The sequence below is a fragment of the Cannabis sativa genome, chromosome 9 (genome assembly GCF_029168945.1).
Source record: "Cannabis sativa cultivar Pink pepper isolate KNU-18-1 chromosome 9, ASM2916894v1, whole genome shotgun sequence".
Lineage (NCBI taxonomy): Eukaryota > Viridiplantae > Streptophyta > Magnoliopsida > Rosales > Cannabaceae > Cannabis > Cannabis sativa.
Window position 1 is genome coordinate 31,009,856 of NC_083609.1, and position 72,089 is coordinate 31,081,944.

The 72,089-nt window shown below is 36.3% G+C and overlaps 2 protein-coding genes across 2 annotated transcripts; both read left to right on the plus strand.

The window, feature by feature from the left end:
• Positions 1 to 13,114: 13,114 nt before the first annotated feature.
• Positions 13,115 to 14,464, plus strand: LOC115723280 (glycine-rich protein A3-like). The gene is made up of 2 exons (XM_030652722.2): positions 13,115 to 13,721; positions 14,014 to 14,464. The coding sequence occupies exons 1-2, from the start codon at positions 13,424 to 13,426 to the stop codon at positions 14,217 to 14,219; spliced, it is 504 nt and encodes a 167-aa protein (XP_030508582.2). The 5' UTR covers positions 13,115 to 13,423; the 3' UTR covers positions 14,220 to 14,464.
• A 3,204-nt stretch (positions 14,465 to 17,668) lies between these two features.
• Positions 17,669 to 20,185, plus strand: LOC133031357 (uncharacterized). The gene has a single exon (XM_061104842.1). It carries the CDS (start codon positions 17,669 to 17,671, stop codon positions 20,183 to 20,185), a length of 2,517 nt encoding a protein of 838 aa, XP_060960825.1.
• The last annotated feature ends 51,904 nt before the right edge of the window (positions 20,186 to 72,089 follow it).

Consider the following 72,089-nt stretch of genomic DNA (forward strand, 5'->3'; position numbering starts at 1 on the left):
ATAGAATTTTGTTGCATCCTATTTGTGCCTCGCACGTCTCATGGGCTTAGGGTTGCAAAATGCAACTCTTTGTTCATGTGCGAGAAAGATATTTTCTCGAGTTTCATTAAGCTCGGTATAAACAGTGTAAACTGGAACGTACTTATCGTGCTTCTTTTGTTTTTTCTTATCCTTGGCTAATTCCTTAGAATCATCTTTTGTCTTTCTACTAGAGCCTCCTAGATTGTCCGCCTTCGTCAAGACAGTGCTTTCTTGGATAGTGTTGGGTTTACTTCCTGAGCTAGTCTTTATCAATTTCATCTAGTTCCTTACTTCCCCTTTTTGTAGAAACACCTGAGCTCTTTCATTGAACTCATTGATGTTTTTTAAAGGGTGACCCTGTAAGTCATCCCACAGTGATCAGTCGTAATCCCTACTTGAATAGCAGTAAGCTGTATAATGTTATTCAAGTTCCTAACTCTAGTAGCGGCTGTACTAAGTCGGCTCAAGTATGCCTTGAGTGACTCACCTGGCTTCTGCTTTACCTTAGTTAAGGAAGATGCTTCAAGTCGCCTATCTCTTGCTACCTTAAATTGTTTCTTGAAATCTTTAGACAGTTGTTCCCAAGAGGTAATTGAGTGATGGGTGAATTTATTGAACCAGCTGCTCGCTGCCCTAGTCAGTGAGGTGGGGAATAAGATACAACTTAAGTTATTCATGACATTATTCGCTCGTATTATTGTATTAAAGTTGTTGAGGTGAGCGGACAGATCTGTAGTCCCATCATATGACGAGACATGAGGGTTTTAAATCCCTAGGGGAATTCAGCGCTCATAATGTTTGGATGGAAAGGTTCGAGCTCCTCATTGGAGTCATAATCAGGCGGTTTTCCATCTTTGTATTTCTTAAATTTGTTTTCCAACTCGTTGATTTGCAATTGGATTGGATCCTCTTGCTTTTGGTTAGAATTAAGTTACTTGCGTAAATCGGGCTTCTTTTGATTCAATTGGTCACGAAGATCTAGCTGTCTTCGATCGTAATTACTTGCTGACCTTGTGATTGAGTAACTCCTAGATCGGCCACTCCTAGTATGACTCATGCTTTCTCAATCATTACAGCTTCGAGGTATATCCCCTCCTCAAGCAAATCGGCTGTGATCTTGAGATCAAGTACGTCTCAAGCTAGAACTTCCCTCGTCATGTACATGGCTTCTCCTTTGAGAACGGGTTGATACATGCCCCTACTAATGTTTGTATGCGTCCCGCCCTATCAGTTTAAGAAGGACGTTGGTGGTGTCTCAGTGGCAACCCACTTGTCCTAGGTTGAGTCCCAAGATTTTTCTCATTACCACGAGGGATTTCATGTTCCCTAGTCTTGGGTTATCTTCTGCTCGCATTTCTACGGGAAGACTCTGGAAATCATTGTATTCATTCCCCTAGGTTGAGAATCCCCAGGGTTTCCGAGGCACTTCTTGACGAGGTGCCTGATCATTTGGTTGTTCATCTTCAAGAATATCCCTAGTTTCCCTAGGTTTCTCCTCCTGGGTGTTTTGGAGGTCTTCTTGAACCGTTTCTTACTTCCTGGTTCTCAAGCCCTAAGGTCTACCTCACGGCCTTCTCACTCCTGGATCATGTTGGTATTGTGTGTGGTTTTCCTATGTCGCCTTGGCTGCGGCTCCCTCCCTTTCCAACTCAGAGTTTTGTTGGTTTGCCTCATCCAAATGTCACTGGAGTTAAAGATTTTCAAATTCAACCAATGGCACGTATTTGGTGGGATCTTAGGCATCCTTACTCCTAGGTACATAACCCCCAGCCTTAGTATTGGTTTCCTCATTCCCAGTTTCTGGATTTTGAACATGTTGTTCGTGAATTGGGTGGCCTTTGTGAGCCCATCGACTCTTTCCAAGGACGACGAGTAGTTTCTTTAGGATTAGTGTTATTGTTTTCCCCATTATCAGCCATGGAGAAGAATTTCTTCTTTAGATAGGAGGGATTTTTCTGAGCTTTTATCACGTAGGCTCTCAATGAAAGCACCAAATTGTAAACGTACATTTTTGTTAACGATTATGAGCCTATTTTCGTAATAGATTTAGCACAAAAATTATTAGAGATCTATGAAAGAATAGCAGAAATAGAAATAACACCAGGTTTTTACGTGGTTTTGTAGTTACCTCTGCATAGTCCACGAGTCAATCTTATTCTGATTTTTTGTGATATAGAACTAGGGTTCTTTACAATCAGTGTATTTTGTTTTCTCTATAAGATTTTGTCCCCTTTTTTGTATAATCTGCCCCTATTTATAGTAATATAGGTTGGCAGTTAATTACATTTATGTTCAAATCCCATAACAATATTCTCGAAACTTGTGGCATTAATTATGCTCCACGTAAATTAATGCAATTATTATTAGAAAATCACACAAATGTGTTTTAACCCACTTTGAAGGAAGTCAATGCTGATGTGGTTTAGGACACACTGCCAAGTACATCTCGCTGAGGCGTCTCGCCTAGTTTACGAAGAACTTGGTTTATTCATATGCCTTCTAATAATGACATGAGCACTAGTGTACTTAGCAAACTTAAGAACTGCTCTTTGACCATAAGGCCTTGAAGACTAAACAATCATGTCCTTCAAGCTATAACACTTAGTTATTATAATGTGTATTATACACTATGTGTTCTAATAACCATTTCACCTCATCAATAATTCTTTACGTACAGCGAGGTAGATGCCTCACTATTCGTAGTCTATGTCTTCACTAAGATTATGCCTTCTGACGCGAAATGGTTTCTCGTTAATACGTGAATCAATAGTTTGTACGTCCTTATCTCGCTTAAGACCGTGTAGTCAGCGAGTTATAAATATACTCTATTAATTCTGCATTTAATGAGTTATTCCATTCTATATTTAATGCTATAAATATCGATATATTTGTTGATTCATATTTCTTGAAACTGACGTGTGTTACCTTCTATAACACAGTCAAATTTTGGGTATAACAACTTACAACTAGTTGAGAGTCATTATGCATGTCTAGGTGGTGAGCCTGCAATTCTTGTGCTAGCCTATAGCTAGTAATAAGAGCTTCATACTCAACCTCATTGTTGGAGGCTTTGAAATTGACCTTCATTACACCGTGCAGCTATTGGCCCCAGGTGTTCTGAGGGCCATGCCTACACCAGGAAGGTGGTCAATGCACCTTCTAGGTTAAATTGTCTTGCTTCTACTCATGCTCTCGCTTCTTTTTTGGCTCTTACTTTTCTCCTAAATCTTGTGAGATTCTAGGAGATGTGCTCGTATATTCATCCATGAAGTTGAGGAGAGCTTGGCCTTTTTTATCCATGCTCTATTGGTCGAGCTTGATGGCCCACCGGAGTGGTCGGCCATATGCTTCAAGTTTTGGTGACAATATCGCCATGGTTGGTTGGCATGCATTGCTTTGGGAGTTTTCGTAAGAGAGTGAAGCATGTATGCTTCCCCTCTTGCTCCCTTTGATTTTATGGCCTAATGGAATTATTTAATTTCCCTCTTTTTCCATTATTTTGGCCAAAACCCACTATTGTTGCGCTTACCTCCATTATCCTTGTTGTTAGAGGACTAACAAAAATTGTTTGTGCTGGCCGGCAAGTCAGACAGTACTTGAGGCAATATGATGCCCTGTGTTTTTCCCACATTGACCTGCCCTCTTGTCTGGCTTACTGGACAACTTCTTCTAACTTTATAAAACCATCAGCTTGCTCAAGGAATTCTTTCCTACTACTCATTGAGATCCTTTTCATATCTTTCTAGAATTCACTCACTGAAAAGATTCCTCCGAGTATGGTCGTATATCGACCTTCTTTAGTCAGGCCTTTGATCTTGGTGGCCTCGTCCAAAAATCTTTGAATGTAGCCTTTTAAAGGCTCATCTTGACTTTTGTTTACTTCGACAAGATCCTCCAATTTGGAAGGTATTTGTCTTGATGCGGAGAATTGAGTATAGAATTCTAAGGATAATTCATTGTTTGCCTATTTCAAATAGGGTTGCCAGAATGATTTGTGATTGCACATCTCTAGTTAGTCCTTAGAGATCTATTTGGGTCAAGAAGTATTTTATGTGTGATTGGGGATCTTCTTTCTCTATGTACATCTTCCAAGTTGGGATCTTGAACTTGGGTAGGGGAAATGCATTAATGTATGCAGAGAATGGTGACTTTCTCGACTTGTCAAGTTCTAGGTCTGACAGATTTGGGCTAGATAGGTCTTTGATCATGTCTTTGAGTTGATCCAGTTGTGCTTTTATAGATAGGTCCACTTTGATGTTTTCTTTTCCAGATAGCATTCCTTGACCGACCTAAACTTCTTGGCTAGAGAGGTATGCTTTCCTGGCTAGCTCAATGCTAGGCAACTGGCCTTGGCTAAACATTGGCCCTTGGCCACCCAACCTCTAGCTAGTCAATAAGTCTTGGTCGGCCAGCCTCTGTCCAAGTAAAGGGCCATGGCCACCAGCCGTTGGCTGGTTATGCTTCCTTAGCTTGCCAGATCTACAAGATTCTCCTAGTTGATAAGGTTGGTTTGTGGGGTAATAGAGGTTGATCGTACCAATTTCTTGAGTTTGGTTGATCCACCTAGCTTGTGAAGAACAGGGTCTCTAGGCCTTGAAATAACTTGTTCTCGGATACCCTGGGAGAGAGAGTCATAATGCTGGTCAGCTAGGGCCTGGCTGGCATGTAACACCCCCTCTCCAAGGTTGCTTTGTCGTTCTCCAATGCCTCCTGGTGCTAAGAACTGGCTGTTTGTGCTATACTGTCTATATGGTAAGATTTGACTGTCGTTAGGCAATAAATGGGTTGTTCTCATGTTCGAAGAACTTTGTTGGATTGTCTGTCCATGCTCTAAATTCTTGTAGACCCTACTTGATCTGTCTACGAGCCTTCCTTGTAAAGGATCTCTTATCATATCCTAACCTCTTCTAGCAGTTCTCTCATTGAACTACCTTATCACACTACAAGAAAAGCTACTTTTGCTGGCGCGTAAGCTTGCTGGCAAAAGTACGTGTAACTCGCCGGCAATCTTTTGCCGGTGCCATTTTTCACCGACAAAAGCTGCCGGCAATGGCTCGTCGGCGAATGACCTTTCGTCGGCGACATAAAGACTTGCGCCGGCAAAAGTATTTACACCAGCACATTTGTTTGCCGGTATAACGTACTCGTGGGTAATAGGTCCACCAGCTGATGTGTCTCTGACGATGTTTTGCCGGTGATGTAACGCGCTGGCAAAAGTTTTGGCGGGAATCAGGTCATTGTCCTCCTGATTATGACAGTTTACTTCTGCTTGGCAGGTGTAGAGGGTGTATTCATAGTAATCCATCTACTTTAGGAATTCACATATCTGATGGGCGAAAGTATCACCACCAGCAACAGTTCTTCTTGTCCTCTTAGGAATTCGCATCTCTACTGGGCGAAAGCATAACAACCACCAGTGCGTGGCTCTTCTCCTTTCTGAGTGACCTGGCCTACAGATTCTCTGAGCCTGGCCAGCTCAATATTATCTCCCAGTGCCAACTGAGGCTCAACAATAACTAGTTCGCCGCTCCTTGACACTATTTTTTCTACGTAGCACTATTGAATAGCCCTAGTTGTGCTCTGTGGAGGTTGCTCCATGTTGACTAGCCCAATTGTGTGAGATCTGCGGGTTGTTCCATCCTTGGAGGAATGGGGGGATTAATAGGATTCACATGATTGTTTGTATTGACAGTGTTATCTAGATTGGTAGGTTCGTCTGTGGTGGAAGGAACACTAGCATTAGGATTTCCAGTCATGGGATCCTGATGAGAATTCAAAGGGGAAGTTCTTCTATTTAAAATCATGGTGATTGATCAGGAAAATGCTCTTAGTAAAAGAACCAAATTGTTGACTCAGAATTTGGTCAACTAGCAGTGGAGCTGTATTTATGATAGACAATCACCATGTGTAAATAAGAAAAATAAATGATAAAAAAGATACAGAGATTTATAGAGGTTTGACCCTCTTGTTTAGTGGGTAATGATCTGATCCCCTTTTAATTGTATTAATTCGAGAGATAATACCATTCAGATTAAAGGCTTGACCTTGTAATTTCTAGAGTGGCTCTCTATGAATAGTACAATAATAAGAATAATATATTGCAGACCAATAACTAATGAGTTCTTGTGAAGGACTTAAGAATATGTGACTTAGTGTCTAAGTGGCGTGGATGAGATATGAGACTTGAGAGAGGGAGAGAGAGGTGCACGTGTATGAGGCTTAAGAACGCCTTTGTAGCAGCTTCAGGTCGTACATACCACTGAAGAGGAGCATGTTTCTATTTAATGAGAACTACTATCTTATCCCACAACTAATTACACTCATCAGTGTCATGACCATAATTGTTGTGGTAGCAACGAAATTTGTTCATGTCTCTCTTCCTTGACTTTTTCAAGGGAAGACGTTTGCGGTACGACACTATTCACTATGTAATCATATAGATCTCCTCTCTTAGGGCCAAGAGGGTGGAGTAGGTGGTGAAGCAAGGCTCATACTCTCGTAAGGGCATGCCCCCAGTCTTGTGCTTCTTTCTACCAGGGGAGTTTCTTGGCTTACCACCATTGTTGGCTTTCTTCCCTCTGTTTGATCTTCTTTTCTTCCCATTAGCTTACGCCTTCGTAGCTTGGATCTGGAAGTCTGGTGACTTCTTCTTGCTACCCTTTGATCCCTTGGCTCAGGTTACAGCTTCTTCTGCTTTGATAAAGCCATATACTCTATCTAAGAAGTAATTCATGGTGTATACTACCTTAAGACAAAGGTCAGACAATAGAGGACTTATCTCCTTGAGTACGACGGCAACTATCATTACCATTGCATTCTTGCTAAGACTTTTGATCCTAGCAGTTGCCTCTAAGAACCGTTGGATGTAGTCCTTCAGGGGCTCATCTTCCTACTACTTGACATCCAACAAATCATTGGGTTCGATTTGGAATTTTTTGGAAGAGGCGAACTGGTTGCCAAAAGCATCCACTCGATCTTTCCATGAGTCGATTGATCCAGGGGAGAGCTTAAGGTACCACCGCTAAGCTAGGCCTATTAGTGTGGTAGGGAATATTATGCATCAACATTGTCTATCACACCTTTTAGATTGGTCTGCACTTCAAAGTAGTTGATATGAGAAAATGGATTTTCCTTCCCAGTGTATTGATGTCAGGAAGGGTTCTTAAACTTTGAAGGGATAAGAAGAGCTTTGATTCAGAGTTGTGAGCACCACTCTTACTAAAGTTCAAATTCAGACAACTTAGGGGTTGTGATCCCTTTTACTAAGGCTGCCAAGGTGTCAAATTTTACCTGGTTGACCACATGGGTGGTGGTCTGCATCCCAGTTGGAGAATCTATTACCCATTTGGGGTCTCCTTTAGAAGTTCCCACTTCTAGCGATCTGTTCTTAGTCAAGAGGCCACGCAAGTCTCTTGGTGTTCAAAGTCAATCATGTACTTCAGTCAACTTGGGTCATGTTGTTGTCTCCTAACCATGGGGTCGTGAAGGCAACACTGGTGAAGCCTCAAAATGAACTCCAAATCATCTTGGGACTATCCGTTGTGGGACTGGTCATTCAGAGTTTTGTAAAGGCTACTTCCCTAAAACCAGTCTTCAGCTGGACCATAAGTATGAAGAGAATTGAATTAGCTGCTCAAGTTCAACTCCTCTCCGTGTACTCGAGGGAAGTACTCATACTGCTGGCCATTGCGGCCATGAACAAAGTAACAACACAATTCACCCCTTTCATCTCGGAAGTACTTTCGAGTATGAATCAGTTCATTGGTCCTTACCTGCCAGATCTCGTAGCCTCCAGTTTTAAATCAGTGTCTTCTACTGCCTCCATCATTTTGAGTTGTAGGTCCATTTCCCCTTGTAGGGTCTCAAGGCCTGGTGTCATGAGAGTATTGAGGAGGACTTGGTAGAGGAGTCCTATTGGTTCTCTCGGTGTTGTAAGGCCTATTGTAGGCTCTTGTTCAAAGGTGCTTTCCCTCCAAGAGGTCTCCATGCCTGGTGTTTGTATAGTTCTCGCTCAATTACCAAGTGTCGTAGTGGCATTCTAAGCATTAAAAGTTTCTCCTTAAGCACTTGTTCCCATGTGACTAGTTGGTTGACATGGATTCTCTCACCCACTGAGAAAGACCCCTACGGAGAATAGTTTTGTGACCAGAACGATAAGCTTCTCTAATCCACTGAGATAGGTTAGCTCTTTGATGTTCCTGCTCAGTGCGTTGGCTTCCAATATTCCTCTAGTTTTCCACGAGCTAGTGTTGAAACTAATTGTATTGATTATGGAGAGAGTCTTACAGTTGTTGCTGTAAGTCAGCCATAGTTTGGCTAAGCTGGGGACCCAAGGATTGGCCTCCTCAGGGTCATCATTCTCCACATAAAGCTCCTAGGTGGGATTTAGTCATTGGTGCCAATTCTAGGAGTGTTAGGTGGCCTTGGAGGATGAGTTGTGGAGCCAGTTTTGAGGCCTGCTCTTGGCACCTAGGTCACAAGAGTAGCTCCAGTTCCAACTTCATCAATTGGCGAGCCCCCAGTTGTTTGGTAAGATGTTGGAATTCTTTTGCCAACACTTGTAGAGTTTGTTGAAACCATCTTATTAGTAACTTTCTCTAGTTGTCGCTCTCAATTAAAACACCGAAATATTGACTTAAAAATCTGGACTAGACTTTTAAGCCACACCCACTCACTAGATTTGCGATAATGTAAGTGATTATAAGAGAGACAGAATAAATTTATAGTAGTTCACTCCTTGTATCGCAACAATAATTGAAATATGTCTACTTTGAGTTTTTATTTCTCACGAGATGGTATTACAGAAATAGGCTAAGTGTTAAAGCTCCAATTTCTTGAGACAGAAACTAGAGAGAGAAGCTCTTACCTTGTGGGTAATATTCAAAATGTGAAGAACGAGCTAAGGGAGCTCTCCTTTTATAGGTGAAGGAGGGCCACAAAAATAAGAGAAAAATAAAATTAGACATTTTTCACCGTAGATGATGATCTAACAGTGAAAATCAACTTTTGAAGGTGATAGCCATTTTTTGGAGCATAGCGAGTCCCGCCGTGGGTAATCCAAATCTTATTTTCATAACTCTCTTGGGGGTAAAATTTGAGGGCAATAAATTCAGAATTATGATTCATATGTGATAAATCACTTGATATATCATTGAAATATCTTCGAAACGCAAGTTGAATCACGCCAATCAGATCAATATTGAGTGAGTTATGGCCGTTTTACTGAAGGTAGTTCACAACCAAGCGCCAAGGTTTACATATGACGTCAACGTGGACGTTGGGTAAGTGAAAAAGTGTCCAAGGGATGTACTTTAAGATACCTAAGTGATATTTCAAATCACTTAATCTATTTTGGTGTTTTGGCAAAGTCGGTCACCCGTTCTCGGTGATGTTGTTTTATAAAAATGACAGACTCAAAACTCTTCATTTCCAAGTGAGTTTCCCATGTTGGAAATGATAAATGTGAAGTTGCAAATTTGACTTCTCTGACTTCATGGATCTTAGTTATTGTGAAAAACTAGATGGATGGTTGAAACAAAATCAAAATCGAATAAGCAGAACCTAGTGCACCAGGTTATTTGTCAACTTGGGCGTTGGGCACTCACTTCCAAGCTCCTGTGATGTCATTTTGATACTTCCAAAGTTCTTGAACTTGAGGACAAAGTCTCCTACCCAGGTTTTAACCATTCCAAATTCAATGGTTGAATCAAATTTGGCATTTGAGTGATTGAAACCAATGCACTAGGTTGATTGTCAAGTTGGGTGATGGCCTAAGCACCAGGTGAATCTCAGTGTTGAGCTCTACTTCCGAGGCCTCGGGTTCGTGGTTTTCTTCTTAAGTTTTCTTGAATCTACATTATCTTTGATGACGAAAAAAATTCCTGAAATACTTTTTTTGAGAAATTGATTGCAAATAGCCCACGTTGACAATATGTCAACCTAGGCGTTGGGCCTAGTGCTAGGTGTCAACCTTGGGAGTGGGCCTAGTGCCAGGTGTCAATTTGGGTGTTGGGTCCCCCTTTTGGCCCTTCAAAAGTTCTCTTTGGTCCTCACAAATAGTTGAATCTTAATCTTTGCTGAAAACGGAGAAGACAGATGGAAGATTTCTTAGAACACATCATCAGAATTGGTCCCATGTTAACAAAATCTCAACCTGGGCATTGGGCCTTGCTTTTGGCACCCAGGAAGTGTTGTTTCTTCCTCAAAAGTACATGTTTCCCCTTTTTTATGAAAACAAAGAAGATGCAAAATTTGGATCGTCGATTTGATACTTGGAAGACACCCAAATTGGCAAATTGTCAACTTGGGCACTGGGTGCCTGGGCAACGTACACTGGGTGCCAGGTTCTCAAAAATGAACTTGCTCCAAATCTAATTCTAATGCCTCAAATATTTCTATGGTATGTCTAGTTGATGTACCAATACAAAAGTTGACCCATTTGCACTAAGACAGTCCCTAAAACTGAAACCCTAGCTAGGAATGCCAACCTAGGCGCTAGGTGAAACACTAGGTGTCGAGGTTGGCTTCTGGGGTGCAAGCTCATGTAATTTCCACCCTCAGTGCTTGGATTTCATTGGTCCATGTCTTCATGGTACAAAATACTCAATGGTATTGAGTTGGATTCATGTTATTGAAGTCCCAACTTCCATGTCAAAGCTTCCAAAATCAACCTAGGTGGAGGGCTAGAGTCCCCTCCTAAGTGGACTGATGTGACTTGGATCTACTCAACTCCTCATCCTTCTTGTCACATGTCAAACATTGTTGTTCATGTCACCAAGGAAAGTTTTTTCGTCAACATGGTTAGATCTCTCTATCGGAGAGCCGTTGGATTGGAAAATGATCTGAAGAAGTGAAGTTGTGAACGGAAGTAGTATATATATATATACATAATGAAAAAAATATCAAGGGTGTATTAAGAGCATGTTTATGAGAGGAAACTCACCAAAAATGTTGCCCACTCCCTTCACAACTAAGAACTTTATCTTCCATTTCCCAAAGTTACAAGCGGTAAGCATAACGAAGCTATGGTGTGACACCAAAATGTTGAGGTAATAAAAGCCTATGCTCCTAGGAACCAACACCACATTGAACATGAAGTGAACTTCAGCTGGAATTGGGGGTGACTGTGTGTTTGGTGGAATAGGATGTATAGATAGCTCAGGATCATCCAACCATTAGGATCCGACTAGAACGGGAAAAGTTCAGAGTAGTTTAAGACTTCAACAAAATAAGGATTCAAAGGAGGGACACTACGGTACTTCATGATATGAAGGTTGTAGGCCACAAATCCAGAAGAAGGACATTGATCATTCGTAGGGAAATGACATTTAATCCCCCTCCCTAGGCCATACATGTCCATAATACGAACAAGCTCTGCCTTAGTCACTTCCAAAATGATTGAGTCAGCTACAATGACTACTTCTTCCTCATCTCATTGTGGATCCATCCTAGTAAAGCATTTTAAGAGCAAGAATACAGGATTGTGTTGATATACTCGTAAGTCTACATAAAAAATAAAAACAAAAAAAGAGAGATGAAAGGGAAAATACACTTGAGAATGGCCCTGCCAAGAATCAAACTCACCAACTCCTCTAGTGAAAGCCTTGAAGATTTAATATTTTACTACTAGGCCAAATGATGAAATGTGTTTGAAAATTTTAATACCATGGGGTCCTATTTATAGGGATAAATTTCTCAAAGTACGAGCTTGTGTTACACAAAAAATGCTCGTAAGTCCCTACACTCACCAAAAGTCAATAAAACATTTTCCCTAAGAAGTGAAGCTACTTGTCATCGACGATATCAAAATAGAATATATATCTCAAGACCACTTCTAAAGAAGTGCTCTTTAACTAGGTGGCAATGTTGATATTAGAAATTAACACCACGAACGACTATGAACCAAAAATGGTTTAGAGCCAATAAGATAAACAAGAAATGTCAAAGATAAGACTGCCATGCTCACACCAACACAGGGATAAAAGACTGACACCCTTATTCACTTGTGAGGGCTCCCCCTCCCTGACCTCCCTCTCGCCTGTGAGGGAACCCTCTCGCTTCCCTCCATCTCACTTGCTAGGGCTCCCCATTGTTGCCCTCCACCATGCCCGTGAGGGCACTCCCTCATGCACCAAACTCACCGAGTAAGGCTTTCCCTCGCTACCTCCCTCTCAGCCACAAGATTCCCCCGGGGTCCATTTCAAAAATGTTTGATACGAGAACCATTATTGACCTCTCACCACAAACCCTATAGTAAGGTCAATACAAATCACTGTGTAACAAATCTCGGGACACATTGTGCGAGAGTAAAAGGCATGAAGGAGCAAGGTGTGAGACACCATGTACAATGCACATGGTGGGAACCATCTAAAATAGCCTCCACACTTCTGCAAAACCTGAGCAAGTAGTAGATGTACAAAGGACAGTAGAGACTAAATCCATAGGTGTCAGTACGAACTGACACCCGACCACTACTACCTCCACTACCCACCTATAACATTGATTTGGTAGGTACAAATCTGGGAGTATTTTTTTCTTTTAGCACCATGTATACCAAGGCCAATAGTGCCTCAATAAATAGAGCTTCCTTCCTTAAGAGAAGGGATTGTAAATACATTGTAAACACCATATTTGGATTCAATAACTCATCTCCATTTTGTCATTCAAGATTAACTTTTAATTTATTAGCTAATCATTCTCAATAGTTTACTTACTTTCACATGAACAATGAGTTTTTGGCCTTAACATAGTGACGAGTTCTTACCGTCAACAAAAATAGATAAATAAAAAAGTAATAGTTAAGCGCCTCTTATATACATAGACCATAATAAGGAAACACTTTAAAAACCTTTAATATAGTTTTTTTGCCCTATTTATGGAAAACTAATAAAATAATCAATAAATTAGTTTGAGATATTTACGCTAAAAAATCTTTCAAGCAATGGTTAACAAAACATCCTATAAAACATATAGGGCATATAAGCCGCTAAGAAAATATTGCCAAATGTATTAGAGGATGAAAAAAAAGGGAAGAAAATAGTATAATTATTTATTAGATTATTATAGGAAAGCTAGAATATAATAATACCGTGATAGAAATTAATTGGGAAAAAATATGAGTATCATAATAAAATATTCAAAAACATTCAAATAGTAATAAATAGAAGAGAAGAGAAATTACAAAAAAAAAATACTTTAAAAACAAATTATATAAAATAACATAAAACTCTCTGTGTAGAATGAAAGCCTAATCTAATCACATCCACGTCCCGACCAAATCCAATAACCGTTTCAATTGTTAATCATCATTTCGACTTTGGTTTCAACCTTTTCATTATCATTTTGTAAGTTTTGGTCTGTGGTTGAATAGTTTGATTAATCTATCATCAATAAACATAATTTAATGGGAAAAAATAGCTATAACAATTCCAATGAAAGAGACAGAGGTCTCTTCTCTCATCTTGGTGGTGCATACTATTCCCAACAATTGCACTCTGGATCTTACCCACTGGCACCAACACCTGCATATCCATCGCCACCGTCTCATCAAGCCTACCCTCCTCCTCCTGGCTACCCATCTCTCGGATACACTCCTCTACCGCCTCATGCTGCATACCCACCACCCTATCCTCCTCCTAGTGGATACCCTCCTTCTACTTATCCTCCTCCTGCTCCTGCTCCATACCCACATCCTACAGCAGGTTTCTGCTTACTAATTCTTTCATTTGTATAAATATTTCTTCTTTAAAATTCTGTAGTATTCTTGGAAAATTATGGTAATCTTATTTGTCACTCATGGAAAAAATAAACTTTATAATTTTTTTATCAACAAACTAATTTTTCAAAGAAAAGTACTTATTAGGAGATTAATTTGATCTTCCTCATGTTTATTTATGCGCCTTAATTTAGACTTAGTGAGAATTTCTTAGTGTGTTAATTAAATTCATAATTATATTTTGTTAGTTTGACAAATTCTTCTTATTAATACCACAGGGCACCACCATGGTGGACATGGTATGGGAATGGGGCCCATGGTAGCTGGCGGTCTAACAGCTGCAGCCGCTGCTTACGGGGCTCACCACCTTTCACATGGGCACATGGGTTACCATGGTGGCTACCATCACGGCAAGTTCAAGCATGGTAAATTCGGGAAGCACTGGAAGCATGGTGGGTTTGGAAAATTCAAGAGATGGAAGTGATTCGTAGAATACCATGGCCAAATTCACTATTGGTTCTTTCATGAAGAAAAGAACAAGTGCAAGGACAAATGCATGAGAATAAATATATTACTTTGTTTGTTGTTTGTTTGCGTTCTCTATTATTACTACAATATATATAGGATAATGCTTGGATAAAATTACGAAAAACGTACAAATATTTTGTTTCATTACGTGTCATTCTATTGTTTTACACCAATAATTAATTAATTCATTTTATATTTTTTTTATTTCTTTCTTTTAAAAAAATAATTTTGTGACCCCTAACAAAAGTTACTATATGTAACAAATGATACCCCTAATAACTCCCAAAAAAAAAAAGGCTACTCTTAATAAGGAGAAGTATTATAAATATCATTTTTGAGAGATTTTGGTGACCACTTCTTCCTCAGAATTTTCATCAAAAAGAATAAAAGTACTTGGGGAAAGACTTTGGTTGTTTGTTGGTTTTCATTGATGTAATTACAAGGTTTTTTCTCTCATTAGATGATTATCGATTGGAGTTTGGAAGGAATACTATCTCATAATAAACTCTCCTTATCGGACACTAGTTTCAACGAGAAGATAGGCTATCTCGCTGCAAACTGTAAGGTATATCTATTAATATATTTGTGCATTTGTAATTTATCTTTGTATTTTATTTATTATTAATATTTTTATTTAGGATTTTTCTTTAGTTTGATTGTACGACATGGCTCTTTTTTTTCTTCAATTATCAGATTTGCAAGGTTGTTGTGGTATGAATCATAATCTATGGTACATATTTTGCTAAGTGCAAATTGTGAAAGATTTGTGCGTAATTTTTTTTGGACATTTCCTTATGAGAATTGAATATGAAAAGCTCAAAAAAATTGAAAATAAAGGCTTTGCTTTAGCTTTGGTTTCTCTGAAGGATTTTGATAACTAGGAATAAGAATTTTGATAACTAGGAATTTATACCTTTACATTGCTCTTCCAAACTTTAATTTACATAGTGCTTTAACTTATATTTATTAATGTATCAATTTATTAGTATTTTTTGTGTATTTTTTGGTAGGTTATTTTGGATCCTTATAGTTGTTTGTTTTGTGTATGTCTCTCTTTCCCTCAAAAAAGGAAGACATGAGAGAAGTTGGCACTACAAGAATTTTGATAATTAGGGGCGGACCTATTACCGGAGGGGAAGGTCCGCCCCTAATAATAAGGTTATTACCGGCGGATTTAGGGGGTCCGCCGGTATTAGTATTTATTTTTTTTAAAATATTAAAAATATAATTAAAAAATAGTAATACCGGCGGGGTACCAGTATTAGCGGCGGACAAACCCCGCCGGTATTTACGATGCACAATTAATGCGGGAAAAGGCCCGCCCTTTATTTCAAATTACAATTAGCGGCGGATCAATACCGGCGGGGATCCGCCGCTAATTGTAATAAATTAATAATTTTTGCATTAATACCGGCGGGGCCCAGTATTAGCGGCGGACCCCCGCCGGTATTGTTCCCCTATATAAACACACAAACACCCGGTTCCCCCATTTCTTCCCTTTCAATTTTTTTCCCCAATTTCTTTTTTCTCTCATTTTCTCTCTGAAAATCGAAGCAAACACCCCCAACCGGCCTCCTCTAATTTTTTTCTCTTAGTTTCTGCCTCCGGCGGCCAGTGTCGTCTCCGTGTCCGCCTTCGCCTCCGTCTCCGTTTGAAGTGGTTTAGGTATTTATATTTACCAATATATGTTTTACAGTTTATTTTTTTTTAGTTTTGTTTTTTAATGTAAATTTTTATGTTATAATTTCAGAAATTGTGGAAGAGGTTTCAAATTTTTTGCTTGGAGAAGAGATCCGAAAGTTTCATTTGTGTAAAGTATGTCTTTTATTTCTGTAAAATTTGTAGTTAGTATTATAAATCTGAAATGTATTGTATATGTAAATATTTTAATTAATATGTGTAAAATATTGTTAGTATATAAATTTAAAATGTATTGATTTGTTAAATCTGTAATTTTTTTTGAAAAAAGAAAAAAAAATCTGTAATGTGTTGTATATATATAAATATATACAGTATATAGTGTATTTTATATATTATATATTATACAGTAGATAAATAGTATATAGTATATATATCTTTATACAGTTTTATATATAGTATATATAATATTTGTTTTAGTAAATATGTGTTGTATATATATATAAATATATACAGTATTTAGTATATAGTGTATTTTATATATTATATATTATACAGTAGATAAATAGTATATAGTATATATATCTTTATACATTTTTATATATAGTATATATAATATTTGTCTTAGTAAATATGTGTAATATATAGGTTATTGTTTGAGTTCAATAGTTTATGTGTAATATATAGATTATTGTTTGAGTTTAATTGTTTATGTATTTTGATTTTAGTTATAATTATTTGTTTGGTTATAATAATTTCAGTTTTGTATTTAGTAAAATGTTACTAATTAAAAAATTGATAAATTAAGTTTAAATGTTTTAATTATAAATAAAAAACTTATATGAATATTTGTGTATATAGTATATTTGTGTAATTATTCTTAATTAACAAGTAAAATTTTATAGGTTTTTAATAAATTTATATAATTTTAGAATTAATACAATTTATGAAAATAATAATTATTGAAAATATAAAATTTTGCCTTTTAATATTTTAATAATTTAGTATTATTTTGTAATTACTTTTAAATATGTGATTATTTATAAAAAAGAAATTAATTTTTTAAAGAAAGTTATGTAAATAATAAATTAATATTATTTATAAAAATAATTAGTATTTATATAATAAAACAATTAACAAACATTAGAATAATTAGAAAAAACTTTTTTATTAAAAAATTTTTTTTTTTAACAAACTTAAATTTAATTATTTATATTAAGTTAATTATATTTTTTTTAATTTTTTAAATAATATGATAATTAAATTTATTTGCAAATATATTTATGTAATTATTAAATTGATATATTTATTTATAAGTAAATTAAATATTTATATAAGTAATTATTTAAAAAAAAATTAGAGAAATAAAATGAATTTATTTAATAGTATTGAATATTAATTTTAATAAATAAAATATAATTAAAAAATGCGTAAATGAATATCATGATTTAATAATAAATAAAAAATAAAATTGATAACTAATATTTCATAAAACTTTAACCAAATAAAGTCTTTAACCAAATAAAACTTTAAACAATGTTGGTGTACACTTTGTTTCAATATACTATAAATAAACTTTAACCAAATAAATTACAATGTTTATTAATTTTCCTTTGCTAATAAAAACAAATTACAAATAAAATTTCTTAAAATAGCATAAGCTTTTAATTAATTTGTGGTGAATTCATAAAATTTCATAAAATAGCATAAGATTTCAATTAGTTTATTAACATTGCGTAAACTCATAAAACTTTAAAATTCTGTTAGATGACGATTGATAAGTCTTGGATTTCTTGGAGAAAACGCGGTAAAGAATATTGGGATTGTCTACAAGTATTTTTGGCGATGGCTTCAAATTATAAGAATTCTGATGGGAAAATTAGATGTCCTTGTGTTAAGTGCTTAAATACTCGATTTGAGCCTTTAAACATTGTGGAAGCGCATGTATTTGATTGGGGTTTTGATAATGGTTATCAAAAGTGGATTTACCACGGGGAGTCAGAAACAGAAGTTGTTGCACGGACGGAAGCTGTTGAGCATATTTTAGATGATGAAGATGACGAGATGATTCCCATTGTTGAAGATTTCATTCGACCAACAACTGAAGATGTTCAACGCAATTCTGATTCTTTTCAATATTACGACGAGTTATTTGAAGAGATTGAAGCTGAATTGTATCCTGGATGCCATTGGATTTCTTCACTTAACTTTCTAGCAAAGTTATTGCATTTGAAAGTTCGTGGAAAAATTCCTATCGGCGTATTTGATGAATTATTAAAATTATTGAATCTTGCTTTTCCGAAAGGAAATAAAATTCCATCGACATACTATGAGGCTAAAAAGAGACTAAAAAAATTAGGTTTAGGCTATGAGTCTATTCATGTGTGCGAGCATGATTGTTGCTTGTTTTATAAAGAGCATGCCACTAAAGATGCTTGTCCAATTTGTGGAACTAGTCGATGGATTACTTCAACAAAAGCTAATGGAAAAAGGGTGCCACGTAAGGTGTTGCGCTATTTTCCATTGACACCTCGGTTGAAAAGATTATATGGTTCAAGACATACTGCAAAACACATGGTATGGCATCATACTGGAAAATCGAAGGATGAACGAGTGATGCGTCACCCGGTTGATGGGATTGCTTGGAAGGACTTTGATGCTAAACATCCTGATTTTGCCAGTGAACCTAGAAATATTCGCTTAGGTTTAGCTGCTGATGGCTTTAATCCATTTGGCAACATGAGCCTAGCATATAGTATGTGGCCTGTCGTGTTAGCAAACTATAATCTTCCACCTTGGATGTGCATGAAAGACAATAATTTCATGTTGGCCCTACTAATTCCTGGACCAAAATCACCAGGAAAAGACATGGATGTTTTTCTAAGACCATTGGTGGATGAGCTGAAAGAGTTGTGGGTTGATGGAGTTGATACGAGAGATTGTAGGACAAACACTGTGTTCAAGTTGCGTGCAGCCCTTTTATGGACTATTAATGATTTTCCTGCTCGAAGTAGTTTGTCTGGATGGAGTGGTCAAGGATACAAGGCTTGTCCAACGTGTAACGAAGACACTTCTTCGATACGAGTGATTGGTAAGACATCATATGTAGGTCACAGAAGATTCTTGCCCAGTAACCATCGATTTAGAAGGGACACCAACTTTGATGGAGAAATTGAAAGAAGACATCCACCAAGACGTTTTACTTGTGAGGAAATTCTCGAACAAGTAAACAAACTTGTGCCACAAGTTCCTGGAAAACATGACCAATTTGGTGGTGTAAAACGCAGACGAGTTGCAGAAGATCAAAATTGGAGGAAAAAAAGTATCTTTTATGAGCTTGAGTATTGGTGGTCAAATACTTTGAAACACAATATTGATGTGATGCATGTTGAGAAGAATGTGTGTGACAGTCTGTTGGGCACAATCTTGGACAACGAGAAATCAAAGGACACAACTAACGCAAGACATGATTTGAAGAAATTAGGAATAAGGGAACGGATGTGGATTTATGAAGATGATAATGGCAAGTTAATGAAGCCACACGCCCCTTACGTCCTCAAAGCTGATGAAAAATTGAAATTTTGTCAATTTATCAAGGATGTGAAGTTTCCCGATGGATTTTGCTCAAATTTGAAGAAGAAAGTGAACAATGATTTATCAAATGTTCTTGGATTGAAGTCTCACGATTGTCATGTAATTATACAAAGATTATTGGCAATTGGTGTTCGTAAGTTTCTCCCTAAAGATGTATCGACAACTATTGCTGAATTATGCAACTTTTTCAGGCAAGTATGTTCAAGAACCATAAACTTTAAAGATATGGAGGAAGCACAAAAAGACCTTATTTTGATATTGTGTAAGTTGGAGTTGATTTTTCCTCCAGCTTTTTTTGATATCATGATTCATTTGGTCTTACATTTGCCTGAAGAAGCAATTTTGGGTGGACCTGTGTTTATGAGATGGATGTACCCTTTTGAGAGGTACATGAAAAAATTGAAGAATTATGTTGGAAATAAAGCTCGTCCTGAAGGGTCAATAGCTGAAAGCTATGTTGCAGATGAGGCATTGACATTCTGCTCTATGTATTTTAAGGGGGTAGAAACCAAATTTAACCGACTTGATCGCAACGAAGATGAAGTGATTCCTAGAATTCTTACCGTCTTCCAATCACAATGTCGTCCCTTAACAAGATCAAATATCATGCCTCTAGACAGAAAGACTCGTGAAAAGGCTGAGTGGTTCATCTTTGACAATTCACCTGAAATCAGACCATATTTAGAGTAAGTTTTTTCCTTTATCAATCTATATTTGGTCTTATTCTACATAGTGTTATTTAACATTTAACATAGTGATGTTATATGACTTACAGTGAACACTTAGAAGAGATAAAACTTCAGTACCCAGATGGAGATCATAACATTTTACACAAAAAAAATTTCCAACGATGGTTTCATAAGAAGGTGATATGAGTGATTCAATTATGATTTGAAAATTATCATGATTAATTATGAGTCATTCTAAGATAATTTTGTTCATTTAGATATATGATTTACACAAGCTTGGATCATTGGAGAATGGTGAAGAGTTGCTAGCTTTAGCATGTGGGTCAGATCACTTAGTAACATATTATGAAGGGGTTTTAGTGAATGGTGTTCGTTACATGGTAGCTGAACGTGATAAGAAGCGTACTACTCAGAATAGCGGTGTCTCCGTGGCGAAATGTAGGATTCAATTATTATGGAACCTTAGAAGATGTGATGATGTTCACTTTTTGTGGTGTGTATTCAGTGACATTATTTCGGTGTAAATGGTTCAATACCAATCCACAGAGGAAGAAAACAATCATTGAGAATAACATCATTAGTATCAATGTTAGTGGTGAATGGTACAAAGATGATCCATTTATACTTGCTACCCAAGCTAAGCAAGTATTTTACCTCGATGATTTGCTTAGAGGTAGACATTGGAAAATAGTCGAGAATGTAAACCACCGGCAAATTTGGGACATTGAGCAGGATGAAGATGATGAAGATGTTGTACATGATTTAAGCTCATCAAATTTTCAGTTGACTGTGGATCTAGGAGAGTTAATTTTGCAACCTTCTGAAGTGGCGACAATAATTGACACTGCACAAAATTTGAATCTAAATCAGGCTGATGAAAATGATGTGGATGGTGACGCTGATAACGTAATAGATGACGAAGGTGACGAGTTGCTAATTGATCGATGTGAAGACGATATTGTTTCTGAAAATGATGAGTGTGATAGTGACTATTAGTTTACATATGTTATTAATTTGTTTGTAATAATATTATAAGTGATGAATTTGATGATGTTAATTGTATTTCAAACTATAACTATTTTTGGTAATCTATATTTAAACTAATTTAGTCATACAACTTTGCTATTGAAGAGTCATAATGTCAGCCGATGTAGCTTCTTCGCACGGGGGAGACGGTGGAGGTTTAGATCCACCTGATCCTAGTAGAGTACCCTCAGCCTGCGAGGCAGCACCACCGCCCAAAAGAAAAGGTCGTGGTCGTGCTACTAATATACCACTAGAGGCTCGCAGACGTGCGAATGAGGGGCCATTGCCGCTTATACTTGATCCTGCAACAGGAAAAGTAGTTGGCGGGGAGAACCAAGCTTTCATCCGGCAAGTGGGTTTTGAAGTTAGCACATTATTGCCGGGGAACTACTTGGACTTCTGTGATGTACCTCAACATCACAAGGACCAAGTTGTGCAGAGAATGAAGGTAATAAATTGATGGACATAATAAATTTTATTCATGTATAATTAAACTAAGTAATAATTTAATTCTTCAAATGTAGTATTTTTATGATATCGATGGTCATGCTGAACCCGAAAAAGTGATGAGGACTCTTTACCATGAGATGGGCAAAAGATACTCAGAAAGAAAAAACATTAGGCATACTTTCTTCCAAAAATATTATGAGGGGAACCCAGATAATCTTGAGGCGGCACTCAATGCTCCTCCTGAGCACTATGTAACAAGAGAGCATTGGAAAGAGATTATTGATTTGTTTTTGAGCCCAAAATTTATAGCGCGTTCCAATCAAAACAAGCAAAATAGAAAACAAATGAAGTATCCCTCAACTCAAGGCACAAAATCAATGGCAGCTCAGCGTCATGAATTTGTAAGTAGACTTCAAATATTTCATTTATTGAAATAATAATTTTTATAGAATCTAACACTGATAACATTACAGAAGGAGCCTGAAAAATATGTTATACCAACTTGGAGAGACAGCCATCTGAGGAAAGATAAAACTTGGGTCAATGATGCTGCTAAAGAGAAATTTGTGAGTTACACTAATATTTCATTTATTTTCTAATAAATTATTATATAATTGACTATTTAACAATTTTTATTTATGTTCAGGAGGAACTCACTCGTGAAATGGAAGAAGAGATGGCGAGAAGTAGGCTTCAAAGCCAATCTGGCAGTGATTCTGGAACTTCGGAGGTGCCGTCTGACATCCAATTCAAGGTGATGGGCAAGGTCATGGGTGACAGGAGTGACTACATTCGAGGAGTCGGTTACAACATAGCAAAGAAGGGGAAAAGATCAACAACATCATCTAGCTCTTCGAGCCAAAGTCAAACTCAATCTCAAGCAGGGTCTACTATTTCTCAAGATGTTGGTATTATGGCTGAGATGTTTCAGAGATTGCGTGAACGCTTTCCACCGGGACAGGACACTTCTGATCTGTATGACCCGCGATTTGACAGATTCCTCCAACAATATTTACCTACCCAACCTCAGGGTAGTGCAACATGTCCAAGGCCGCAACAACCTTTACAGCAGACTCAGCAATCTCCTAATGTGCAAGGAAGTGCCTCCCAATCTCCTCTTATTCCAAACATGTTTGGACGCTCCTCCCAGTCTCCTCCATTTTTTTACTCTGATTTTTTTGGAGGATCACAGTCCCAACAGCCGATGTTGGGCCAATTTGGGAGTTCATCTCAGCAGCCGATGTTTTTCGGGGGTCCAATGCAGCAAACTTCTCCGGGTCAATTTTTCGGTTCACAAAATCCATACTTTTTCCCGGGTCAGTTTCAGCAACAATCCCCGAACTTCTCGCCACAACAATCTCCAAATATTTCGCAACAGCAACAATCTCCGAATTTACCACAACAACGACAGACTCGGCCATTTGTGGAGCTTTTATCTTCCCAACAACCATATTACCCATCACCGCCAGTATCGCAAGCTCAGGACAATGCACCAAATCCTGATATTAACTTAAACGTTACTGGCTCAAATTTCGAAGATGATTTGTTTGATCAAGACAATAATAATTAGTTTATCTTAATTTTAATTATGTATGGATTTATTTAAGTTTTTAATTATGTTTGGATTTCTTTAAGTTTTAAATAATGTATGGATGATAATAATTAATTTTTAAGTTTTAAATAATGTATGAATGATAATTATGTGTGGATTTGTTAGTTTTTATTTTAGTATTTATTAATAATATAAATTTAAAAAGAAAATTAATTAATAAAATATAAAAAAAAACGTTATTTCCTATTAATATTAATTTATTTTTTTTTTAAAAAAAACATTATTACCGGCGGGGGTCCGCCGGTATTAATGTAAATATTAAATGTCAGTGGAAACCCAATACCGGCGGACCCCGCCGCTAATTGTCCGCCGGTATTAATAATTAATACCGGCGGACGTGTCAGTCCGCCGGTATTAATCATTAATAGCGACGGGGTATTACCGGCGGAGCAATACCGGGGGACCCCGCCGCTAATACTTATTACCGGCGGATTTTTTAATTATTACCAGCGGACCCCTCCGCCCCTAAAAACGGTAATTGTTGTAGTGTGGAATTCCCTAACTGCACTTAGAGAAGATTGTTATCTTTATCTCTATTTGTTTATTTTTTTTCTCGTTTTGATAATGTAAGCTGATATTTTTCCAAGATGTTTGAACAGATAAATTTGTCACAATATCAACAAAATTATTGTTTTTAATTTACATTGGTAGATGATCTTCTGTCTTGGGTTTTTATTATGTTCTTATTTTAGTATTTTTACTAAAATGTAGTTTTGTGTTTGGTGATATTCTTGAAATTCACATTTGTATTGTGATTTGTGATTGAGATTACTTTTCTTTTTCGCAAAAAAAAATGATCACTAAAAAGAAATTTGTAGTTGCGATTATTAAGCCACACATGTAAATTATTGCCAAGTTTCATTGTAATTTGTCAATGTTGTATCTGAACTGAATAGATAAAATAAATTATGTTAATCAACCTTTTTTTTTCTGAATTGTTTCATTTATATGTTAATATCTTCTGAAAAATTTCACAACATAACATGAAAATGACATATATATATAAGTAACAAAGAAATTAGTGGAAATGCAATTTTTTGTTTCAAATTTAATTGTACCAATAAATCAATTGTGTTTCATTAACTATTTAAAGTTTGAGTGTATTATTATTAAATGTTTTTGTGATAAGCTTTTATGATTAATTATAGAATAAAAGTTTATAATTAGTATGTGTTGTCGATTTATATCTTTGACTATGCTTAACGTGAACCTTCTTAATCGTGACATAAATGAAGTAAATGGTAAAACAAAGACAGTGTAGTCATGTATGAGTGATGTTCAGTATATTTTACAGCTGATTTTTGAACATAATTAAGAAAGAATTATGTAGTTTGATTGTGTAGAAATTAATTTCCCATATAAGCTGACCTGTCACAACGAACGCATAAAACAGTTAGTTAAAATACAGTTAGAGCCTAACTAACCTAAGTGTTAACAATCCAAGATCCAAGACTTCGTTAGTTACTCCTCACTAACTTACTCTACAACACAAACACTATGAATAGAAAGGAGTCAAAAACCAGAAGACTTACAGCTTCATTACAACTCCTCTAACCAAGAAAGTGGTAGATTCAGGAGGAACAGACCTAGTGAGGGTTGCTCTCGTGTTCAAGAAAAGAAAAGAAGAGAGTTAGGGAGAGAAGAGTAAGAGGATTGATTCAATCCAGAGGGAAAATAAAAGTGAGGGAGAGAAAAAACATACTTGTAATGGTGAAAATTAGCTACCAAATGATGAATGCATCTTAGAGCTTTGAAATCATGGTGTAATTGTTGATCTTGATCATGGATTGTGAACTGAGCTTCTCTGAGGTAGCTCACCAAGAACGTAGTCCCAAATTTTGTGGTGAACCTTGTAAAATCTCTCTATGTTTGTTTCTCTCTTACCTCACATCTTTTACTTTATTTATTGTCCATTTTTGCTGCATGCTTTTTCTCATCGAGCTCAAGAACAGAGCTAGAACAGAGCTGATGGTCCCTCATTTTTCTTGAAACTTTTGGCCTAATTGTTTTGTTCTTTGAAGCTTGTTCAAACAAGACATATTGGTAATTTTATAAAATAAAATCAAACTAAAAATATTAAAGTGATACATGTCCATTTTGTGTTCATTAATTGAGACAAAAAGAAAGGTCAAAATTGACCTTGTGCACTAATATATGTGTGTGAGTTGTGTAGGGAGATTTGTGAAATTTCCTGTAGTGGCATTAGAGTTGTGGTTTTTGAAAGAAAGAATAACTCAAGAGAAGGAGATCAAAATTAAAGGAAGCTAATCCTCAAAAAAGAGGTCTTCATCTAGAACAGTTTGAATAAACAAACTGAGAATTCTCTTAAAAGAAATTTGTTATCTTTTGTGAATTAAATTACATGAGCAATATAAAAGTGGATGTTGACAGGTTTGATGGATCTGAAGATCAGGTCATTACTAGCACAACAGAAGCTGCTTAGAGTGCTAGATGATCCAAATGAATGGCCTAATGGAACTGCCGAAGTTCAGAAGGAAGAGTTTCTTGAAGCAGCAACTGGAATAATCATATTCAATCTGTTTGATGCTATTATCAAACAAGTTGACAAGGAAGAAACACCTGCTAAAATCTGGAAGAAGTTAGAAGAATAATTTCAAAAGAAATCCTTGACCAACAAGATCTATTTGAAGGAAAGAATCTTTGGATTTAAAATGTTACATTCTAAACCCTTGAATAGAATTTAGATGAGTTCTTGATATTGCATATTGAGTTGGCTAACTCAGGAGAAAATGAAGTCCTTAGTGATGAGAACCAAGTAATTATAATCCTTAACTCCCTACGTGAATCATATAGAGAAGTTAAGAATGCTATAAAGTATGGTAGAACAGAGATCACTTTGGAGGAAGTTATCTTTGCCTTGAAGTCAAAGGACTTGGAAATGAAGATGGAAAAACACAATGGATCTCATGGTGAACTCAACCTTAGTAGAGCAGACCAAATCATAAAAAACCATGGCATAAAAAGGGAAGAAGCTCAAGTAGAAGCTCTAGCAAGGATCACTGCTCAGGGAAACCAAAGTTTCAGACAAGAAGTCTAAAAGATCCAAATGGTTGCTACCATTGTGGAAAAACTTGAAATCTTAAAAGAGACTACTATTTGGGAAGAAAAGTAACAAATACAAATTAGATGGGCAAGACAAAAATTCACAGAAATTAGACAGTTACAAGCATAAAGATCATCAAGAAGTAAACTAGAGTGATGGTTATGATAGTGGGGAGGTCTATATGGCTTTAACTACCCTAAGGAATGAATGGATTTTAGAATCTAGTTGTACGTTCTATATGACTAACAACAATAGTCTACTGTCTAGTTATAGGGATGTTAGAGGAGGAAAAGTCATATTGGGAAACAATCAAACATGTGAAATAGAAGGCATAAGAATTGTGAGCTTCAAGATGTTTGATGGGGTGATCAGATTCCTAAGAGGTGTAAGGTATGTAGGTATGTACCTAATCTATCTAGAAATTTAATTTCCTAAGTGTGCTTGATAACTTGCCAATTGAAAGCAAAATCAAAGATGGACAAATAAAACTATGCAAGGGATCCATGGTGATCATGAAAGGAATAAAGGAAGATGGACTGTGTTACCTATGTGGGGAACCTAAAGTAAGCTGCAAAAACATAGTTCCACCACCTGAAGATGATAAAATAACTTTGTAGCATAGAAGACTAGGCCACATTAGTGAAAAAGGGTTGCAAATAATCAAGAGCCAGAAACTACTTAGTAAAGATATGGTATCTAAAGTAAATTTTTGTGAACATTGTATTTTAGGAAAGTACCACTGATTGAAATTTAACACTGGCACCCATAAATCAAAACATATCATAGAATACATACATTTTGATTTATATGGACTAGAGAAAATAAGTACACATGGTGGTTGTGTTAGTGTTTATGCACTAAAAAGCCTGTAAAGACGTTTTCTGGTTATTAAATAAAGAGTTAAACATTTGATTTATGTATGAATAAGTTATTAATATTCATTATTTGAATAATTTATATCAAATATTGGAAAAAAATTATTCATATATGAGGTTGTGTCTTGTAGCTGTACAGAGAACTAAGACCACTTAGCTATGAATAAAACAATCAGCAACATATTGAATATATTAAATATTTAATCAATGGTTGCTAGTAGGGTTCGCTGATGCCCGTTCTACAGTGTAAGTGATCTTGGTTTGGATTACTAATGTATTAAGACATCTAAGTGAAAAGGTGTGGCATATAATAGAGATTATATATGACAAGGACCGATATGAATAAAGTTGTCTTTATGAACATGTTGTTTATTATAAATACCTAATTTATATCATAACGATGATCAATAGTAGATCGACCTAAATATTGAGTTATCATGAACTCATGTTCATGTTACTAGTTTCTTTGATTCACTCGCTAAAGTTTCTCAAAGAAGATGATTCTTACAACTTTTTGTTGGGTTTTATGCCCTATATAAAACTCATTACAATCTGATTAGTTATCAATTTAGAAGTGAAGTATGTTTACATGTATGTTACATGTTTATGGTTTAATACATATACTTGATATATGCACAAAATCAGTTAAATCCAGAACATATAGTTATTCACAATTACAGTATCGTCAATAAAGTGGAATGTGATTGTGATTATATGATTCAAAAGATTTGGTCCCTGTTCATCAGTATTTTGGATTTACACTGATGTGATAATCAGCGATGAAGTATACTTACACTTGGAGTAAGTGTTATGTTCTTTCCAGAACATTGGCAAAGTATACTGGTTTCGAATGCATGGAGTATGCATTGGACTGGACCGATATTGAACTTGGTTAAAGATATTGTAAACTTACCGTTGTATCTTTCCAAGTCAATGTCAGAAGTTGATCTTAGATTAAGAGAATCTAAATCCTGATATGCTTAGGCTCAATCTCAGGAGTGCTATTCTTGTTCTTTGATTTATTAGTTAAAGCCTGCTTTGAGTCAGGATAATACATATATTTTGGGAACATGATAGCATAACTGAATAGGGAGTGCTAAACATAAATATGGAAATCTATAGCTTCTACTGGTGTATAGAAGTAAAGTGATGATTCCTTTTGAGCTTAGTTAAATAGAAGTAAATGGATGAGCTCTTGTTTCAGTGACTATATATTAGATCACAAAAATATCATTTACAAGTAACTAAGTGTTCAAATGGGCAAAATACATTGAGGGGTGTAAACGGTAAATTAGTCCCGTCTCGATGTAAATCATCTATATAGAGGATCTCTAAATCACATTAAGATTATAACAATGGTTAAATGAGATAGCATATTGATATCGTGAAACATATGATATGCTCTATATAAGTCTGAGAGTGCAATTCCAAGTTCTAAGAGTGGATTCAACGAGGAATTAATAAGTTAGGGATTTACTTGGTAAATCGGTTCAACTTATTGGAAGCTCAGAATATAGATCCATGGTCCCCATTCTAGTTGAGATTATACTGTTTGTAGGACTCTATAATTGATTTATGATTAATCAATTATAATTCTAAAAGTTAGACTATGTCTAATTTGTGAATTCTCACAGTTTAGGGATGAAATTGTAAATAAGAGGGTTTCTAGGTTTAATTATTAATTATGAGACTTTGCATGTCTGAATTAATAATTAATTTTAAATGGCAATATTATTTAATAATCTATTTTAGTTATTAAATAATTGGTTTTGGCATTTAAATGATTAGAATTGGAAAAATGGCATTTTTGGAGAAATAGAAATAAAATTGAGGAAACTGCAAAAATCATGTGAGGCCCATTTACACCATGGCCGGCCACATCAATGCCTTTTCCCAATTATTATTTTCAATTTAATTTGTCATTTAATTGCTAATCAAAGCCTAGCCTAAATAGGAAAGTGGTGAATCACACTAAATAAGGCAGTTATTCAATTACACAGTAAAAGAGGAAACTGTTTATTTGGAAAGTTGTGATCTTCCCTTTTCCTATTTATAGCAGCCCCTCTCCTCTCTTTGTATGCATGTGTTTGCTTGAGAAAACTTTGCTTTGCAAAGTGTATCACACGAAATTAAGAGAGAAAAACAAAGAGAGATTTCGAAATTCCCTAGTGAGAGAGAAGTGCCCACTCACATCATTCAGTATCTCATCATAGTTTGGAAGACTGTGAAGGATCACATCCAACTGAAGAACTTTCGGGCTCAGATCTTGATTATACTCTGCTACAGACAGGAATCAAGGGTTAGAGATCTGAGTGGAAGGAGACATAAATTCCGCTGCAATCACTGTAAGTTATTCTTAACTTTTATGTGTTTAGTTCATCGTTTTAGAAGTTCAATATTAGGTTGTTAAATCAACATACTTGCAAATAGATCTAAGATCCTGGATAAATATAATACCAACAACTGGCACCAGAGCCATGGTAATTGATTTGCTTGCAAGAAATTTGGACTTAAAACGATTAGCTTGTGATTTGGATGGTTTCATGTTGTGTCATATTGATGTTTGATTGATGTTTGTGAATTCTGGGAAAAATAATTGATTGTCTGTACCTGGAATTATTTTTATTGGATAGTTTGGAAAATTCTAAGCAATTTACTTTTTTACAGAACTCAATTTCGATTTAATTTGAATTAGTTATGAATTTTTGAAAATCGGGAAAAATCTGGGTGGTGATCACCCTACCCACGCGTGCGGAAGGGCTGCTGGCAGCCTCCCTGCGCCGAGGAACCTCGGCTGATCTCCTTCCCTGCGCGCGCGGATGGTATGCAACGCATACCATCCGTACAGTGTGCTATTTTCTTCGTTTTCTTCGATTTTTCATGCTATTTCATGGAATTAAATTCCGATTTTTGTGTAGTTTTGTATGTTGATTTTTGTTTTTCAAATTTCAAATCTAATTATCAGAAATAAATTAATTTTTATTTTTTAAAAATTAATTTTAGATATTAGTGCAATTTGATTTTGAAAATGGGAAAAATCAAGTTTTGCTTACCTCTTTTCTTATTTCCTTTAAAATTTGATTATTTTATTTTATTTTTTTTTTAAGGTCAGATATTAATTTTTTTTTTGGTAACTTGACCTTAATTAAAATAAGATCATAATAATCATGATAATTTTAAAAGAGGAAATAAGGTATTTTTGTTAACTTTTAAATTTTGTTATTTTTCAATTAAATTAAATTATAAAATAAGAAAAGGGTATGTATTTACCATTTTCTATTTTATTATTTAATTTATTAAATAACATGAAATTTAAAAGGAAAGTTAACAATTTAATTTTGAAATGCATTTAGGTTACCCAAAACCTAATTTTTCAAATTGGTAGGTTTAATTTTAATATTATTTTTCGAAATATAGATTTAAAATTAAATAAATCCTACATCCAACTATCCAGATCTAACCTTGTTGCAGGAGTATGTGTTTTAGATTGTTTGTAAGTTTTTCTAAAACCTATTATTACTTGATCTAAATTGCCAGGGTTAACTTGTTGACAGATCAAATGATCTGATTTTAACCCATGGTTCAATTGATGATAGATCAAGTTGATAATTTGTAACAGGTAATTTTTACAAACTTCTTTCATCTGTGTATGACCTAGTAACATGATAGGATCCATCCAAATCTGTGTGTCTGTGTGAGCCTATATGTTTAATTTCTATTATAGATACATATAGGTTGTTGTTGCTAAATAAAATGTCTTAACCTGATAGATTTTATTTAGGCTCATTTAGTTAATGGGCCTATTCAATTAATAACAGTTGTTCATTTTAAGATTAAATTCATCTCTTTTGGGCCTTGTGTGAGAGTTGGGAGCCTTAGAAGTGGGTGCGACATACTGGACCCAGCTCCCCCTCACATGAACAACCCCAATTGTGAAGGCCCATTTGCCTGATTTGGATAACTGTGCTAGGTTAATTATATTAGTTTGACCTAATAAAAATTGAATAGCAACATAATTAATTTCTTCAAAATTAATTTAAGAAAAACATAGTGTAAAGCCCGCATAGTTAATTTGGAAATTAGCAGTTGTTTATGATTAATTATGAAATTATTTATAGCTATTTAAATAATTTATTATACTGTTATTTATGTTATTCAGTAGCTTGCATATTTCGTAATTCCGGTGCCCGGTATTTTGGAACTCGGCGTTTGGCTCAGTAGAAATCACAACTTAGCATGTTATTAGTTTGGGACGGGTTTTAGACATTGGGAATGTCGGGAATGGCCGGGAATTTAGAATTTCCCAAAAATACCCCTTTAGTATGATTTATGTGATTTTATGGTGGAGGGGCAAAATGGTCTTTTTGCCCCATTAGTGTTTTGTCTTTTAGTGGCCTTTTTATTTGAAAAATAAATAATTATTTAATTGTATACTTGGCTGAAATGAATAGTGTATGTAGTGTATTTCAATTTCCCTTTTTATCAAAAAATCACTAAGTAAGAAAAGAAAAAAAATTTCAAAAGAAAAGCTTTATTTTCCTCTCCATTTCGGCTGGGTTTTGGGATTCAAAGGCTGGGTTTTTCAAGCTTGATTCAACCTATATTTGTGAATTCTTGTTTGTGGTAGGTGATCTCTAACTTTCTCTCTTTAATTTGTTGGAAAAAAAAAATGATGAAAATAGTGATGCATGCATGATAAATTGAGGTTGTTGCTGCTGTGTTTTGTTGTTAATTTATGAGGTTTAAAGCATGATTTTTAGTTGGTAATTAAGCTACTTGTGAAGTATGATTCCTAGGTTGAGCATGCTAGAATTTTATTATGCAAAAGTTTGATTTTCAACATGAAAATTGTGTAATCTGTTTCTGTGATGTTCTTTACATTTGTTTTTAATAGTTTTCAGAGGTGATTTTATGCTAGTTTAAGTAGAATTAAGCTAGTGGAATGCTTGATTAGGTGGTTTTGCTCAAGTTTGAGTTTAGAACTCAAAGCTTGAGCTCCAATGGCATTTTTCGGGTTTGAGGTTTCTGGGTTGTTTTGATGCCTTGGATTTGTTCTAGGGAAGGTATAGAACAGGTCTGGAAAGTTTGAGGTGATTTGGGGTTGAATTGTGCAAGATATGATTATTTGATGTTGCTGCCTGCGAGGAACCGGAATTCCGGTTGTGCATCCGGAATTCCGGATGGGTGTCCTGAATTTCCCAGAACCGGAATTCCGGTTGGGCAACCGGTCTACCGGTTGGGGAATTTTCAGAAACCCTAGTTTTCCTCGTTTTTATGTTTTAGGGGGTATTGCCATGCTTTTTATCGATAGGGAAACTTTTAGTTCCTAGTTTTAGTCCCCGGGAAGTGATTTAGCGTGTCACTTATAGCGTTGTGATTTTTATGGTTTAGGAGCCAGTAATCCGCCGCTCAGCTTCAGTTCCAGTCAGGTTGACCGACACACCTGAATTCGGAATCCAGGTAAGATTAGTATAACAGTATGCATATGTAGATTACATGTTTAGCGTGCATGTAGGAAGCCTGTTAGATTACATTAGATATGTATGTTGGCTTCGAACCATCCAACCCTATCACGTCGGTACAGGCTGGAGTATGACCAGCAGCCGGAGTATGACCGGTTTGACCGATCAGGCTGACACTTGGTTGGTGGTTCCGTGCTATTGACGTATCCCGTCGGTACAGGCTGGAGTATGACCAGCAGCCGGAGTATGACCGGTTCGACCGATCAGGAGGATATAGTAACACGTCGGTACAGGCTGGAGTATGACCAGCAGCCGGAGTATGACCGGTTCGACCGATCAGGTTGTTACGTGTCAATAGTACCGTCCCTATGAACGTTCAGAACTCAGTACCATGTTGGACATGGCAGTAGTGGCTCAGTACCATGTTGGACATGGCAGTAGCGGGACTCAGTATCGTGTTGGACACGGCAGTTAGAATTATGTATGAGTATTATTATGCTTTTCTTACTGAGTCTGTCGACTCACAGTTTATGTTCATGTGTAGGTAAAGGCAAGGCTATAGCTGATGGACCGTGAGCGAGCTCATGAGATTGTACATGTCGGGGCGGTTAGGCCTGGAGCGTACGATCCTCGGGACAACAAGGCTGAATTTTTGTAACTGGTCGTTAGATGACTTTTATTTTATGTAACAGTTAAACAGTTGAAACTTTTTTGTAAATGATTTTATAATCGGGATCCCGAGTCTTTTGTAATTTGGTTTATAAGTTTAATTAAAAAGCAAAATTTTAATTAATCACGTTTTTCCATAAACCTCGTTGATTAGCAACGAGCTGCACAGTACGTTTAAAAATCACGTAATACGCCTAAGGTAGTTAGGGTGTTACAATTTGGTATCGTAGCCGCTGTGTTGTCTTCCGAAGATCGTCACGACATGTACAATCATCATCAGCAGTTAGCTCGGTTCACGGTTCAGTAAGCCTTTATTGCTTTAGTAGTTTATTTTATTCAGTTATGAAAAAGAAAAGCCTGTTAGGAAGCATGTTAGTAGCCTGATAGTAGAATAGGCGCATGTTTCGTTTTTAATTTCCAAATTAAGCGGCATTAGTAAAGCTCTCGATGATCGTGACCTGAAGTGCCAACTCGGGATTTCGAGGCGGTTCAGACTAGATGGACGCCAGACGAAATATTAGGAGTCAGGGCATCTCACGGTCAGATCAAGGTCGAGGAGCTCAGTTCCCCTCAAGTGTTTTGGGCCGAGGTAGAGGTCCCAGGGGCAGGGTTCGCGGTTGGAGTGATGTTAACTCGCCGCAGGCTGCCCAAGTCAATCAGGAAGCCCAGAATTGGGAAGTTACGGTTTGCGAAAAAGCAAGCCCGGATAGAAGAGCAAGATCTCGAGATTCAGAGGTTGAGACAGCAGGGTGCTCCCCGCTAGCCCAAAGGCTGCCGTAGTTCCGGTGGCACCGCCCCCGCCGCCTGTGCCGAGATAGTGGTGGCGGCCCTTAGATTGGAACCTCTGTATGAGCGGTTCCGGAAGCAAGCACCTCCGGTTTTCCTGGGAGGTCCGGACGTAATGAAAGCCGAGCAGTGGCTGACGGTGATTACCAAGATCCTGAACTTCTTGGGTGTCACCGGTAATGACAGAGTGGTGTGTGCCACTTTCCAGTTTCAAGTAGACGCTCGGGTCTGGTGGGACATGGTGTCTCAGATCCATGACGTCATCTCTATGACCTGGGAAAGGTTTTAGGAACTCTTCAACGCTAAATGTTATAATGAGGCGGTCAGAAGCGCCAAGAGGAAAGAGTTCGCTCACCTGACCCAGCGAGAGAATATGAGCATGACGGAATATATTACTCAGTTCAACCGGTTGGCGAGGTTAGCCTCGGGATTTGTGCCAACCGATTTCAGTAAGAAAGAAAAATATCGGGATGGACTTAATGTGAAGATCAAGTATGACCTTATGATCACTACCGACGATAAGACCATCTAAGCTGAGATGGCGAAGAAAGCATGGTGAGCTGAGGGCGCAGCTAGATGTATGTGGAATCAGTTAGGACTCCGGAATGTGGCGGGGCTCCTACCCCTTCTGCGTCAGGTTTCAGCAGGGGAGGTAGTGGTTCGGCCATGGACTGGAGGAGGAATCATCCACTGCATCCGGTGGCTCGAGGCAGAACAAGAGGTTCCGAGGGAACCAGAATCAAGACGACCATCAGGGTAGTGTTAAGACCCGTCATTCCTACTAGAGTGTATTATTAGTAAGAGGCATTCTCCGGGTGAGTGCTTGGGTCAAGGTTGTTTTTGTGTGGCTGCTAGAATCTCTAGTAAATTGGGTAGACCCTATGATAGATGAATCAGGGTTTGGAACCCTGTTACCTGGCGGAGAATTGGTTATCTCCAATAGGTGGATTAGGTCTATGGCGATCAGGATAGATGGTAGAGAGTTAAGCGCTGATCTGATAGAGATGAGCTTAGTCGAATTTGATATTATTTTAGGAATGGATTTCCTATCTAAATATTCGGCGAGCATTGACTGTAAAAGGAAGATGGTGGTCTTCCAACCGGAAAGTGAAGAACCGTTTGTATTTGTGGGTTCAGTTCAGGGATCTCGGATCCCGGTGATCTCGGCTATGTCAGCGAGAGAATTGTTGCACGGCGGGTGCTTAGAGTTTCTGGCCGTGGTGGTGGACACCACTCAGCCAGACACCATTCGGCCAGAGGACATCAGAGTGGTTCGGGAATTTTTGGACGTTTTTCCCGAAGAACTTCCAGGGTTACCACCTCAACGGGAGATTGATTTCGTGATTGACTTGGCACCAGGGGTGGAACCGGTTTCCAAAGCCCCGTATAAGATGGCTCCAGCTGAACTTAAGGAATTAAAGATTCAGCTCCAAGGGTTGCTTGACATAGGGTTCGTTCGGCCCAGTGTGTCACCCTGGGGAGCCCTGGTTTTGTTCGTCAAGAAGAAGGATGGATCTATGAGGATGTGCATCGACTACAGGGAGTTGAACAAGCTGACGGTGAAGAATAAATATCCATTACCTAGGATCGATGACTTGTTCGATCAGCTTCGGGGGAAGACGGTCTTTTCTAAGATTGATCTCCGTTCGGTTTATCATCAGTTGAGAATCCGAGAGGAGGACATTCCAAAGATGGCTTTCCGCACTAGGTATGGACATTACGAATTTCTGGTTATGTCATTCGGACTAACCAATGTTCCTGCAGCATTCATGGACCTGATGAATAGAGTATTCAAGGATTTCCTCGATATCTGTGTGATTGTGTTTATCGACGACATCCTCGTGTACTCTCAATCAGAAGAGGAGCATGAGTTACTGTTGGGTTTTATGCCCTAAATAAAACTCATTTCAATATAATCAGATTTACTTATTAATATAGATCAGAAATAACATTTAATGTTGCATGGTTCACATGATTTACTTCATGATTATATGTACATAATGTATAAATTCATCTGAAACCCTTTTCACATACTTGATCCTGTTTATTGTGCTGTCAACACATTGGAAAGTAAACATGACTATGTGAATAAAGTTTCCTAGATTTATCAGACATAGGGTTTTACTGATATGATAATCTACAACAGAGTTTACTTGCATTTGGAGAAGTGCTATGTTCTTTCCAGAGCATTGGTTAAAGTAAAGCTCAGGTTGGATGCATGGAGTATGCATCGGAAGGGACTGATATTGAACTTTGACTTAGATTTATTAAACTTACCGTAATATCTATTCAAGTCAATATCGCCTAGTTGATCCTAGATCAAATGTTCTTAATCCTGTTATGATTAGGCTCAATCTCGAGAGGCTATTCGTGTTCTTTGATTTGTTAGTTAAGCCTACTTTTAGGTCAGGGTGATACGTACATTTGGGGAACACGGTAGTGCAATTGAGTGGGAGCGCTAGCATAAACATGGAATCTATAGCTTCTATCTGGCGAATAGTAAGCAAAGGATGATCTCCTTCGAGCTTGACCAAACAAACATAAATGGTGGAGTACTCATTTCACATAAGCTGAAATATCATTTATACGGGGTCAAGTGTTTTAAGGATAAAATACATAGTAGGGTGTTACGGTAATCTAATCCCTTTACAAAGGTGTATCATTCATATAGAGGATCATTGATCACATTAGGATTATAACAATGGATAACTAATGATGTGTCTATATGGTGGAACATATAGAGCATTCTATATACTGAGAGTGCAATTCTAAGTTCTATGCGTGGATTCAACGAAGAATTAATAAGTTAGTGAATTTTAGTGCTAAATTCTTGATCTACTTATTGGAAGCTCGGTTAGATAGACCCATGGTCCCCCCACTAGTTGAGATAATATTGCTTGTAAGACTCATGTAATTGGTTTTGATTAATCAATTATAATTCTCAAATTAGACTATGTCTATTTGTGAATTTTTCACTAAGTAAGGGCGAAATTGTAAAGAAAGAGTTTTAGGGGCATATTTGTTAATTATGATACTTTGTATGGTTCAATTAATAAATATGATAAATGACAATATTATTTAATAATTATTTATAGTTATTAAATAGTTAGAATTGGCATTTAAATGGTTGAATTAGAAAATTGGCGTTTTTGAGAAAATCAGATGTAGAAAAGATAAAACTGCAAAATTGCAAAAGTGAGGCCCAAATCCACTTGTATAGGGCCAGCCACTTTTGTAGGAAATTTAAACTATTTTTTTCATTATTTTAATGCCAAATAATTCAAACCTAACCCTAGTGGAATGCTATAAATAGATAGTGAAGGCTTCAGAAAATTTACACTAAATTTCTACACTAAAATTTTCTATTTTTCCTTCAGAGAAAAACCTGAGCCTTTCTCTCTCCCTATCTTTAGCTGCCACTTCTTCTTTCTCTTTCCTCTTGAATTTCGAAATTCTTAGTGTATGAGTAGTGCCCACACACATCAAGTGATACCTCAATCATAGTGAGGAAGATCGTGAAGAAAGACTTTCAGCAAGAAGGAGTTTCAGCATCAAAGATTCAGAGAAAGAGATCCAGGTTCAGATATTGATAATGCTCTGCTACAGAAAGGAATCAAGGGCTAGATATCTGAACGGAAGGAGTCATTTAATTCCGCTGCACCCAATGTAAGGTTTCTTAAACTTTATATGTGTTTAATTTATCGTTTTAGAAATTTCTTATTTAGGATGTTAATAAACATACTTGTGAGTAGATCTAAGATCCTGGTAAAATAATATCCAACAACTGGCCTCAGAGCCATGGTAATTGATTTACTTGCAAGAAATTTGGACTTTAAAACGATTGTTTGTATGTTCTTTGGATGGTATCATGTTGTATTGAGTGTTATTTGATGATTGATTGATGTTTGTGAAATTTTCGTGAAAAATAATTGTGATTTCGTTTCTGGAATTATTTTTGTTGGATAGTATGGAAAAAATTAAGCAAGTTAGCCTTTTACAGAACTCAATTTGGATTTTATTTGAATTAGTTATGATTTTTTGAAGATTTGACAAAATCGGGGCTGTGCTGATAGTTTCCTGCGATCGCAGAACTGTCCGTACAGTTTCGAATTTTTCCTTTTTTCTTCAATTTTTCATACTTTTTCATGGAATTAGCTTCCAATTTTTTGTATGGTTTTGTATATATACTATTACTATTCCTAATTCAATTCTAATTATCATTTTGAATTAATTTAATTTTTTTTAATTTAATTCAAGATATTAGTGTAATTTGAATTTGAATAGAATTAGTATTTATCTTTTTGCTTAAAAATCTATCTTATTTTTAAATTTGATTATATTTTTTTTTTAAATTTAAGGTCAGATTTTTTAAGATATTTATAATATCTTTTAAGATATTTAAAAATATCTTATCTTTTAAGATATTTATAATATCTTTAAAAGATATTTATAATATCTTTTAAGATATTTTAAAAATATCTTATCTTTTAAGATTTTTTAATTAAATCTTTTTAGATATTTTGACCATATTTAAATTTAAAATAAGATATTTATAATCATGTAATTTTAAATAGATATAAGATATTTTGCTAATATTTTAAATTTTGTTATTTTATTTATTTAAATTACATTTAAAATTTGAAAAAGATATTTATTTATCTTTTCTAATTTTTTATTTAATTTTTATTTATAAAATAATATTTAAAATTTAAAAGTAGTTAGCAAATTTTTGAAATGATATTTAGGTTGTTTCAAACCTAATTTTTCAAAATTGTAGGTTTAATTTTAAATTTAAAAATTTAATTAATTTTCGAAATTTTTTTTAAATTTTTTTTTTCGAAAATCCATTTTAATAATATTTCGAAATTAATTATTTAATTTAAAATTAAATAAATCCTACATCCAACTATCCAGCTAACCTTGTTGCAGGAGTATGTGGTTTTAGCTTGTTTGTAAGTTTTCAAAACCTATTATTACTTGATTGCAAATAGCCATGGTTACCTTTTGCCAGATCTAATGATCTGATGGCTCCCTTGGTCAAGATAATAATTTGTAACAAGTATATTTACAATCTTCTTTCATCTGTGTATGACCTAGCAACATGATAGGACCCATCCAAAGTGTGCCTGTGTGTGCCTATGTGTTTAATTTTATTATAGATGCATATAGGTTAATGTTGCTAAAATAAATTATCATAGTTTTTGATAGAATTTATTTAGGCCCATTTAGTTTTTGGGCCTATTCAATTAATAACAGTTGTTCTTATTAAGGTTAAATTCCTCTCTTTTTGGCCTTGTGTGAGAGTTGGGAGCCATAGAAGTGGGTACGATATACTGAACCCAGCACCCCCTCACACAAACCACCCCAATTGTGAAGGCCCATTTGCCTGATTTGAATGACTGTACTAGGTTAATTACACTAGTTTAACCAAATGGAGTTTGTTGGGTTTTATGCCCTATATAAAACTCATTACAGTCTGATTAGTTATCAATTTGGAAGTGAAGTATGTTTACATGTATGTTACATGTTTATGGTTTAATACATATACTTGATATATGCACAAAATCAGTTAAATCCAGAACATATAGTTATTCACAATTACAATATCCTCAATAAAGTGGAATGTGATTGTGATTATATGATTCAAAAGATTTGGTCCCTGTTCATCAGTATTTTGGATTTACACTGATGTGATAATCAGCGATGAAGTATACTTACACTTGGAGTAAGTGTTATGTTCTTTCCAGAACATTGGCAAAGTATACTGGTTTCGAATGCATGGAGTATGCATTGGACTGGACCGATATTGAACTTGGTTAAAGATATTGTAAACTTACCGTTGTATCTTTCCAAGTCAATGTCAGAAGTCGATCTTAGATTAAGAGAATCTAAATCCTGATATGCTTAGGCTCCATCTCAGGAGTGCTATTCTTGTTCTTTGATTTATTAGTTAAAGCCTGCTTTGAGTCAGGATAATACATATATTTTGGGAACATGATAGCATAACTGAATAGGGAGTGCTAAACATAAATATGGAAATCTATAGCTTCTACTGGTGTATAGAAGTAAAGTGATGATTCCTTTTGAGCTTAGTTAAATAGAAGTAAATGGATGAGCTCTTGTTTCAGTGACTATATATGAGATCACTAAAACATCATTTACAGGTAACTAAGTGTTCAAATGGGCAAAATACATTGAGGGGTGTAAACGGTAAATTAGTCCCGTCTCGATGTAAATCATCTATATAGAGGATCTCTAAATCACATTAAGATTATAACAATGGTTAAATGAGATAGCATATTGATATCGTGAAACATATGATATGCTCTATATAAGTCTGAGAGTGCAATTCCAAGTTCTAAGAGTGGATTCAACGAGGAATTAATAAGTTAGGGATTTACTTGGTAAATCGGTTCAACTTATAATTGGAAGCTCAGAATATAGATCCATGGTCCCCATTCTAGTTGAGATTATACTGTTTGTAGGACTCTATAATTGATTTATGATTAATCAATTATAATTCTAAAAGTTAGACTATGTCTAATTTGTGAATTCTCATAGTTTAGGGATGAAATTGTAAATAAGAGGGTTTCTAGGTTTAATTATTAATTATGAGACTTTGCATGTCTGAATTAATAATTAATTTTAAATGGCAATATTATTTAATAATCTATTTTAGTTATTAAATAATTGGTTTTGGCATTTAAATGATTAGAATTGGAAAAATGGCATTTTTGGAGAAATAGAAATAAAATTGAGGAAACTGCAAAAATCATGTGAGGCCCATTTACACCATGGCCGGCCACATCAATGCCTTTTCCCAATTATTATTTTCAATTTAATTTGTCATTTAATTGCTAATCAAAGCCTAGCCTAAATAGGAAAGTGGTGAATCACACTAAATAAGGCAGTTATTCAATTACACAGTAAAAGAAGAAACTGTTTATTTGGAAAGTTGTGATCTTCCCTTTTCCTATTTATAGCAGCCCCTCTCCTCTCTTTGTATGCATGTGTTTGCTTGAGAAAACTTTGCTTTGCAAAGTGTATCACACGAAATTAAGAGAGAAAAACAAAGAGAGATTTCGAAATTCCCTAGTGAGAGAGAAGTGCCCACTCACATCATTCAGTATCTCATCATAGTTTGGAAGACTGTGAAGGATCACATCCAACTGAAGAACTTTCGGGCTCAGATCTTGATTATACTCGCTACGTACAGGAATCAAGGGTTAGAGATCTGAGTGGAAGGAGACATAAATTCCGCTGCAATCACTGTAAGTTATTCTTAACTTTTATGTGTTTAGTTCATCGTTTTAGAAGTTCAATATTAGGTTGTTAAATCAACATACTTGCAAATAGATCTAAGATCCTGGATAAATATAATACCAACACTTTGTTTTGGGAATCTAATAATATCGATTTTTGGGAACATGATGTACAATTATGAAATCTTGACTTTCATAACGGATCAAATGTTGGTTCACTTTAAGTGTTAATTCTAGAACTGGAATGTTGTGCATAAATTTGATAGGATCTTGAATTATACTTCTGTTCTGAAAAATTGTATACGCAAGTGCACGCAATCGTTAACAAGTAATAAAGTGATAAATCGAGTATCGTCTCCACAGGGATTGAAAATTGGAAATTGATTTATAAAACTAATTACTCACAAATTGGTTTCAACAAAAATAAAATAAAATAAAGTGATGAGAATATGTAAAAAAAATTAACAAACACAAACTATGAAGAAAATAAGCTAGAACTATTAAATTGGCCTAAATAATGCAAAGTTGATATAATGGTGCTAATGAGTATTGTTGTAAATTGATGATGTCAACTAGAAATTTAAAATGTCATAATCCTTTTTCCAAAATGTTTATGATTTGATTCTCTAATTAATTAACATATTCCTATGCCCAATTAATTTAAAGAATACCAATTTAAGCACAATTTCTTTAAGTCATACAAGGTAAATAACATATTCCTATACCATTTACAAATCACACTTTTCCAAATTAATATTCATGCATCATTCAAGCAATTCTACTAACTCTATTTTTTCCAAAATTAAGATTAGTCACTACTTACTAATGGTGATCAAGCAAAAGTAAGCACTTGCACAATAAACACTCTTGAATGAACAAAACCAATTCACTAAACGTAGCAACAAAATATTAAATCACAATTTTCAACCAACAAAATAATTCCAGCAAAAAGAAAATTAGCTCATACTTAATTGTGTAAAAATTACAAAATTCCAAATAAGAGAAGGATGAAAAGAAAAATCCATATTAGAGTTGTCACAATACTCCAAGCTTTCTTTGCCAAAATCCTCTTCTTCTTCCTCTTGATCTTTGCCAATCTCCAAAATAAAAATGCTAAATTAAAACCCTAAATAAAACTCTCTCTCTCTCTTTTTTTTTTCTTTTTCTTCTCTGCGTGAGGAGCTCCACCAGCCGCCTCCTTCTTTTATGTAATTCACGCCCACTGCTCCTTCATCATATAAGTATATATATAATTCTATTTATTTATTTTTTCATTCAAAATAAAGTCATGGGCTGCACAAATTTCTTCCTTTGGGTTTTTGTTTTTTGTTTTTTTTTTGTCCAACATCGTGGCCCATAATACTAAATGCCAATTTTGTATTTAAATTCCTACAACACCATACATAATTGTATTTAATTAATTGGGAGACTAAATAAACAACTAAAAATTAAGAAATTTAATAAAAACTAATTTCAAAATACTAAAATTAATATTTATGCAAAACTAAAAAAAAACAAATAAAAGTCACTAAAATAAACTAAAAATACTTGAGAACAAAGCTAATTTAATGCACAAAAAGAGCTAAATAACTCTACTTTCATAGAGTTATTACACCCCAAACTTAAAACTGCTTGTCCTCAAGCAAAAAGAAAAATAAACAAAATAAAACAAAAACAAGGGCAAGAGACAATATGACACTAAAGTTGGTGATCTCCAAAATTTCCTTAGAGATTGATTAGTGAACATAACTTAGAGAAAAATGAAAAGATTGTCCAATGATTGTGAAAAATTCAAGAACAAGTTTCATTCTAATTTTGATTACTCCAAGTGTGTGTGTGAAATACCTTTTCTCAAAATATTACTTGCAATTTAGATCAATTTATGTAAATATGAATGAAGCACAAAATCTCTACAATGACAAAGTCTCATAGGTTTGTTTTTTATCTCTCTCTCTCCACTAATGTAGAAAAATACAAAGCCAAAGATCAAAAGGACTTTTTCAAGCTTGTAATGTAAGGGTTAGGTGAATGTGGTTAAGAGAAGTCATTATTGCCATTATTTATTGCCCCAATAACGTGCTCCCAAGAGTTATAGCAATGCCTTAGCATAGTATTTTTTTCTGTGTCTCTGCTCCAGAATGCTGAAGCAATGCTATAACACCTGAGACTTCAAGCTTTTAAAAAAAAAAAATCCTGCTGTTTTTTTTTTTTTTTGGCAAGGGGTGGTACACCCCAAACTTAATTTTAAACATTCTTTTTTTTTTTTGAATAACTAACAATACAAATATAATAATTACAATATACAGAAAATATGGTAACTCTCCCCCAACTTAAAATTCAATATTGTCCCCAATGGTGAGAATAATAAAGTACCACAATGAAAACACTCACCCAATTACCACTCTACCAAAATTGCACCCCTCCCATCCCCTTCATGACACAACAAACAAAATCTTAGAATAATAAGGTGCTCAAAGGGTATATGGTCAGAAGATTTGTATTTCGCTAGGGTTACATGTGGTAAAAAAAAATAAACAGATTCAATTATGCTCAAAGAGGGTGACTAGGGATAAAATAATATCATGGTTGGCTCAAAAGGCTCAAACGGTCCACAAATGGCCTAAATGATGTCTTTGGTTAAGTGTCGTCTAAGATTTCGCCTCAAGAGAGAATCAAACAAATTCTAAGACTTGTGAGATCACAAAATCATATATTTACACAAACTTTCACCAAATCACACACAATTAAATGATCAAGGCATTTATGCTCAAAATTGGACATATCTCAATCAAAATAAAACTAGCACAAGAATTAGTCACAAGCTCAAACAATATTTACATTTTTCAACAAGCTATGCACAATATCAATCATGTATTAGAATGTGGAAAATCACCAAACCAAAGCACTTATGCCTCAATAAAAAAAAAAATTGACTAAACAAAATAAAATAAAAAGAAAAATTTAGTTTCCCAAAACATTGTATGCACAAAATTCTCAAATATGTGTGAGCAAGTTTAAAATAAATAAGGAAGAGTTAAAGAAGAACTCCCCTTTCAATGATGTGCAAACTTGCTAGTGTCAACCTCCATAAGTGCGCCAATTCCATTTGACTTTATGCTTGCACCTACAAGAGAGAAAAAGAAAAGAAAGAGAGAAAAAAAAACTACAATGCAATTGTCAAAACCATTTAACATTGCATATTTATTGAATTTAAAACAAAATAAAAATAAAGTTTAGAAAGCTTGGGTTGCCTCCCAAGAAGCGCTTGATTTAAAGTCGTCGGCTTGACTTTTTGAGAAGCACTCATCAAAGAGCGGCTTCCGCCCATAAAGAGTGGCATATGCCCTCACAAATGGGTCTTTGTTGTAAACACCCTCAAGCTTGGTGAGATACAAAATTGAAAAGGCAAAATGCTCAACTTGACTTGAATTCGATGAATGCACATGGTGGATGCCAAGGTACCATGCCAATGGTGGACGAGGAGGTGGTGTCCAAAAAGGATCTTCATAAACACAATATTCCATTACCATGAGCTCTTTGACTTGAGGAACGCAAAAATGCTCTTGCTGAATTTTTTCAAAATCTGGGCAGTTTTGCTGTGATAATGCTACAGCATTATGAGCAGCAATAAATGTTGACCAACTTGGAATGCTTGCTTCTTTATCTTTTCTTTCACTACTTTGGATTGAAGTGAGCTCTTGTAATTGCTCAAAATTTTCTCCAAGTATCTCCAACTCATTACCACTCCTCAAAATGACATTTTCACTTTCTTCTTTCTCCCTTGAATTTTCCATATCAATACCCAAAGTTTCACGAGATTTATCACGCAACTCATTCACCAAAAGCTCAAATTGGTTCTCCAATTTCCTCAAGGATGAAGCTTGGCTTTGAATTAAGGCATCATTTTTCGCCATGAACTCCATCATCAATACCTCAAATGAGCTTGATTGAGCCATTTGATGAGGATCTTCTTCTATGTTGAACTCTTGTAAATCTTCTAAAATCTCATCATTTGGTCCTTGAGTGTAAGTGTCAAAATTTGGCTCCAAATTATTGTAGTTGTCCTCCCAAACATGGTCTTTGTTTGTGCAATTACAACACCACTCATTGTACTCCGCCATGTCTTCCAACATCCAATAGGCTTCATCGATTGATAGTGGTAGAAATTGGTGGTACCATTTCCTCTTTCTACCCATTTTCGTGTGCTTGGATTCAACCCATTTAGAATATTTCTAATTGACACTCTTTGGACAACCCATGATATGGAAACCTCATTAGAAGTGTCTTGTATCTCCACCGTACTTCATACAACGACTCCAAGTCATGTTGAACAAAATTCATAAGCACTTGTCGATGAGATATCCCAAGTACCTTGAAAAAGGAACCAAGACAAACAAACAAAGCGTAAAATAGAACAAGAAAAGTAAAACAGAACAAATGTAATACTAAAAATAACCAAATTGATGGTAATTAAGTTCCACAAACAAAATTTCACTAAATCAATCCTCGACAACGGTGCCAAAAACTTGTTCTGAAAAATTGTATACGCAAGTGCACGCAATCGTTAACAAGTAATAAAGTGATAAATCGAGTATCGTCTCCACAGGGATTGAAAATTGGAAATTGATTTATAAAACTAATTACTCACAAATTGGTTTCAACAAAAATAAAATAAAATAAAGTGATGAGAATATGTAAACAAAAAATTAACAAGCACAAACTATGAAGAAAATAAGTTAGAACTATTAAATTGGCCTAAATAATGCAAAGTTGATATAATGGTGCTAATGAGTATTGTTGTAAATTAATGATGTCAACTAGGAATTTAAAATGTCATAATCCTTTTTCCAAAGTGTTTATGATTTGATTCTCCAATTAATTAACATATTCCTATGCCCAATTAATTTTAAGAATACCAATTTAAGCACAATTCCTTTAAGTCATACAAGGTAAATAACATATTCCTATGCCATTTACAAATCACACTTTTCCAAATTGATATTCATGCATCATTCAAGAAATTCCACTAACCCTATTTTCTCCGAAATCAAGATTAGTCATTACTTACTAATGGTGATCAAGCAAAAGTAAGCACTTGCACAATAAACACTCTTGAATGAACAAAACCAATTCACTAAACATAGCAACAAAATATTAAATCACAATTTTCAACCAACAAAATAATTCTAGCAAAAAGAAAATTAGCTCATACTTAATTGTGCAAAAATTACAAATTTCCAAATAAGAGAATGATGAAAAGAAAAACCCATATTGGAGTTGTGACAATACTCCAAGCTTTCTTTGTCAAAATCCTCTTCTTCTTCCTCTTGATCTTTTCCAATCTCCAAAATAAAAATGCTAAATTAAAACCCTAAATAAAACTCTCTCTCTCTCTCTCTCTCTCTCTCTCTCTCTCTGTCTCTCTCTCTCTCTCTCTCTTTTTCTTTTTCTTCATTTTCTTCTCTACGTGAGGAGCTCCACCAGCCGCCTCCTTCTTTTATGTAATTCACGACCACTGCTCCTTCATCATATAAATATATATATAATTCTATTTATTTTTTTTTTTCATTCAAAATAAAGTCATGGGCTGCCCAAATTTCTTCCTTTGGGTTTTTTTCTTTTTTGGTTTTTTTTTTGTCCAACATCATGGCCCATAATACTAAATGCCAATTTTGTATTTAAATTCCTACAACACCACACATAATTGTATTTAATTAATTGGGAGACTAAATAAACAACTAAAAATTAAGAAAATTAATAAAAACTAATTTCAAAATACTAAAATTAATATTTATATAAAACTAAAAAAAAAACAAATAAAAGTCACTAAAATAAACTAAAAATACTTGAGAACAAAGCTAATTTAATGCACAAAAGAGCTAAATAACTCTATTTTCATAGACTTATCAACTTCCCCTAGTGAATTAATGGTACTTGTTATCCCAAAATTGGCACTCTGACGTGGCGTCACAAGAATTGTGACACGTGGCATCTACTTAGAGCACCTGGTCTGATCAACATGCCAAGCAGGATGCCTCGCTGGCATGTCCATGATTGAATACTCAACGAGCTGTGCAGAATGAGCAACACTTAGCGAATTCAACCAAGCAGTTCCTGAGTCACCAGCTCAATCCCTATAACTCAGGGATCAACTTGCGTGGATGTGGCATACACACGATTTCACTATCGGTGTATACGGCCTCAATCCCACGATCCTAGCATTCAGCAATGATCACGCGATCTTTGTGTTTATGCGCTTTGTAACGAGAGAGGAAACTCTTCCTCCTCAAGTTTCCTGCCCTATAAATAGTGAGGAATGTTCACTGGGCAAGGGGAGATCGATCGAAAACTGTAAAACAGAGATCATACGCCGAAACGCTATAAGCTAAGGCTATCTAAGAATTCTATATTCAGAGATATTATTGTAAGAGCTATAAGAAAAGGAATCTTCTTCTTTATTCTTAAGTCAATACAACTAACGAGGATTAGGCTATTACCGAACTGCTCGGGGCTGAACCTCTATAAAATTTTCGTGTCTTCTTCTTATTATTATTTGCTTTATTATATATTCTTATTACGACATATCGTTCATCACTTATCAAAAAGACTCATTGTCGTTGGCTAAAAGCAAAGTCAACATTTTGGTGCTTTCATTGAGAGAAGAATCACAGATCGCTCTTTCGACACGATGGTGCAAACTCGCAGAGGCCTGTCCGACCCAGCAAACTCACAGACGCTGGATCCGATGTTGCAGGACCCAGGGAGTTCGACGGTTCCACCCGCTGTCAATCCTGGACAGACGGGAAGCGTGGTGAATGATGGAACAACTCCTGTTACTGAGACTACGCCTGGTGTGCAAGAGACCGGAAACAACGGTTCCGCACACAGCCAGGACGTTCATAACATGACTGTTCCACTAGGCATCAACGCCCAGACGACCATGGGAGACGCAACCAAATTGCAAAATCTCCGTGCTGCGCTTGGACTCATGCAGGGTCACAACAATACCCTGCATCACGATCAGGAGGAATTACGTGCCGCAGTAAACCTCGCGTTTGACGAACAGAGGCGTATGTTCGCTGAGTGGAGGGACAAAGAGATGGAGGCATTAAGGGCTCACCATCCAGAAATCGAAGAGCCTATTAAACTGTAGGCCAGTAGGCCCCGAGCGTCATCCCCTTGGAGAAACCGAGGATGACCCAACAGTGAACGCTTCCCAGACAAACAACGGTCAGCCATCCAATGCCCGGTCACGAGTTCCACTCGTGGGCCAAGAGGTAGGCGGATAGACCTTGTCCAGGAATTCTTTAGGAGGAGTCATGCTCGATGGATCCACGCAAAATAATGGAGCTATTCCACCTGCCAACCAAGCGAACCAATCGCTAAGGCAGCCAGGTTCTTCTGTGTTCGAAAGGTTGGGAACACCCCGTGACCTAAGGGACGACCTAAACAGAAGAAGCGGAACAGACGAGCAGAATACTACAAGGAATGTGCAGTCTAGAGCCCATACTCAAATCCCCGCTCAGAAAGACGCTGACGTAGCCCAACCCGACCAGAATGCCAATGAAGTCAGCCCAACCGTACAAGCCAAGCTTGACGAGCTGAAGAATATGTTTCATGGCATGGCCGGGCAGCGTAACAATGATCTTGAGTTAGACCGTGCACGCGGAACTCCCTTCTCGCCAGAAATCAACCTCTTGCCACTACCTCACAAGTTCAAGATGCCAACGTGGAAGATGTACACTGGGAGAGAAGATCCTCTATCTCATCTCAAGTATTTCGAGATGCAAATGGATCTACAAGGGGTGCGAGGAGACGTATGTTGCAGAATCTTCCCTGCAACTCTGTCAGAGGCCGCACAGCAATGGTATTTCAAGTTGGCTCCAGGAAAGTTTAGTTCATGGAAAACCTTCTCTTCAGAATTCCATGCACAATTCTCTTCCTCAGGCCAACTCCAATTGCATCTGGGAGATTTGGTCGAAGTAAAACAGCGACCAGGCGAGCCACTCCGGGCATACATCAGCAGATTCATGACGGAAGCGACCAAGGTATCACGGGTAACCGAGGATGGAAAGTTATCTGCGATACTGGGGGGCATTGAAGTCCTTGGCGAACTATGGAAGGACATAAGGAAAAACGGACCGGTCGACTCGATGAGTGATTTCCTTGACCGGGCCGAAGGTTTCATCAAGCTCGAAGAAGCCATTCAGCAAGCAGAAGGTGAGCAAAAGCCAAACAAAATGAAGGCTCCTTCAGCTGGAACGTCCGCCCAGCTTCCTCAATATTCCAGCAATTCAAGTGGCAAGTGTTCAGGCAACAATCACAAGCAAGGGAACGGGAAGAAGGGAAAGTTCGCCGAAAAACCCGGACAGACTCCCCGTGATCGCACCAAACACACTGCATTTCCAATCTTAATTGAAGATATATAAAGTGTGTACATAACGACTCAATCGCTAATTCCGTACAAGAAGCCTGGGCCCATGAAGAAAGATACCAGCAAAAGGGACATGATAAAATTTTGTCGGTTCCATGGAGATTACGGCCACGACACCAACGAATGCTACAACCTGAAGCGCGAAATAGAACTTCTGATCAAGAAGAACAACCCGTACCTATAGAAGTATGTCAAGGCCAACCAAGGTCAGAACAACCAGGATCTGATGCCTCCGCCAATAGATGGACATTTACAAGTCATCATTGGAGGCCCGCACATTGCTGGAGACACGGGCAAAGCTCGAGAGCGATATGCCCGCACAGCTCAATACGAGCAAGAAGAAGTCATCCTGGTCGTGGAAGAAAGGAAGTCCAAAGTTCCACGAGCAGGAGAGCCAACCATAACATTCGGGGACGAAGATACTATCCAGATAAGATTTCCGCACAACGACCCGCTAGTCGTGGAGGTCCAGATAGCAAACAAAATGGTGTCCAGAACCATGATCGATAATGGGGCTTCTTCAAATATTTTATTCAAGACTGCTTACGAGAAGATGGGGTTCGAGCTCAAGGATTTAACTCCATGCCTTCAGCCCGTCTATTGTTTCTCCGGTCAAGGAGTTGCGCCTCTGGGACAAATCCGCCTACCCCTCATAGTTGGACAAGCTCCAACGAGCATAACTATCATGGCACAATTCCTGATATTGGATGTTCCTTCAGCCTTTAACGTAATGCTAGGCCTACCAACCTTGTACGACTTAAAGCTGTCACATCAATATTCCACTCATGCCTGAAGTTTCCAACCAAAAACATGGTAGGGTGTCTTAGAGGGAACCAGCAATCTGCACGGGAATGTTACAACCTTACAGTGGCGAAGGCGAAGAAGGAAGTATCCTCCAGCCAGAGCCCAGACAAGAAAATAAATATTCCCAAGTAGGAAACCGCCCAAGGCGAGGATGAAGATGTGGATCCTCGACTTGGGGACCCAAGCAGCAATGTTGGACCTGTGGAAGAATTAGAAGAGGTCGAGGTCGATCCAGATATCCCAGCCAGAAAGCTGAAAAATCGGAAAGGGTTTGTTGCTCGAAGTAAAATCAGAATTGATAAATTTTCTGAGAGCAAACCTAGACGTTTTCGCCTGGTCACATGCGGATATGGTTGGAATCGATCCTTCTATTATTTCGCACGTCCTGAATATCGATCCTAATATCCGGCCAATTCAGTAAAAACGAAGATTGTTGGATAAAGAACGAGCAGTAGCCCTGAAAGACGAAGTTGAAAAGCTGCGCAACAACAACTTCATCATTGAAGCTTTCTACCCAGCTTGGGTCGCGAATCCCATACTCGTGCCTAAGTCGAACAAGAAATGGCGAGTCTGTATTGACTTTACAAACCTCAACAAAGCGTGCCCCAAAGACTGTTTCCCACTTCCAAGAATCGATCAGCTCGTCGATGCAACAGCCGGGCACGAAATATTAAGCTTCATGGATGCTTATTCGGGCTACAGTCAAATCAAGATGCATCCGCCAGACAAAGAACATACAAGTTTCCGGACAGATATGGGTCTCTACTGCTACAAACTCATGCCATTCGGTCTTAAAAACGCTGGAGCTACATACCAAAGATTGGTCAACAAAATGTTTAAAGATCAGATCGACAGATATATGGAAGTGTACGTGGATGATATGCTCGTCAAATCCAAAAAGGCTGTGGGGCACATAGACGACCTGGAAGAATGTTTCAAAGTCCTCAAAAAATACAACATGAAACTGAATCCCCTAAAATGATCCTTTGGAGTCAGCTCGAGAAAGTTTCTAGGCTTCATCGTCAACGCTCGAGGAATTGAAGCCAATCCGAAAAAAATCCAAGCCCTCCTGGATATGAACTCGCCAACAAAAACCAAAGAGGTATAAAGCCTAACTGGTCGAATCGCCGCACTCAGCAGATTCTTGTCAAAATCAACGGATAAATGTGTCCCATTCTTCAACATCCTGCGAGGAAACAAAAAGTTTGAATGGACAGAAGAATGTGAAAGAGCTTTTCAAGATCTAAAGGCACAACTCGCAAAACCTCCCGTCCTCTCTAAACCTCTGGACGGTGAGGAACTGGGGATATACATTGCAGTAACGGAGCATGCCATAAGCGCCGTACTAATCAGAGAAGAAGATGGCGTGCAGCATCCAGTCTATTACATCAGTAAAAGACTCATCGAGGCCGAAAGCCGATATCTGTTGATAGAAAAGCTCGCCTACTGCCTCATCTTAGCAACGAGAAAGCTGAGACCTTATTTTCAAGCTCATCCTGTTCGGGTGTACACCGACCAACCACTACGGCAAATACTGCAAAAGCCAGATGCCTCTAGGCGATTACTCAAGTGGGCGGTGGAATTGGGGCAATACGAAATCAATGTCCAATCCCGAACAGCCATCAAAGGCCAATCCTTGGCCGGCTTTGTGGTGGAATGCACAGGATAAACTGAAAGCATCCCAGAAGGCAATCCCGAGCCAACACCACAACTGTACAGCGCTGAAAACAAGCCGACCTAGAAGCTTCCTGTGGATGGATCAGCCACAGATCAGCTATCCGGCGCAGGAATTACCCTTGTCACACCTGGGGGGCAACACTTGCATGCAGCGGTCAAATTTGGATTCAAAGCCTCCAATAATGAGGCCGAATACGAAGCCCTAATCGCTGGACTCAAACTGGCAAATGAAATGAAAGCCGAGCACATCGAGATCTGCAGTGACTCACAGCTAGTGGTTAATCATGTATCTGGCGAATACGAGGCTCAGGGAGAAAAAATGATAGCATATCTGAGCAAAATACATGATCTGCTCGCACAGTTCAAAAGCTATAGCCTCAAGCAGATTCCAAGAGAGGAAAATACAACTGCAGATGCGCTAGCCCGTTTGGCGAGCAGCAATATAAGTGACAAGGCGAACTTGGTCCCGATCCAGTTTCTTGAAGAGCCTAGCATCACCGGCACAGAAGAAAATCGAAATGATTGACACATCTCCGAACTGGATGATGCCAATAGCAGCCTATCTCAACTCTAGGGAACTCCTAGAAACCGAAATGAAGCTCTAAAAATGAGAAGAAAGGCAGCACGGTACATCATCGTAGACGGGATCATGTACATAAGAGGATTCTCAATGCCATTACTCAGGTGCGTCACACCAAATGAAGCTGCACGGCTTCTATATGAAGTTCACGACGGATTCTGCGGAAATCACGCAGCCGGACAGAGCTTATCAAAAGAAATTCTAAGGCAAGGCTACTTCTGGTCGACGATGATCGATGATTCGAAAACTTACGTCAAGAAGTGCGACAAATGCCAGAGATATTCAAAGATACCAAGAGCTTCGCCTAACGAGCTGACACAAATGCATAGTCCGTGGCCCTTTGCCATCTGGGGAATTGACCTAATCGGGCAATTACCTAAAGGTAAAGGCAGAGTGCAATACGCGGTGGTAGCATTCGACTACTTTACAAAGTGGACTGAAGCCGAACCACTCGCAACTATCACATCAAAGAAGGTTCAAGACTTTATAGTGAAGAACATCATATGCTGGTTTGGACTACCGTACAAAATAGTCTCAGACAACGGCAAGCAGTTCGACAGTCAATCTTTCACTGATTTCTGCGCGAACCATGGCATCATCAAAAGCTTCTCCGCAGTGGCACATCCACAAGCAAATGGTCAAGTTGAAGCAGTCAACAAGAACTTGAAGGACACACTAAAGAAGAAGCTTGAAGACGCCAAAGGAAATTGGCTGGAAGAACTCCCCGAAGTTCTATGGTCATACCGTACAACAGAAAAAAGAGCAACCGATCAGACACCATTCTCAATGGCGTACGGTTACGAAGCTATGCTTCCCGTCGAATTCGAACCACCATCCCACAGAAGGTTGACGTAAGATCAAGGTACCAATCACATACTCCTTGCAGAATCACTTGATGAAATCGAAGAAAAACGAGCAACTGGATATTTAAAGTTGGTATCTCATCAACAAAAAGTAGCTCGGTATTTCAACAAACAAGTGAAAGCTCGGAAATTCTTTGTGGGAGATGTGGTCCTAAGAAGGGTATTCCTAAACACCAAAGACAGCACGTCAGGCGTACTAGGACCCAACTGGGAAAGACCTTATCAGGTGGTGGAAGTTCACCACTCTGAAGCATACAAACTTGGTAAGTATGACGAAAAAATGCAACTCATTTTAGTACCACGATACTGGAATGGAGAACATTTAAGGAAATACTACCAATGAGTACTCAGGTCGGGTAGACCACTTCAAAGTACTCAGGTCAAATAGACCATTTCAAAGTACTCAGGTCGGGTAGACCACATTAAAGTACTATTGAACATTCGCTATAAGTGAATGGCCTCTTGGGCGGACTCCGCGCAAAGGCTTAAGAAACAAAAGTACTCAGGTCGGGTAGACCACTTTAAAGTACAGTTTCTTATTTGTTTTATGTCATGTTAAGCTAAAAAGATCTATTGGATCACTAGCTCTGATGTAAGTTACTACGGTAACAAATACATTTTTGATCAATAAAAGAATAAAGATAGTATTTCCAATTCTATTGAGTCGAAAAAATCAGCATGATTATAATTTACCTAGAGTGTGTACAAAAGGTTCAGTCGAACCCAAAACTCCGCACAAAAAAGCAATATATTTGCGAAAGACAAGGGACCAAGAGTCATACGTCTGCTCGGTCACTTAGGGGCACCTATACCTGTACAAAGCATCTGGTAAACATAAAACAATCACAATTGCACTGCAATTATAAACAGAGAATGAAATTCATTAAGGATAACAAGAGCATAAAGTACAGGGATTAAAAGCTACCCGGTCAGCCCGTTGTCCAAAAAAAGAAAATTAATTCCAAGTTTAAAGACCGCTTGGCCGGTCATGATGTCTTAAAGGCCTTACGGCCATATATAATATATATATATAAACAGGAGAGATAAAAAGATCAATGTTCAAACAGCTGGAGTCCCAAGCTCTGGATTTGGTTCTTCTGAGCTAACTGGAGCAAGAGGATCTGTTGTTCGAGCAGGAGAAGCATCAACAACCTGGTCAGAAGCTTGGCCGGAAGTTGAAGCAGCCACCTCTTTCCAACCATAGGCAACTTGGGTCACGCAGTACTCGAGGTACATGACCTTAGCATCGCTCAAGTAGTCGAAGTTGGCCTGGGGATTAGCCTTCCAAAAATCAAAGAAGATCTCGAGGCTGGCAGTCTCCAAAGCATCGACTTTCTCCTTCAAGCGGTCTGCCTCAGCCGCCTAAACGTCCTTATCGTCCTTCAACCGAAGAAGGACCTGCCGCAGAGAAGTCCTCTCATCCTGAAGACGATCAACTTCAGTAGATAAGGTCTCGATGGTTTCCTCAAAGCGATCAGCAGCCTCGAGGTCCTTTGTCAGCATGGTGACCTTCTTCTCGGTAGCAAAAAGCTTCTTGTTGGCCTCACCCAACTCATGGCGAACAGTTGCAGTCTCCGCCCTGGCCTCCTCAGCTTCCTTCTTGGCCAAGTCCGCCTCCGCCCTCAAGGTGCCGGATAGAGTCGTACTCTTGGAAGTAGCAGATTTTGCCCGGGAGTAGGTATAAGCCAACTTCAAACTGGCCTACATAAAGGAAAAATTCAGTTTATGAAGCTAAGAATGAAAAGCTAAAAGGGAATGTCGAAAAGAAAAGACTAACCCTGGTAAGCTCCTTCAAGACTCCGCCCACCAACACATCCAGAGATGAGTCGTCAGCACCAGCCAGCTGCTCACCGACCTCAAGAACGAGCCGGTTCATGTGATGAGCCATCACCTCCCTGCCCTTCTTGACCTCAGGCAGCACGGGCATGGGTGGAGTTTGTGCCTGCACCCGTTCAGGAATCCTCCTGACTAGTTCGGACCCAGATGTTGGTGGCCCAGACTCCTTAGACTTGGCATATATGGGAGTGGAAGGATTTGCAGTAGTCAGCTCCTCAGAAAGATCAATGACCTCTCCAGAAGGCCTCTTCTCTGAAGACCCCTCTCCGCCCTTAGACTTCTTGGCCGGAGGGGAGGCGCTAGAGCTTCCGCTCATCCTCTTCCTTAAGGCGTCCATCATCTGCCGAGACATGTCTGCACAGAGCAAAAACAGCGTGGTTAGCAAAAACCAACAAAAAATACAAAGTATGAAAGTCAAGAAGCTGAAAAAGAAGTAAAGCGCAGAGTGACTGTCCGCCCAGAAAGTCAGAAGTCCATCATCACCTGACATCGACTTTATCTCAGCCATAACGGCCTTCCCTTTTCCAGCATAGGGATGGGATGGCCGAACAGGTGAAATGGGCTCCCTTATGCGAATGCCATGTTCCACGAGCCTTGGCGTGGCCGGGAGTTTCTTTTTCCTTCTCAAAGGAGTCACCTGCTCAGCCTCAGCCTCAGCCTCAGCTTCATCTTCAAGATTCATAGACTTCTGAGCATACTACTTTGCCCGAGCACCTCCCTTCAACTTAGCTTCACGCTCCTGATGAGCTTGTTCAGGTCGAGCAGCAGCAGATTTCCCCTTCTTCCCCGTCACAGACTTTGAAGAAAAGTCCTTTGGGTAAAGCCCGTACTGCACCAGATTTGCATCAGAGGTCAACTGGATTATATCCCTGCCTTCCGCCGACAACTGGGCAAGCTTTTGAGCCCTATCCCTAAGGGTAAGGGTGAGGGGAGGACGGTGATATGTCGGAATCTACTGAAACCGAGTCCGGGTGATGTTCGGATCCTTCACCATGAAGTACTCATCAACAAAACGCCCTATTTTGCTGATGGCCTTGTTGTCCGTCCCGCTCAACCGCTTGAAGCCTGGCTGAGAGAAGTAAAAATACCCCGACCTGCCTTGCTTGCGGGTAGACTTCAGGTCGAAGAACCAAGCGACCTCATGGGGAGAAGGAGCGCCCCATCCCTGGGAAGCGTAGAGGACAAAGAGAGCGGACAAATACTTAACGCCCATTGGGAGTGATCTGAGCCGGGCAGAGGCCGAAGAAGTCCGCCACATCTCGAAAGTACTTGTGCAAGGGCATCAGTGCCCCTTGCTGGCTGTGAGCCCCCGACCAAGCGCACATCCCCTTATTAAGGTTTGTAGCGCGATTGTCGTGGGCGGGAATGAAGCAGTCCAGCCCGCCCAGGTATCCGTCCTGGTCGAGAGTGCGGAGGCGTGCCTCTGAAATCTTGGACGGAGGACTAACCTACCTGGTGCCCAAGGCACCCTGCCTCCTATGAGGAACCGCCTCAGAAAGCTCCTCGGTGACGTAATCGACGCCCACAACCAGGACGTCCCCGTCAGCATCAACTGGTTGCCCAACCTCGTTGTACTCCCCATAGTTAGGGGGTTCAATCTCCTCCTCTCCCTCAGCAGCGGGAGGGCTGCCCGGACGCGCCTCGTCCAGCTCCTCAACCTCCTGGACTTCAGCGTCCCCCTCACGGTTCTCCTCCATTGGGACCGCCAAATCCTATTCGGCATCGGGCAGGGTGGCAAGCCGAGCCACCTGGGGATCACTAGCGTCAGCCAGACGCGTATTTTTCTTCGTACGAGCCATCATTCTATGGCTGGGTACAAAATCAGAAGGAGGATTAGCACGAAGACGAAGGTGGACTTCGTGTAGAAGTTGAAGCAGTTCCTGGTCTATTTGATGCTCCGGCTCCCAAGACTCACCAGGATTCATCTACAAAAGACAACACGCAAGATGAGTGTTGGACGGAGTATCAAGCGAAAAAACAAGCAAATATGCCGACCAGGAGTACCCAACAGATTAAAGAACGATCATGTTCAAAGAAAAGTTTAAGCTCAAGAAGTCAGAAAGTTTTTCTTGAGTTAGGGCAAAAAAGTTCACGAAGTTTGAAGAAAGCAGAATGGAAAACAGACGCAATGCAGTTCTAAAATAAGCCCTACGGCTGAAAGCTAAACGCAAGGACATGGAAAAGAAGAGTCACAGAAGTTTCAAACCCTAGGGTTTCCTACAGTGTTCTTTCTACAGCAAAGTTACATTCATTGCATAAGAATGCAAAGGAAAAACATAAAGGGGATCAGAGTCTTACTCAAAGATTCAAGTGTCCGTATTCAAGTAAGCCTGAAATCGTCTGTAAACTCTTCAGCAACTTTGAAGCCTGAAAACTCTCTCTTTTTGCTCTGAAGTATGCTTAACAGCGAAGGGTGATGAAATGAGGTAATGTGCCAGTACTCCAAGTATTTATAGACAAAAGGGTAACTGTACGTAAAGGAACCTTAGATGCCTCGACTTCCCGCCTTGAAAGCAAATATGGGAAATCAAAATAATCGAGTGCAACCGTCAGCCGTGGAGAGAGAAATTTGGATTTTAAAAATATTAATTGCCAGAGCATTAATTAGCCGAAAACCGAAGGGACGCCCAGTCAGCTTCACATCGAGTCTCGAACGGTCATGCTCGACACGTGTCCCCTTTCAAAGGCAGAGCCAACTCGGAATAAGTCTATACACAACCTCGGAGGTCCCGCACAGACTTGGGGGGCAAATGTTATCACAAAATTGGCACTCTGACGTGGCGTCACAAGAATGGTGACACGTGGCATCTACTTAGAGCACCTGGTCGGATCCACATGCCGGGCAGGATGCCTCGCTGACATGTCCATGATGGAATACTCAACGAGCCGTGCAGAATGAGCAACACTTAGCGAATTCAACCAAGCACTTCGTGAGTCACCAGCTCAATCCCTATAACTCAGGGACCAACTTGCGTGGATGTGGCATACACACGATTCCACTATCGGTGTATACGGCCTCAATCCCACGATCCTAGCATTCAGCAATGGTCACACGATCTTTGTGTTTATGCGCTTTGTAATGAGAGAGGAAACTCTTCCTCCTCAAGTTTCCTGCCCTATAAATAGTGAGGAATGTTCACTGGGCAAGGGGAGATCGATCGAAAACTGTAAAACAGAGATCATACGCTGAAACGCTATAAGCTAAGGCTATCTAAGAATTATATATTCAGAGATATTATTATAAAAGCTATAAGAAAAGGAATCTTCTTCCTTATTCTTAAGTCAATACAACTAACGACGATTAGGCTATTACCGAACTGCTCAGGGCTGAACCTCTATAAAATTTCTGTGTCTTCTTATTATTATTATTTGCTTTATTATATATTCTTATTACGACATATCATTCATCGCTTATCAAAAAGACTCATTGTGGTTGGCTAAAAGTGAAGTCAACAGTACTAAAAGATGAAGAAGTAATTAAAAGAATAAAATAAAAAAATTGACTAATTACAACCAACACATGGAGGGATAATTAGTGGAATAGATTATATCAATGTATATTGCACTTAAACTCAACAAATATAATTCTATAATTTCTAAGAGTTCAATTCTATATTTATAGTAGAATAATCATGAAGTTAATAAACAGAGAATTATTTGATTGATGAGACGCAATAAATAATCCAGTTTATTGGAGCTTAGAATTATAGGTCCATGAATCGCCACCTTGAAACATTGTCAAAGATAGGGATAATTAATTGTATAAAGATGTTTGGAAAAATATATTTTGAATTGGAAAAATAGTAATTATTTATTTTTGTAATAAAAAATAAATTTTTCCAATTAATTAAATAGGAAAAAAATAAAGATTTTTAAGACAAAATTTGTCAAGACAAAAGTTGTTAGGACAAAAGATATTAACCTTGTCCTAAAGACAATAGTAGGGGCCTATAGTTTTATGCTATCTCTATGTAGTTTTTTTTTTTTGTGTTAATTAATCGTTTAATTAATTCAATTAGGTAAATATCTAATTTGAAATGTGGTTATAGATATTTCAATGTTGTTAAGATATTCTTTCATGTGGTTGAAAGATTCCCTCATAAATATCAGTAACTGAATTCAGTTATAGATATTTATTATTTAAATGATTAAATATGATTTAATTAAAGAGATTTTAATTTCTATAAATAAGAGCCTGATTTGACAAATTGGAACACACTTACACTCTTCCTGAACTAAATTTTCAAAATTTATAGAGAGAAAAAGGAAATTATTTTTCTCTCATTTGTTCTTGCTCATGTGTTGAGAACTCAACAAGAACAAAGGTTATACAGTTTATAATAATAGCCCACACTATTCCTTGTGTGTGGTGGAATGATTTGGAAGACACTTGTGTGAGTCTAATTGCAATTTCCTCATCATCAGGATTAAGGGATATAACATACGAGAAGTTTCGAGGATACCCTAATAGGCTTAAAGAGGTATACTCGAAACATATTTTTTTTATTATTTTGATTTAGTGTACACACATCTAGAGATCATTTGAGATATGGTATGATGATAATCAGACAATACAAATTCTTCCACTGCGTACCTGATTTAGTACCATAAAACTAACAGGCTGCTCCTATTTCTTATCAATTGCTGATGATTTTTGAAGAAAATTTTGGGTTTACTTGCTTAAGAATGAAAATGATGCTTTCCAAAAAATTTTGAATTGCAAAACCCTAATGGAAACCAAACTGATAAAAGGGTTAAGGTGTTAAGAAATGATAATGGCTTAGACTTCTGTAATGATTTGTTCAATCATTATCGTAAAGGTAAGGGTATTATGAGACACAAATCAGTGAGGCACACACCACAACAGAATGGGGTGGCTGAGAGATTGAATAGGACACCAATAAATAAATCTAGGTGAATATTTTTAAGTGCAAGCTTGTCTACAGGATTTTGGAGTGAGGCAGTTGTTATAGCTGCATATTTGATTAACTGGTGCCCATCTAGTGCCATAAACTTGAAAACACCTGAGGAAGTTTTGTTTGGAACTAGACCTCACTAATCTAAGAGTTTTCGGTTGTGCAGCATATGCACACCAAAACATGGGAAAATTAGAACCAAGGGCAGTTAAAGGAGTATTTCTAGGCTACCCTGAAGGGGTTAAGAGATATAGAATTTGGCTGAGAGATCAAGGGGGTTGAAAACTATCACAACCAGGGAAGTAATTTTCAAAGAAAATATCCTTCCTTGTTTATTGAACAACACTCTTAGTGTAGGTATACAAACTAACCTTGCATGTATATCAGATTTCAAAATTCAACCAAACACACTAGAAAATCCTTATGTAGAACCTGATGTGAATCAAGTGGAACTTGTTCAGGTGGAACAAGTTTAGACAGAGATAAATTAAGCAAGACCACCTCAGGTGGAACCTAAACTTGACCAGATAGAAGAACATGATGACACAGATTCAGATGGTGTGATCAAGACCTGAGAAATTATCAACTTACAAGAGACAAAAGTAAGAGAGTCCCTAAGCCTAAATAGAAATTAATCTTTAATGCTTGGAATGAAGCCCTAGCATATGCTTTCCTAAGTTCCATGGAAATCACAACAATAGAACCTAATTCCTATGAAGAGGCAATGCAAGACAAGAATTTTGAAAAATGGTCAAAAGCAATAGATGAAGAAATGAGCTCTCAAAAGAAGACGAAACTTGGAAAGTAGTTAAAAGACATGCTGGTAAAAATGTGATTGCTTGTAAATGGCTATTTAAGCACAAGGAAGGGATCAAACCAGGTGATCCAACAAGATACAAGGCAAGATTAGTGGCCAAAGGTTTTAGCCAAAAGGAAGCTGTAACGCCCTACTAGTTTAGGCGTATTAACGTGATTTTAACTTAATTGTGCAGCTCGTTGTTAATCAACGAGTTTATTGAGAATAATGAAGAATTAAAACTTTATTTAACTATTTATAAATACCCAAGTAACACACATATATATAATCGGGATGCCATTTACAAAATATTTACAAAAGTTTAACAGTGCATAGTACAAAAGTTGTCTCTTAGCGACTAGACAAAATACACTCAAGCTAAGCCAAAGACCGTACGCTCCAGGCCTAATCGCCCCGACATGTACAATCTTCATCCACTCGATCTCACGGCTGCTCAACCTTAGCCTCGCCCTTACCTACGCATGTAAACAATATCTGTGAGTCGACAGACTCAGTAAGAAAGGCATAAACAATAACATAACTGTTGGAATTTATTTTACCAAGATCTTAGATCTACTCACAAGTATGTTGTTTAACACCCTAAATATGAACTTTCTAAAACGATAATTAAACACATATAAATTTAAGAAAACCTTACATTGGTTGCAGCGGAATAATGTCTCCTTCCACTCAGATCTCTAACCCTTGTATCCTTTCTGTCGCAGAGTAATATCAAGATCTCAGCCCGAATGTCCTTTTCTTTGTGTGTGATCCTTCACAGTCTTCCAATCTATGATTGAGGTACCACTTGCTGTGTGTGGGCACTACTCTATCACTAAGGGTTCAAAATTGTGAAGAGGAAAAGAGAGAGGTATAAGGTGTTGGAAATTATTTTACCAAGATCTTAGATCTACTCACAAGTATGTTTATTAACATCCTAAATATGAACTTTTTAAAACGATAAATTAAACACATATAAAGTTAAGAAAACCTTACATTGATGCAGCGGAATTAATGTCTCCTTCCACTCAGATCTCTAACCCTTGATTCCTTTCTGTAGCAGAGTATAATCAAGATCTGAGCCCGAATGTCCTTCTTCTTCAAGTTTTGATCCTTCACAGTCTTCCAATCTATGATTGAGTTACTGCTTGCTGTGTGTGGGCACTCACTCTTTCACTAGGGTCACGAAAAAGATGAAGGGAAAAGAGAGAGAGGTATTTCGGCCAAGGAATAGAAAGTGGGGAAGGCTCAGTTTTCTGAAGAGAGAAATTTCTGTTAGAAAGCTAATGAAAGCATGTGTAATTTGACTGAGCCATCACTTTCTACTTATAGGCAACTACTAGGTTTAGGTTAGGATTTATTTGGCATTAAAATAATGAAAATATTAATTTGAAAAATCAACATTAAGTGGCCGGCCTAGGTGTTGTAATGGGCCTCACTTAATTTTGCAATTTTATCAAATTTTATCTCTATTTTCTCAAAAACGCCAATTTTCCAGTTCTAACCTTTTAAATGCCAAAACTAATTATTTAATAACTGAAATAGATTATTAAATAATATTGTCATTTAATTTAATTATTAATTAGACATAGAAAGTCCATTAATAAATAAATAAACCTAGAAACTCTTTTCTTTACAATTTCACCCCTGCTTAGTGAAAATTCATAAAATTAGACATAGTCTAACTTTAGAATTATAGTTGATCAATCACGAATCAATTAATGAGTCTTACAAGCAGAATGTTCTCAACTAGAATGGGGACCATGGATCTATATGCTGAGCTTCCAATAAGTGAACCAAATTTACCAAGTAAATTCCTACTTATTAATTCTTCGTTGAATCCACTCTTAGAACTTAGAATTGCACTCTCATACTTATATAGAGCATATTGTATGTTCCACGATATCAATATACTATCTCATTTAACCATTGTTATAATCTTATTGTGATTTAAAGATCCTCTATATAGATGATTTACATCGAGATGGGATTTCTTTACCGTTCTCACCCCTCAATGTATTTTGCCCCTTAAAACACTTAGCTACCTGTAAATGGTGTTTAGTGATCTAATAATTAGTCAGTTAAACAAGAGCTCATCCATTTACTTCTATTTGCTAAGCTCGAAGGGAATCATCACTTGACTTCTATACACCTGTAGAAGCTATAGATTCCATATTTATGTTCAGCACTCCCACTCAATCATATTATCATGTTCTCGAAATATACGTATCACCTTGACCCGAAAATAGGCTTAACTAATAAATCTAAGAACATGAATAGCACTCCTGAGTTGAGCCTAAGCATATCAGGATTTAGATTCTTTTAATCTTAAGATCAACTACTGATATTGACTTGGAAAGATATGTATAACGGTAAGTTTGTAATATCTTAACTTAGTTGCAATATCAGTCCAGTCCAATGTATACTCCATACATTCGAAACTAGTATACTTTACTAATGTCCTGGAAAGAACATAACACTTACTCCAAGTGTAAGTACACATCATCGCTGATTATCACATTAGTGTAAATCCAATAACACTGATGAAACAGGGACCAAAACTTTTGATTCATATGATCACAATCACATTCCACTGTGTTGACGATACTGTAATTGTGAATAAACATATGATCTGGATTTAACTGATTTTGTGTGTATGAATGTAATAAACATATTTAACATATTAAACCATTAGCATGTAAAATTCATGCAAACATCAATCACTTCAAATTTCTTATATTGATAACTAATCAGATTGTAAAGAGTTTTATTTAGGGCATAAAACCCAACAAACTCCCACTTGCACTAATATAAAACAAACTGTGCAAATAGGTCAATCTGATGTCTTGATCTTCAGATCAAGTGTAGTATATTTGAATCCACCCAAACTTTTGGAAACCAGTTCATAAATACTCTTATGAAACATCCTTTACTATATGCTTTACTCATCAAGGGATACTGAAATCTTTACTGTTTTAAATGTACATCTGAATTAACAGAAGACATATCTCTCATATTTTAAAATATGTAATTGAGATAATACAGTGTAGACTTTTCTTCAGTGATATAACTTTCTGGTATTTTCGAATAGACTAAGTTATAGTTCTTCTCTGGTAGAGCTTGAATTATTATACAATAATTCCTCCACCCCCAAAGTAAGCACCATCTTATAGAATTTCGAAATTAGATGGTGAGATACAAAGACAACTGATACACAGTTCCTTAATATCTGACATATAGATCACTTTTCATAAATCCTTCTTGAATATCTTCTAATGTTCCCTATTTGATTACATCTCAGATAGCTCCCACTCAATAGCAGATGTCTGGTTAAATAATACTTTTAACCTCTGATTGTTTAGAGAGTTACCTAGTTGTGACTTTTTTTTTTTATTAGTCTTAAAACTTTAAGTCAAGACTAAGTCATCAACATAGCAGACTAGTATTTGAAGTGAAAAATACATGCCAGAGATTAAAGTAATCAAAATTAAGATACCATCAAATTTTATGAGGATTAAGAATTCTTGGTTCAAGTCATTCGAATGGACTGAACTAGAGTTCTTTATCTTATTCTCATAATTCTGATAAGCTATACCTATCCATGTGAATGGTTAGATTTTCTTTTCAGTATTGTTCTTAAGTACCTATCACAATTATCAACCTAATGAAGATGGGTATAGAACTTTAAAATTCTCCCACTCAGTTAAGGTAGTGTGAAACTTTAACAAAGAACTTTCAAAGGTATCAAACTTTTACTTACAATAGTAAAAACGAAATGGAACATACAGTCAAGATCAAGAATTTATATTGACAATAGCTGACTCATTATATTACTTCCATGTTTAAACAAGATATGTGTTTCATAGGAAATTGTGGAATGGACTCCACCCCTAAGAATATACATATTGGGTACTATGGATAACCTCCACCCCTAAGTATATAGAGATTATGATCCATCCCTAAAGGTTGTAAAGATCATGATTCTCTTAGTGTGATAGAGTTTATGTGGAGTTGAATACTATTCAGAGTTCATTAGATATAAAAGATCGTTGAACTGCATAGTTTTCTTAACTTTTCTCCACCCCTATCAGATCATAAGATCCTTTTATTAAACAAATTCTTAATAATTGTATGAGAATTAACAATTATTAATAAACATTAGAAATAATTTCTAGTGTTTATATAATATAACTCTATGAAGAGTTGTAAATATTATAGAATTTGCATCAATTAATAATAAAAACACTTACACATACAAACATATAAATATAATGTGGTAATAATTGATGAAGATAAAATTAAATGAAGCTCAATCTCATAAATTGCAATAGGGAATATCGAAAATAAAACTTTATTAATAAAAAAAATGTATTGCAACAATATGAGAGAAACAGGGATAAATATCCCTAACTAAAATTTGAAATCCAAATTGTCTTTAAACTAAAACAATTAATTCAAAAATTGAAGAGCTTCATCTTCATCTGGACGATTTCACCCTTGGTCCAGCTTTCTGATCAACTCAATTGAGTTCAAGTAGCTTGGCCTATAAGAAGAAGAAAATTAATAAACAAAGTTAGTCCAGAATCATAAATCCAATTGGATAATAATTCACTAAAACTCTTAAAGTTTATTATTGGAAATACCTTGTTTCTTTGCAAGAAGTTTAGGACACTGGGATTTCCAATGACCTTTCTCATTGCAGTAGAAACACTTTCCTTTAAGTGTAGCATCACCAGAAGGAACAGCCTTTTTCATGGCTTTTGTTCGCTTCTTGGTGTTCTTCCACTTCCTCTTCGATTTGGGCTTTGAAGCAGAGGCAATATTTGCTTCAGGTTTTATCGTCCCATTACCATTACCAGGATTGTGAGGTTTACTCCCTTTCTTCTTGGGTCCTCCAATCAAATTTTCATAAGTTTGAAGGTCATTGACTAATTCATGAAAGTCAATTTCCTTCTTATTCATGACATAATTTGATGTGTATGGTAGAAATGCTGGAGTCAGGCTATTCAAGATAAGACTAACTTGAGTAGCACTGACCATTTCAGCACCATGATCCTGGGCTTCTTCGAAATAACTGGACATGAGGAGAACATGATCACGCACGTTTTGATGAGGTTCCATCCGTGCATTAATGTACTTCTTAGTCGCGTCAAAGCGTGACTGAAGTGATGCCTTACCGAATAGCTCATTTAACTTCGTCATAACTTCAGCAGCCTTCTCAGTTTTAGAAAACCGAGTTTTGAGGGTGTCAACCATGCTAGAAAGCATAAAGTATAGAGCTTTGTCATTTGCTTTCTGCCAACGCTCATACTTTTCTTTCACAGCTTTGGATGCATTGTCCCCAGGCACTTCAGGTGACGGCTCAATTAAAACAAACAAGGCACTTTCTCCTATGAGAGCAATATTAATGTTCTCATTCCATTTATTAAAGTTAGATCCATTCAGCTTATTTTCAGTCAACAGTGATAACATGGGATTCATTTTGACAAAACAGAATACTACAAAATAATAGAAATCAACAAATAGAAATTAAATAATGGTTTAACACAAAATCAATTCAGAAATTATAAGCACATAGCAAGTAGGAATGATTTGAGAAAATACTTAAAAAAAAATCAATCCTAAATAATTTCCAAGGTTTTCAACAAACTGATATCAGTGTCCCGTTTAGGCGAGAGTCAAAGCTACCATCCATTGAATAGAGTTGTCAGCTCATCTAAAATGTTAAACATTCTAGCAACCTTTTATTCGATCAAGATCAGAATCCAGCGTTGTCCCGTTTAGGCGAGAGTCAAGGCTATTCTATCTTATGAGCTTCTACCATTGTTTCGCAATTTGCAAGTCAAATATGGTCGCCACCATTAGGGTGATCAATACCATATAAAACACTTACAAACCACTTATCATGCGAGATTAAACGGTGCGAAATTGCTAATGAACATTCCTCCATTAGGAAGGATTACTCACTAAAACAAACGCGGTGTAAAACCCACAATGGAGATCGAATATCTTAATAATAATAAAGCTCATTATTTAAAATGTATTTTCTTTATTATTCTAATAAATAAATCTCATTAAATTCTATTTAAGAATTAAAATTCAAAAATAAGAATTTAATATAATATTTATAAAATTATATTTAGATGGTGATTGAAATAAAATTAATTATTTCCATCTTAGTAATAATCTTAAATATAAATATTAAGAAAATTAATTTAAGTTGAATTAAATAAATAATTAGCAACATAAAAATTTCCTTTGAGAATATATTTATTGAGTTCGAAAATTTAAAGTATATAAAAAATACAATTTTCGAAAATAATAAAAATAGAAAAGAAATACTTCAAGCAAAAATATCACCTATCTAGATATTCTTTTGACTAGTTAATTCAATTTCTAATAATATATATATTTTAAATTCATTTATTTAAATTAATCAATTAAATGAAAAAATCATTGATTGAAGTTGGTCCAAGAATTAATTAAAATAAATAATTAATTTACAACTCAATCTATTTTTCAAAATAAAAAATTCGAAAATATTGCATAAATAAAATTCAAATTTCGAAATTGATTAAGAAAATAAAGGAAAATATATATATATATTGAAAATTATTTAAATTTAAGTTGAAAAGATTAAATTCCAACCTAAAAATAATTTTCTATTTAATTAAGTGTCATGAAAAATCAATAAATATTTAAGTATCATGATGAAAATCAACCTAGATATTTAGATTCTTCAAGTTAATTAAATGTATTAAATTCAAGAAATAAATAATTAAGTGTAGAGAAGGCTTAATTATTAATTTCTATTTAATACTAGGAAAAATATACTTAATAAAATTATACCAAAATTAATTTTTTAAATAATTAATTTCACAAAGTATAATGTTCCTATTTAAATATTAGAAATATTAAGTAGTCTAGAAATTACTATCTAGAAAATATCTTATTTGACTAAGTATCTTTTCAAAAATTTGAAAAATATCTAATTTAAGTTAGATAGAAAAAATCTAAAACTTAAATAATTTCAAATTTAGATTTAATTAAATATCAAAATTAAGTTGTAACCACTTAATTTGAAGATATCTTTTTAAAGTTAATATTTGAAAAGATATTAACCAAAAAATATCTAAAATATTCCATTTTAAGTTAATATTTGAAAAGATATTAACTTAAAAAATATCTTAAGAATCTTTAATAACTAATGCCTAGGATTCCTCAACTTGATTTAAAATTTAAATCAAATATTCAAATTTAAGTTAGATAAGAAAAATCAGTTGTTACAACTAATTTATAACTTAAATAAGAATATTTAATTAAATAAGCTCCAGAAAGTATCTTAGTTAGTTAAAATTCTATATTTAATTAAATACAAGAAAAATACAAATAGTTTGTCTAGAAATAATATCTAAACTAAAAGTGTTTTTCTTAAAATTAACTTTAAAATATTAAAATGAAAAATCAATTTTCATATATTTTAAAAGTTAATTATGTTACTAATTCAATTTTATTAGGTCAAACTAATATAATTAACCTAGTACAGTTATTCAAATCAGGCAAATGGGCCTTCACAATTGGGGTAGTTCATGTGAGGGGGTGCTGGGTTCAGTATGTCGTACCCACTTCTATGGCTCCCAACTCTCACACAAGGCCCAAAAGAGAGGAATTTAACCTTAAAATAAATAACTGTTATTAATTGAATAGGTCCAATAACTAAATGGACCTAAATAAAATCTATCATGGTGTGACATTTTATTTAGCAACAACCTATATGTATCTATATTAAAACAAAATAAACATATAGGCTCACACAGGCACACTTTGGATGGATCCTATCATGTTGCTAGGTCATACACAGATGAAAGAAGATTGTAAAATTTTACCTGTTACAAATTATTAACTTGACGAAGGGAGTCATCAGATCATTAGATCTGGCAAAAAGTAACCATGGCTATTTGCAATCAAGTAATAATAGGTTTTAAAAAACTTACACACAAGTTTAAACCATATACTCCTGCAACAAGGTTAGCTGGATAGTTGGAAGTAGGATTTATTTAATTTTAAATAAATATTTTCGAAAAATAAATAATTAAAAAAAATATTTAATTAATTTCGAAAATAAAGTTAAAAAAAAATATTTAATTTCGAAAAAAAAATTTAAATTTCGAAATTTTAAAAAAATATTTAAAATTAAACCTACTATTTTGAAAAATTAGGTTTCAACCAACCTAAATATCATTTCAAAATTTGCTAACCACTTTTAAAAATTAAATGTTATTTTAAAAATAAAAAATTAAATAAAAAATTAGAAAAGATAAATGAAATATCTTTTCAGATTTTTATATTTAATTTAAATAAATAAAATAACAAAATTTAAAAGTTAGCAAAATATCTTATATCTATTTAAAATTACATGATTATAAATATCTTATTTTAAATTTAAATAAGGTCAAAATATCTAAAAAGATTTAATTTTTAAAAAAAAAACTTAAAAGATAAGATATAATTAAAAAATATCTTAAAAGATAAGATATTTTAAAATATCTTAAAAGATTTTATAAATATCTTATAAAATCTGACCTTAAATTTAAAAAGAATAAGATATAATCAAATTTAAAAATAAGATAGATTTTTAAGCAAGAAGATAGATACTAATTCTATTCAAATTCAAATTACACTAATATCTTGAATTAAATTTAAAAAATATTAAATTAATTCAAAATGATAATTAGAATTGAATTAGGAATAGTAATAGTATATATACAAAACCATACAAAAAATCGGAAGTTAATTCCATGAAAAAGCATGAAAAATCGAAGAAAAATGAAAAAATTCGAAACTGTACGGACAGATTTGCGATCGCAGGAAAATATCAGCACAGCCCCGATTTTTCCAAATCTTCAAAAAATCATAACTAATTCCAATAAAATCCAAATTGAGTTCTGTAAAAGGCTAACTTGCTTAATACTATCCAATAAAAATAATTCCAGAGATAAAATCGCAATTATTTTTCACGAAAATTTTACAAACATCAATCAATCATCAATAACACTCAATACAGCATGATACCATCCAAAGAACATACAAACAATCGTTTTAAAGTCCAAATTTCATGTAAGTAAATCAATTACCATGGCTCTGAGGCCAGTTGTTGGAAATTATTTTACCAGGATCTTAGATCTACTCACAAGTATGTTTATTAACATCCTAAATATGAACTTTCTAAAACGATAAATTAAACACATATAAAGTTAAGAAAACCTTACATTGATGCAGCGGAATTAATGTCTCCTTCCACTCAGATCTCTAACCCTTGATTCCTTTCTGTAGCAGAGTATAATCAAGATCTGAGCCCGAATGTCCTTCTTCTTCAAGTTTTGATCCTTCACAGTCTTCCAATCTATGATTGAGTTACTGCTTGCTGTGTGTGGGCACTCACTCTTTCACTAGGGTCACGAAAAAGATGAAGGGAAAAGAGAGAGAGGTATTTCGGCCAAGGAATAGAAAGTGGGGAATGCTCAGTTTTCTGAAGAGAGAAATTTCTGTCAGAAAGCTAATGAAAGCATGTGTAATTTGACTGAGCCATCACTTTCTATTTATAGGCAACTACTAGGTATAGGTTAGGATTTATTTGGCATTAAAATAATGAAAATATTAATTTGAAAAATCAACATTAAGTGGCCGGCCTAGGTGTTGTAATGGGCCTCACTTAATTTTGCAATTTTATCAAATTTTATCTCTATTTTCTCAAAAACGCCAATTTTCCAATTCTAACCTTTTAAATGCCAAAACTAATTATTTAATAACTAAAATAGATTATTAAATAATATTATCATTTAATTTAATTATTAATTAGACATATAAAGTCCATTAATAAATAAATAAACCTAGAAACTCTTTTCTTTACAAATTCACCCCTAAATAGTGAAAATTCATAAAATTAGACATAGTCTAACTTTAGAATTATAATTGATCAATCACGAATTAATTAATGAGTCTTACAAGCAGAATGTTCTCAACTAGAATGGGGACCATGGATCTATATGCTGAGCTTCCAATAAGTGAACCAAATTTACCAAGTAAATTCCTACTTATTAATTCTTCGTTGAATCCACTCTTAGAACTTAGAATTGCACTCTCAGACTTATATAAAGAATATTGTATGTTCCACGATATCAATATACTATCTCATTTAACCATTGTTATAATCTTATTGTGATTTAAAGATCCTCTATATAGATGATTTACATCGAGATGGGATTTCTTTACCGTTCTCACGCCTCAATGTATTTTGCCCCTTAAAACACTTAGCTACCTGTAAATGGTGTTTAGTGATCTAATAATTAGTCAATTAAACAAGAGCTCATCCATTTACTTCTATTTGCTAAGCTCGAAGGGAATCATCACTTGACTTCTATACACCAGTAGAAGCTATAGATTCCATATTTACGTTCAGCACTCCCACTCAATCATATTATCATGTTCTCGAAATATACGTATCACCCGGACCCGAAAGTAGGCTTAACTAATAAATCTAAGAACATGAATAGCACTCCTGAGTTGAGCCAAAGCATATCAGGATTTAGATTCTTTTAATCTTAAGATCAGCTACTGATATTGACTTGGAAAGATATGTATAACGGTAAGTTTGTAATATCTTAACTTAGTTGCAATATCGGTCCAGTCCAATGTATACTCCATACATTCGAAACTAGTATACTTTACTAATGTCCTGGAAAGAACATAACACTTACTCCAAGTGTAAGTACACATCATCGCTGATTATCACA

Bases quoted from the DNA above. Each gene is read 5' to 3' on its own strand.
- LOC133031357 (XM_061104842.1), top strand. From the start codon at position 17,669: ATGACGATTGATAAGTCTTGGATTTCTTGGAGAAAACGCGGTAAAGAA.
- LOC115723280 (XM_030652722.2), top strand. From the start codon at position 13,424: ATGGGAAAAAATAGCTATAACAATTCCAATGAAAGAGACAGAGGTCTC. The intron at 13,722-14,013 runs GTTTCTGCTTAC...TTAATACCACAG, and splicing joins ATACCCACATCCTACAGCAG to GGCACCACCATGGTGGACAT.